Below are 72089 nucleotides of genomic sequence, written 5' to 3'. Positions count from 1 at the left end.
TGGAGCAAGGAATCAAAGGAAATTTGCACCAAATCCAAGTCCAATTCGGATTAGGATTCCAGCCTGCACATCAGTTAGTATTTTTGACGCATAACTTTCAGCTCAGATATCCAATCGAGATGATTCAAGTTGGGCTGGAAATTTAATTTAAAGGGCTACAACTTTGTAATTTACCAAAAGCCCAAATTCTAAAGTTAAGTGGGCCAAAATAGTCGGTTAAGTGAAGCCTAAAAATCTGGGATTTTCTCCAAACGGGAATTCAACTTGTAATAGGATTCTTTGACCTATTCAAAGGCTCTTTAGGGCAAAATTCAGGAGGCCAGTGCTAGGGCTGCAGGTGTTGCATTGAAGTTTTTTTTTTTTTGGGAGTCTTTCTGAAGAGGAGGATCTGAGGACAAAGGCGAGAGCTTCATGTTGATCAACCAATTCAGATGAAAGACATAAGTTTTATTTGTTTTCTTTTCAATTTGATTAAGAACTAAATTTTATTTTCTAGAGCATTGATGTAGTCTAGCAATGAACACACAATTTATATTTTGAGTTATTTTATTTTTAATATTTCCATGATTGAGTGTTTAATTCTTATTCTTAATGCCTAATATTTCTTTTTACGAATTATTGATTGATCAATTGAATGACAATGAGACCGAGAGGTGATTTGTTATTTTAGTTCTAGAATTAAACACCATTAGTTGAGCGAAAGTAGAGATGCTTTACTGCGATTAGTGTGATTTTTCAGAAAATTCAAAGTACATAATGAGTCTCCAATTAATTAAATTCGCATAGAGATATGGAATTGTTAGTTGAAGATATTTTTGATATTATTCGAGAGAAGATATTGAATACTTAAGGAATTTTTAATCATCAACGGGAGATTATTAGAATTTAATAATTAGGAAGAATAAATTGTGTGGGATTTGTTAGGTGAAATCAACCGCTCTAGATCCATTCTTATCATTTTTTTTTTTTTTTACGCTTTTAGATTTTTACGCTTTGTTAATTTTTTTATTATTCGTAATTGTTTAATTTAATTCAGATAGTGGAACATTCCATTTATTTTCGATTTTCCAAATAGTAATTAATTTAGTGAATTTCGGTATTCAATAACATAGTTAATTCTCGTTTTCTGAAAACACTTTACTACTTGTTACGATTCTATGCGCTTGCAGATTATTTTTCGCGAACAATTACCATAGCCAATGAAAAAACATATTTTAGACTTTGCATCAAGTTTATTACGAGCATCAGAATCAATATGAACATAAGAAACACAACCAAAAACTTTTAAATGTGAAGACTTTACCTCTTTACCACTCCAAACCTCCTCAGGAAATCTAAACTCCATGGAAACTGATGGTCCTCGGTTTATCAGGTAAGCTACAGTGCTAACAGCATCAGCCCAGAAAGTTTTTGGTAGTCCAGCATGCAAACTCATACTCCTAACACACTCATTGAGAGTTTTGTTCATGCGCTCAACCACACCATTCTGCTGTGGTGTCCCACAAATGGTCTTCTCCATCCTAATTCCCTGTGTAGCACAATACTCACTGAACCCTCCATCTATGTACTCTCCTTCATTATCTGACCTCAAACATATTACTTTCAAACCTGTTTCTGTCTCAACCATGGCCTTCCACTTCTTAGAAGTTTCAAATACATCAGATTTATTTTTTAGAAAATAAACCCATACCTTTCTGCTTAAGTCATCAATAAAAGTGATGTAGTACCTTGAACCTCCAAGGGATGCAACAGGAGAAGGCCCCCACAAATCAGTGTGTACTAATTCCAATTTTTCAACCTTCGGTGTCCTACCAGTTTTCAAGAAGCTTACCTTTTTCTGCTTTCCTAATATGCAACTTTCACACATGTCAAAATCAATGGACTTCAATTCTGGTAGTTTTCCTTTTGACAGCAACATCTTCATCCCTTTCTCACTCATGTGACCAAGTCTGAGGTGCCATAGGCTTGTATCAGTACTTGCATCAACAACTGCAATTGTGTCTCTTGGACATGAGGTCATATACAGAGTACCAGTCTTCTTTCCACAAGCCAATACCCTAACTCCCTTTGTAACCTTCCAAGTACCACCAACAAATAGTATTGCATGTCCTTCATCATCAAGTTGTCCAACAGAAATTAGATTCCTTCTCAGGTCAAGAATATGTCGAACGTTCTCCAGTAACCAAACAGATCCATTGGGCAACAATATCCGAACGTCTCCCATGCCTACAACATCCAAGGCTGAACCATCAGCCAAATACACCTTACCAAAATCACCTGCAACATAATTCTATATGATTTCTTGGTGTAGAGTGATATGAAACGAAACTCTTGAGTCCAAAATCCAATCATCAAGTGGACTGTCTACTACAAGAAGTAATACATTTTGTACCTCTTCTGTTACAGCATTAGCAGAATCATCTTCATTCTTCTTCTTAGGACTTTTGCATTGCCTCCTAATGTGACCTGTTTTCCCACAGTTCCAGCATTGTATTTGTTGGCCTGATCTAGATTTGCTTCTGTTCCGATTAGAATTTTTGGATTTTGACCTGCCCCGGTTTGAATTTCTGTCATTACCTCTGCCTTTTGTCTCAAGATTTGGGGCAGAACCAGATCCTGAGATTTCACCTACATCTCTTCTGCGAATCTCCTCAACCAGAATTAAATTTCGGATGTCATTGTACTTCAACTTTTCCTTTCCCATAGAATTACTTACTACCATCCTTATTGCCTCCCAACTATTTGGCAAAGAAGCCAAGACGATCAGAGCACGAATCTCATCATCAAAATCAATTTCTACAGACGACAATTGACTTGTGATAGTATTAAATTCATTCAGATGTTGTGCTACTGATGCATTCTCTGCCATCTTCAAATTGAACAATTTCTTCATTAGATGCACCTTGTTGTTTGCGGACGGATTTTCATACATACCAGACAAAGCCTCCATCAGATCTGCTGTGGGCTTCTCCTTTACAACATTGTGTGCAACAGACCTAGACAGAATTAACCTAATAACTCCTAGAACCTGTCTGTCAAGAAGTGCCCATTCCTCAGCCTCAATACTCTCAGGTTTTGTCCCCAAAAGAGGTAGATGCAATTTCCTCCTATAGAAATAATCTTCAATCTGCATCTTCTAATATGCGAAGTCTGTGCCATCAAAATTTTCTATTCCAGACGCCTTTCCTGCTTCTTCTGCCATTGCTCCCATCAAACCTAACCCTAGGCTCTAATACCAGTTGTAAGGAATTTAACCGAAATCCTAACTTGTGAGAAACAAAAAAAAATAGAGAAAACACACACCGAAGAAAGCAATCAAATGCACAAGACAATATTTACGTGGTTCGACAATTTGCCTATGTCCATGGAGTTGCAGGGATTTCACTATTATCAGGAAAAAAAAAAATACAAGGTACGGCTACAATTTTTCTCACTCACAAAAACATGGCAACAACCCTATAAAACCCTAACCACCAAAGTCGGTTCCATAATGGGCTAAACGGGCCAAAAAAAAATTCCCGGGGGCGTTGCCCCTGGACCCCCAGGAGGCTTGTCCATAAGCGCTTCGGCTTGGACCCTCCGCTCCATGGACTAAACCTCAATAAATCTCCCATTAAAAACCACGCAATATTATTCGGGTCGGGTCGGGTCATCGAACCGGATCAAACAAAACTAGGCTCCACAAAGCCCAACAGTTTTAATAATAAAAAATTAGAATAAAACCTTTATGGGTTGCATTGATCTCTTATTGGCGACATGTTTATCTTACATGAATTAAACGTGGTCTGATCCCATTGTGTTGACCTTTAGTTCATAGGATAAGAACCTTGAAAAACAGATCCCATTGCGTTGACCTTTAGTTCAAACGATAAAAACCTAAAAAAACAAAAAGGGCTAGATTGTTAGGTGAGATCTTGTTGTTCGTTATTGAGAGAAAAGAGAGATGTAAAATAGAATTTTAGAGAGTAAACTCTTAAAATAAGGTCCAACAGTATCTTTAAAATAGAATTTTAGTTTTTTCTCATGAATAATGACTCTCTTTGTCTGAATACCTATAGTGCTGGAAATGCTTATGCTTAAGTCAGGTAATTTTGCTTTTGAATTTTGTTGGACCTTATCTGTTTGCTCTGCCTTTATTTTGTTTATAGCCATAATAAAATCTCACAACAAAATCAGTTATCAGTCTATCATAGGCTGAAATAAAATTAAATGAAAAAAAATTAGATTGAGACTCACACAACTCAAAATAAGAGTGTTATGAAATGTTTTGAATACCACAGAGTCCAAATCTTCTGTCTCACTTTTTTTATATCACTCTATATTTCACAAATAAAAACTTACTGCTTGTTTACTTATTTAACTAAATTAGTAATTTTTTACAATTCTTTATTTCAGTTACTCAAAATAAATATTAAAAAGAAAAAAAAAATCCAATACCCAACAACACATCCCCATTGGTATCGTGACCGGTTCACCGCCACCAAGACTTGCCAACAGAACTAACAAGAGATCTTTAGGTGTCGTGTCATCAACACAGTTATCCTCTTTCATGAGGTCCACACAACCACATTGCCTTCCTCGAATCTGTAACACAGATTCACTGTGTCCTTGTCTTATTAAAAAAAACCACATGTTTTTTCTCTCTTTTTCTTTGGACGGAAAACACTTTTTCATGCAGCTCTCTCTCTCTCTCTCTCTCTTATTTATTGGAAATATGAAATAAGAGTCGTGGCAGGATTGAAAAAGACAAGTCGTTGTATGGGCTTTGATTCCATGTTTTTTCTCTCTTTTTCTTTGGACGGAACACACCAAAGGTGCCTTGCACCTCAATTTTGTTAGTGTGACAAGGATTTATATAAATCCGATCCAAGTTTTCTAGATTTTTTAGGATATTTTATTAAATAGATTTTTTTTTAAATTTAAAATTATTTTAATGATTTATTAATGGATAACATTCTACTAATAATAATAATTATTTTAATTATTTTGTTTATAACATTATTTTATTATTTTAAGAATATTATTAGTGGAATGCTGGCATGACATAATTTATACCATTAAATTATTAAAGTGTGGTTTGGATTTATAGAAATCTATTGATAGAGTACCCTAGAAAATTTAGAGAATTTGAATCCAAATAAATCATATTAACGACTGCCTTCAAGGCAATTGTTAATAAATCATTAACAAAAATGCAAAACTGACTCTCTAACTTTCACATTTTTTCATTTCAGTCTTCTAACTCTCAATTTTGTCATTTCAGTCCTCTAATTTTCAATTTTTGTCAATGCAAGACTCCATTAGAACTCAGTTAGTGGCTGTTGTTAGAACTCCTGAAATAATGCCGTTTGCATTTTTTTTTAATTCGGAATTAAAAGAAAATAAAAAAAAATCTGAAGAAAAAAAAAAAAAAAAACACATTAAGGGAAATGACCCCCTGAAATCAAAACAAAGATCTAAAGAACACCCAAATCCCTAACCATGTAAATTTGGGGGTCAGTTTGAGAGAGAGAAAGTGTGAGCCGGTTTGAGAGAGAGATTGAGTTGAGAGGGACTAAGACGATAAGGACTCATCCAGCAAAAGCATTTTCGGTGAGTAGACGCTAGAGGTGATTAAGTTATCTGATGGGGAAGTAGAGAAGTATGGAAGTTGATTGGTGTAGCTGTCCACATGATACAAGGATGACTTATTGGGCTGCTCGAAATGTGAACCAAAACATGGATAAATTATATTTCAGTTTTGTTTTGATTTTAGGGGAAGGGGAACGACATCGTTGTTCCCATTAATGTTTTTTTTTTTTTTTCCAGATTTTTCTTATTTTCTTTTAATTCCAAAATTTAAAAAAAATGCAAAACGGCGTCATTTCAGGAGTTCTAATGGCAGCCACTAACTAAGTTCTAACGGAGTCCTTTATTGACAAAAATTGAAAGTTAGAGGACTGAAATGACAAAATTGAAAGTCAGAGGACTGAAATGAAAAAAGATGAAAGTTAGAGGGTTAGTTTTGCATTTTTTCCTAAATCATTTTAGGAAATTTTTGACACCATTATCATGGGAAATATAAAAATTAGTAAAAAAACGTTAATAATTTTCTTTTCCCATAAAAAAATTTTTAAAATATTTTATAAACCAATGCCTTTAGAACATTCATTAATTTTTTTTCCCAAATTTTTTTTGTATAATCACCTGATAGTGTAGATTTACTATTTTTTTTTTTCTTTTTTTATCCCACTTGAGATTGTAGCTTAGTTGTAGGAAATCCTCCTGACCCATTACATTTTTGAGCTTGAGAGTTTGAGCTTGAATAATGTTACTTCCCACTATTACTCGAGTGATCCTATGCCATGCATGAGTTGGGTTCAAGTGGGTCGGAAGCTATAAACACACATGCCAGCTCCCTTTTTCTTCCAAATTTTGATTTTTTTTTAATTTAAAAAAAAATTTAATATAAGTGGTAGTGAAGTCATGGTCGGAAATAACATCATCACATGGTTTTTTTTTTTTTTTTTTTTTTTTTTAACAAATTGATCGCATAGGTTTTGAATCGAATTGCAATAGCATTTGTAATAAATATCACATGTTCTCTTGACAAATAGAGTAATGCCAATAGTCTTGCATAGTAGCCAAAAGAGGTTTTTCGGCAAAATAATGGACTATAATTAATGATCAACACAGTGAACAATCATTATAAAGTATAGCCCATGGTTGTCAAAATCCTAATTTGGATCCTATGATTTTACAATCTCACCTACCCAAAACGATCCAGATCTTTCAAGGATCTTTGCAATCGTTCAAGAATGGTGGGTTCATATGATTCTAACGATCCCAAAAAATCCTAGTTACTTGTAATCTTCTTTAACTTGATAGAAGGCTCAGTTGGACCCAAATGAAAAATAACATCCCAATAGACCAAGTTTTGCTATTCTATTGTAGAGAAATAGAGTATCACGTTTTGAGGTTTTTGGCCTATTTGAATGATGTTTAAAAATAGATGTAGTGATGTATGATAATTAGATTAAATGGATGCAAATAATTTTTGGTTTTTTATGAATGAATGTATAATTTATGTGATTATTTAACATACCAATATGTATTTTTTGTATTTTTCTCAAATAATGTAGGATCTTACAATCCACGATCCGATCCACAATTCACGATCCAATCCTACGATCCATGATCCCACCTACTTTCCACGATTCTACGTAAGATCCCGATTTTAAAAACCTTGGTATAACCAAAGATTAAAAAGAGGAGTACTTGGCTTTAAATTTCTCCTGAAATATTCTTCATCAAAAAAAAAATCTCCAAAAATATTGGACAGTGATTAATGATTTTGGAAGCACACCTATACAGACATAGGTATGGGTACGGATACTACACACAGGGGCAGAGGCAGGGGGGTCGGGGGGGGGGGGGGCAACTGACCCCCCTGACTCTTCCAAAACTTTCATAGCTATAGGCATATGTGAAGAGTTTGCCCCTGTGATTCATTAACACGGGAAAAAAACTAAACACTCAGTAAAAGGAATAAAAAAATTGACACATTCTTAGGGTCTGTTTAAGATCTGCTTATTTTGTTGAAACTGAAAACTTTTTCCTAAAGGTACTATAGATATAGGTAAAAGTTAGCTGAAATAGTACAGTAGAACCCATGAATAATACCAAAAAGTGTAATGAGACCCATGAATAGTAGGAAAAATAAACTTAATAGTAAAATAAGTTGACAAAAAAAAGCTATCGCAACCTTACTCAAAAAGACAAAAGAAAATAATAATAATAATAATAATAAAAAAAATTAAAAAAAAACTTGCCACCGTAATAAAGGGAGCAAGAAGTTCCTAACACATCTAAGTATTTTTATATTTTTTATTTTTGATCCGGACACATCAAAGTCAAAAGAACTTCTAACTTTTTGGCTTGTCTCAGATTTTCACTTTCACATCACTTTGCCTTTTATTTTTTATTTAATTTATTTACATTGTAAGAAACACAATAATTTTCATAATAGTTGAGTTAGTAAATTTTTACTTTCTTTTATTTGGACCCATCTTTGACTGAAATTTGTTCATATCTCTCGTTATTTTAATTAGTAGATCCCATATTTTACTCATAATAATAATAATAATTGTAAAGACTAGGTTTGGATCCTGAGCCCAATAGGTAGAAGGATTTAGGCCCAAAAAGCCCAACACAATGAATTTGTAGAGAGTGAGCTTAAAGACTAGGCTTCATTGGATCGAACAACGCATATAGTGGATGAAAGATGGTAAGAAAGTAAAGAAAAACAAACTTTGTGCAAAGAAAACCTTCCTCGATAATGTCCGAGGAGAGTGGTCCTTAAGTATATTTCTTTTAAACTTGGATACAATTTTAGTTCTTATTGCTATAATGTTTTCTCTACAGATCCCCCCCCCCCTCCCCAATCCCTGAAGGATCCCTCACATTATATATCATTTTTTGGGTGATCCTGGTCCTCCATTTGTTTATTATGCATGCCATTACTTGAATGCTTGTCCCATTAAACACCCTCCCTAGTCTTCTGTGAGTTGCGGCAACCAAGATAGCACTGTTCAGGAGTTTTCTCCACATAAATGCGGCCAGGGGGTTTGGTGAGGCATAATAAATGTGGTGGCAACTTCCATCCCTCCAATCATGTCAGGGCTAACCCCCTCTCTAAAGCTCTTCCTCCCTTGTATGGCCCCCCTCTGGTCTTACCGTCCGAGTGCATGAACTCCTTGACACAGTAATGGCCTCCTCGACCATGTGTATGACACGTGGCACTATTACCTTATTTAAATTTCTGTACCCTATAATAGCCCCTCAAAACTACGGTTTTTTCCTTTTATCTGAGGAGAAAAATAGGGTTTTGACCTTGGATAATTAATTCCACACACTTCTCTGAATTCCACATGCGAGAACGTCACTTCACGTGCCTCGCAACCATTCTGGTACTTCAAAGTCCGCAACGTCTCATTAAATGCTCCAAGCGGTGCTTTGTTCCCCACGTCCTATGGTGAGATGGAAATCCTACGACTGGTATTTTTCCTCAAATTTTGGGCGGGATAAATCCCACCCAATTCTACCTCCTATATAAGGTGCCTGGGGGATTCATTTCTCCCACTTTCCAAATCTTCGAACTCTCAAGTCTTCCTAAATCTACAAACTTTCAAGACTTCCCAAATCTTCAAACTTTCAAGAAGCTCCTGAAGTAACCCTTGTCCTTATTTTCGTAAGTTTTTTCGTTCTCCGGCCTTATGTTCTCTATTTCTTTTCCTCACAAAAATTTATTTCACTTCACCTTAACCTGCTTAGATAGGTAGGTTTGCTCACATAGTAAATTCTCTTGCTAATATGGAGGGGTTTAGGGCCTTGTATCACATTCCCCGGGGCGTTTTTCTGCGATACTACTCTCCATGTGAGTGGCTTACCCACAGAAGGGAAGGGGAGGTCGTCATTCCTATGATCGCCTTTATAGAAGGGGGAATGAGGCTTCCTATGGGTAGTGTGACTAGGGACTATCTGATCACCCATAGGCTATGCCCCCACCAATGCGCGCCCAACCTGTTTAGGGTCCTAGTTAATGTAGACGCTTTTAACGAGCAAATAGGGTTGAACCTTACCTAGCACGACGTCATTTGGATGTATGAGTGCCATCTGCTCGAAGACTCAGGGTATTACCTTAAGTCCAGGTCTTTTGTTGTTAGGCTCGTCCCGTGTCTCCCCAAATCTAACAAGGGCATGAAAGATGGCTTTCTAATCGCCTTAGGTGAATGGCATGACGATCTTCACTACCCAACTCGGGAGGGAGTACCAAGTGGGGTACCTTAGGTTTAGGTCCTTTGACACGGGACTTAGTTTTGTGGTTCGCCCCTCCCTCCCACCCTTTTTTTCTTTACCACTTTGTTTTCTTCTGACTGGGGGTTCGTCTTTTCTAACCGTGATTTTGCTTCTCAGTTGTTTTCACAGATAAAAGACATGTGTCTCCCAACCTTAACCTCATCAACGTTGCAGATCTCAACAAGGTGTTGAGAGCAGAGGTGTTTGTGAGCGAGGACAAACAACTGAGAGCTATCCACCTTATCCTTGACTTCAAGCCATTGTATGACAAGTTCCAGGACGTGGTCTATGCAATCAGAGAAGGTGACCCCCGGCTGGCTCGAATAGACGTTTTGGTGCCCGGGTTCCTAGCCCAAGAAGACATCATGTAAGTTGAACTTCCATCTCGTCGCTCTCCCCATGAAGCAGCTATTCTAAGAGATGAGACAGCCTCCTCACGCTTATCACTCGAGGCGGAGATAGACCAGTTCCATCTTGAGGAAGAGAGAGAGGAGTAGGGAGAGCCTGTGATCCATGTCTCGGACTTGGAAGATGAGCCTGACAAGTTTTTGGGCATTCGTGCTCTCGGGTTCTTCATTGTGTGTATAGACAAAAGCTTAGAGGAAGAAGAAGAGAAGTGTTTCTGAATAGGAAGAGAGGTTTGCATGAGCTCCTCACAGATAGGGCCAAGGGGTCGACGCCCAAGGACACCTTAAGGTCACAGCCTCCTCTTCCCCTTCCCCTTCCTCCTTCTCTAACAGTTAACCCATTTGCTCCAACTATCTTGAAGAAGAGGAAGAACGAGAAGGAGGTGGCTGAGGATGGGGAGTTGGTCCCTCAAAAGGAGGGAGTTCCCTCAAAGCCGAAAAATATGGCTAAAGGCAAGGGTCGGGCCTCCTCGATCGAAAGACCAGAACGTGGCCAAGGTGCGCCTTTAGAATCTCGTATGGGACCCTCAGTTAGAACTAGATGAGGCAGCCATTCTATGGTACTCTACCATCAGGGAGTTACAGAAAGGACATGCCCACTAACTCGCCAAGGCCTTGGAGCAACCCCTCATGTTACTGAAGGATATGGTTGCGTTGAAGAATGTGAGGCAGCCAAACCTCCTTCTATCCCTAAAGAGGGATCTAGCCTGGTAAGTTTCTCTGAAGTCACCTTCCTTTTATTTAATAACATACTCATCTGTCGTTTCTGTGCAGGCCATCCAGAAGGTGTTTACGGCTGAGGAATGGGTGAAAGACGCCCGGAATAAGGCTAGGGTCGAGGCCAACCTTCGTGCCTAAACCAGCAAGGCCTTGGGTGCAGCTGAGCAGAAGAACCAGGAGCTCGCTACAAAGCTGACCACTGAGGAGAAGGGACAGAAAAGCAATGAGGCCGGCCTGAAAAACACCCAGGACTAAGCTAAGGAGCAGTGCAAAAAGCTCCATTACACTGAGATAGAGTTGGCCACGGCCAAATAGGAGGTCCTAGATCTGAAGGCAAAATTGGAGATGGCCAAGGAGGCGGCTCAGGTGACCAAGGCAACTGCGGAGGCTTCGGAGTAAAGGTCCTACAACCTTGGTGTCCAAGAGATTAAAGCCCACCTGACAAAGGAGCTCGCTAGGGTCTGTAGGGAATACTACCAAAAGGTGTGGGCCAAGGCCCTGAACTTGGCCAGAGTTCTTGTAGCCTCAGATTGGAGGAAGGTCGAAAATATCTACTACCCTGAAAACCTCTAAGAAGCTCCTGCAGCACCTCTGAGCCCTAAAGTAAATGCTTCCCCTACAACAATTGTGCCTGAGCAGCTTCCTAGCCCTCAGGTCTCTCTCCCTCCCCCCCCCCCCCCCCCCCATGAGGTTTCCAAAGGGCCTAGCAAGGCTTATGACCAAGGCCGAGGGGTGGAAGTGGCCAAAGGCAAGGAAGCTAGCCTGGGTAAAGCTCGGCCAGAGGACAAGGGAAAGGGCAAAGAAGCCAAAACTCTACCAGAGACCTAGAGCCCAGAGACTACTCCCAAGGCCAAGGATGCTACTCCCAAGGCTGCTGATCCTTATGTCTCCTAGCCAGCCAAAAAAGAAGGCCCCCTCCAGCCAAGGCTTAGCTTAGGATTTTTCTTTTCTCCTTTTTCTTTACTTTTTTGTACCTTTTCTTTTGTTGTGGAAATTTGCCATTGTTTATAATGTATCTTTCTTTTGTTCAATGAAAAGACATCAACTTTGCTTTATGAACTTTTGTTTTTCTTGCGATATTTATCTTTGTTTGGCTGTAGTTATTGTTTTGCCTTTTGCTGAGACTTTAGATTGATGATGCTTCTAAGGGTGAACACACATACTTTAACAAAAGCTAATAGTAATGAATTGTTATTAATTCAAATAAATTACACCTATGTAAACAGTGAGAAAAATAACTATGTGTTGGTACTGAAAATGGTGTAGTCAACAGGGAGGTCTAAGTCCTTAGAGATGAACAAAACATTTAGTAGGAAAAGGGGGTGTTTGAGGTCTCTCATTTTAAGAGTACCTTATGAATGTACCCTCAAAATCCTTCAACCAAGACCTAGGGTGAGCCCTTATTTTCATATGATGATGCATACGCCGAGGTCCCATCCTTGTTGAATTTGCGAAGTGTTAATTTACCCAAGGCATGTGGTATGAGGGGCCAAGCATGGCCAAGGTTCTGTTTAACACAAGGATATTTGCTCAGGAAATACTACTTTACCCAAGGTATGTCGTCTGAGAAACCAGGCATGACCAAGGTTCTGTGTGATATTCGCATAAGTAATTAGGAATATTAATTTACCCAAGATATATGGTTTGAGGAACCAGGCATGACCAAGGTTTTATTTAATATTCACCCAAGTAATTAAGAATATTAATTTACCCAAGGTATGTGGTCCAGGGAATCAAGAAGTAATTAAGAATACTAATTTACCCATGGTATATGGTCCAAGGAACCAAGCATGACCAAGGTTCTGTTTAATATTCACACAAGTAATTATTTAATATTCACACAAGTAATTAGGAATATTAATTTACCCAAGGTATGTGGTCCGAGGAGCCAGGCATGACCAAGATTCTGTTTAATATTCACACAAGTAATTAGGAATTTAAATTCACCCAAGATATGTGGTCCGAGGAACCAAGCATGACCAAGGTTATATTTAATATTCACCCAAGTAATTGAGAATACTAATTTACCCAAGGTATGTGGTCCAAGGAATCAGGCATAACCAAAGTTCTGTTTAATATTCACACAAGTAATTAGGAATATTAATTTACCCAAGGTATGTGGTCCGAAGAACCAAGCATGACCAAGGTTCTATTTAATATTCACCACAGTAATTAACATGACACATAATTTTAACAAAGACATGGCAGAGCTGCCTTTCATTAATAATAATACCTTCACAGGTTATTTACATTCTAGAGGCATGGTACAACATTTCATCCAAATCTTCTAAGAAGTATGCACCTATACCAATTACCGAGATGATACGGTATGGATCTTCCCAATTGGGCCCCAACTTTCCCCATGCTGGGTTTATTGCAGTACTCACAACCTTTCTTAATACCAAGTCCCCAGGGGCTAACGGTCTTGACTTCACGCTTGAGTCGTACTCCTATTTGAGTTTCTATTGATAATATGCCAATTGAACCCTAACATTTTCTCTTTGTTCTTCAATTAAATCGAGGCTCTTTTCTAGCAAGTTGTCATTGCTGTTTGGGACGAATAAGCTTATCCTTAGCGTAAGGAATCCAGTCTCTAAAGGAATCACAATCTCGGCCCCATAAGTCATTGAAAAGGGGGTTTCCCCTGTGGACATACGAGGGGTAGTCCGATATGTCCAAAAAACATGTGGCAGCTCTTCCACCCATTTACCCTTTGAATCATCTAACCTCTTCTTGAGTCCATTGACTATGACTTTATTGATAGCTTTTGCCTGTCCGTTCCCTTATGAATAGGCCGAAGTGGAGTACCTATTCTTGATACCCAATTCACAACAGTACCTTCTGAAAGCTTTACTATCAAACTGAACCATTGTTCAAGACAAGGGTATGAGGGACCCCAAACCACATGACAATATTTTTCCATACAAATCTCCTGACGTCCACATCTCTGATATTTGACAGGAGCTTAGCTTCAACCCACTTGGCGAAGTAATCAGAGTCGACCAACAGCCAACTCCTTAGGGAAGGGCCCCACAATGTCTAAGCCCCACTAAACAAAAGGCCAGGGGCTAGACAAAAGATTGAAGACATCCCCTGGCTGATGAATATTTGGGGCATACCTCTGACATTGGTCACATTTCTTCACCTACTCTTGTGCTTCTCTTTACATATTTGGCTACCAATACCCTTGGGTAAGGGCCCTGTGAGACAGCGACTTGCCCCTTGTATGACTTCCACAAATTCTTTCGTGTATCTCTTCTAAGAGTGGGTCCATTGGCTCAGGATGAATGCATAGCAAATATGGCCCAAAAAAGAGCGATTGTATAACTTTCGATCCTCGGATAGCCAGAACTGAGGAGCTTTTCTTTACACTTTATCAACCCCGCCCTTCTCCTTAGGCAAGATGTCATCCTTAAGAAATATCACAATAGGATCCATCCAACTAGGCCCTACCCTAATTTGGTGAACAAGGACCCTCTCCTCTCTCATCTCAATAAGCTTGCATAGATCTTTAACTAGGATAACCCGAGGTAAACCCTGCGCCGAGGAGGTTGCAAAAGTGGCAAGAGAGTAAGCATGCGTGTTTCTGCTCCTTGGGGTTTGTTGTAAGGAGAAAGATTCAAACCCTAATTGCAAGTGCCTAACTTGTTTCAAATAATCTTGCATTCTTACATCCCTGGCTTCCAGCTTTCCCTTTACTTGACCTACAACCAACCTTGAATCTGAAAATATCTCCACTGTTCTGCCTCTCATTTTCTGAACCATAGTCATTCCCACCAACAAAGCCTCATACTTAGCCTTATTGTTCATGGTCAAGAAGCCCAGCCTTAAGGATTTCTCAATGATGATCCTTTCAGGAGATACTGCAACCAGCCCCACTCCTGATCCCCTTTGATTTGTTGTGCCATCAACATACACTTTCCAAAATGGAAGTTCTAGCGATGAGATCATCCCAACTGATTTTCCATCCATGTTCAGCCTTTTAACATTTTCTTCTAACAAAGGCTCGACAAACTCAACTACCAAATCTACAAGGACCTAGCCCTTTATAGAAGTGTGAGGCATATACTTAATATCGAAAGCTCCTAGGATCGTCCCCCATTTTACAATCGTCCCCATGTAATCAGCTTTCCGAAGTAGTGATCGAAGAGGGTGTTAGGTTAAAACCACAACAATGTGAGCCTGGAAATAATGTGGGAGATTCCATGTAACATGTACCACTGCTAAGATGGTCTTCTCCAATGTTAAATAGCAAACCTCTACTTCATGTAATGATTTGCTCACGTAATACATTGGTCTCTGTACCCCATCATCAACCCGTACCAATACCAGACTCACCACATATAGGGCTACAGCAATGTAAGCAAATAGAACCTCCTCCTCCTCAGGCTTAGACATGATAGGAGGCCGAGAAAGACATTCCTTCAAATGCTGGAAGGCCAAGGAACATTCCTCTATCCACTCAAATCACTTCCACTTGTGCAACAACTGGAAAAAGGCATGCACCTATTTGCTGACCGATAAATAAATCTGTTCAAAGCGGCAGTCATTCCTGTCAACTTCTAGACCTCTTTAGGATTCTGAGGGGGCTACTGGTCGTTAATCACCCTAATCTGATTAGGATCAACTTCAATCCCGCAATGGGTAACCATATAACCTAGAAACCTGCCAAAGCCTATGCCAAAAGAACACTTAGCGGCATTAAGGCACAACTTGTATTTCCTCAGTATCCCGAAAATATTCCTGAGGTCATCTATATGCTCAGACTCTACTTTACGCTTCACCACCATATCATCTATATACACCTCAATATTTTTGCCCAACTAGGGCTCAAACATCTTGGTCATCATCTTCTGGTAGGTAGACCCTGCATTTTTCAATCCAAAAGGCATTACTTTGTAGTGGTAATTCTCAGTGGGTGTAAGAAAAGAAGTCTTTTCCTGATTGTCCAGAGCTAACGGTATCTAATGATAGCCCTGAAAGGCATCCAAAAAGTTCATCCAAGGATGGCCTACAGTTGCGTCCACTAATTGATCTATCTGAGGCAAGGGGAAAAGGCCTTTTGGGCAAGCTTTATTTAAATCCGTAAAATCTACACATAATCTCCACTTCCAAGTTTTCTTTTTCACCACCACTATGTTGGCCAGCCACTTAAGGTAAAATACCTCCTTTATGGGCCCAGCCCGCTTGAGCTTGAGTACTTCCCCCCAGACAGCATCAGAATGTTCCCTAGATGAGCGCCGAGGTGGTTGCTTTTTGGGGATGGCAGATGAATTGACGTTTAAACGATGGCAAATGAAATTTGGATCAACCCTAGGGGCTTCGTAGGTGCTCCATGCAAATACATCAATATTTTTTCTAAGAAAATCTATCAGCTCTTGCCTCTCCCGAGGAGGCAGCTGAACTTCGACTTGAAAGAACTCCTTCTCATCGTCGCCAATAACAAATTTTTCCAATTGCTTGCACTTTTCCCCCTTTACCACTACCCCTGCGGACAACACCGGCACATTTGATTGCCATAAATCCCGCCTAGCAAAGGCTGAGGACTCACCTCCAATCCGATGTCTAATTACGGCCACCAAGCACTGTCTGGCCATAAAATGGCTCCCCACCAACTTCTCAACCTAGCCCCCAAATGGATACTTCACCTTCAAATGCAAGGTGGAACAAATTTAAGGTGGAAGAAACAGGCCCTATGGCATGAAGCCAAGGCCTTACCACAATAACAATATAGGGGGAGTAGACATCTACCACGACGAAGTTCACCTCCACACCCTCTATCCCTATCTAAACAGGTAGTCAAATTTGGCCCTTCGAAAAGACAATCTTCCCATCAAACACTATTAGAGGGGAATTGTGGTAGGTCAGGTCCTTAGACCTCAGCTTCAGCCCCTTAAATAGGTCAAGGTACATGATCTCTGCACCGTTGCCTTGGTCTACCAACACCCTCTACACATCATACCCGCCTATCCTAAGGGTGACCACCAGGGCATCATCATGTGGCTACAAGATTCCAACCTTATCCTCATCCGAAAAGCTCAAACCCAACCGGACTTCCATTCTACTCCTCTTCGGATCAGGGGACAAGCCCTCTGCAGATGGCCGAGCTATAGACATTACCTTGGACGGCTGAGGACAAGCCCTTCCCGATGTAGCAAGAATGACACTAATTGTACCTAGAGGTGATCTTGTAAAAGCATCTCTCTAAGCCCCTGACCCCGCCTAACCACCCTGTTTGTTGGGTTGATACGGGAATTGCTTCAACCTTTTCACCTTAACCAATTGCTCTAGATGGCTCCACAAAGTTCTGCAATTCTCGGTAGTGTGCCCTCGTTCCTGGTGGTACTGGTAATGAAGACTCTAGTTGCGCTTCGTGGGATCTCCTCCCATCTTAGTTGGCCACTTAAAATATGGCTCGTTCTTTATTTTTTCTAAAACCTAATGTACAGGTTCTCAAAATATGATATTAACCATCTGGGTGGCAACCAAACCAGGGAGCCCGACAAAATATCTCCGAGGTTGACTGCTATTGTACCTATCTGAACTAAAATCCCTCCACTCCTAAGGGATCACCTTAGCCTTTCCCTTTCCTTGCTGCTGGTCCTCCTCGACCCGTTTGTACTCGTCAATACGATCCATGAGCTGACGCATGCTCTCAACAGGCTTCCTTGTCAGAGATTTTCTCAAATCGTGCTCAGCGGGCAGGCTAACCTTAAAAGTCCTTATGGCCACGTCGTCAAAATTCCCATCAATCTTATTGAATATCTCCCAGTACCTATCAAAATATGTTTTCAAGTTCTCCCACTCCAGCATGGTCATGGACAACAAGGAGTACAAAGGCCAAGGAACCCTGCTACAAGTAACAAAACAAGCCCTGAATTCCCATGTAAGCTCCTTAAAGGAGTTAATAGAGCCTTCCCTTAGGCCGTCAAACCATCTCATCGCCACAGGCCCCAAACTGGATGGAAACACTTTGCATATTAAGGCCTCATTCTTGGAGTGTACAACCATCCTCTGGTTGAAGTGGCTCACATGCTCCACAGCGTCTGCTCTGCCATTGTACACGGTGAACGTGGGCTGCGTAAACTGGTGGGGAAGCTTTCCTCTCTCAATTCTATGTGTAAAAGATGACTTGGAAATTTGGTTCAGCGCCTTACTCAAAGCATCATTTCCCAGGCCTTTGCGAGACGGGCCACTATTCTTGCGCTCATAATGGTGATCCTCATCACACGAAAAAGATTCTCTGGGGGTAGTCCTTCACCTGGGTTTGTAATTGCCATCTCTATCATCATCAAAAGAAGGGTCGAAGTCTAATGGAGTCCCTCTCCACACTCGTGGCATAGCCTCCTGTGAAAACGATCAATCTCCAACGGCATGTTTCTAGTGTTCTCCTCATGAAAGATGTAACTCCTGCCTCAAGACTAGCTCCTACTAGTATGCGCGGTGTACACACTAACCTCGCGGGCCCTCCTTCGTTCAAGATTGAGAAATTGGTCCTGACGTTGAGAACCAACAAACTCCTCTTGGTTGGACCCTGAACCTACCATAGCTAGACGTTGATCTCATTAAAGCTCAAGCTCCCCACAGACAGCGCCAATTGTAAGGACTAGGTTTGGATCTTGAACACAAAAGGTAGAAGGATTCAGGCCCAAAAAGTAGAAGGATTCAGGCCCAAAGAGTCCAACACAATGAATTTATAGAGAATGGGCTTAAAGACTAGGTTTCAATGGATCGAACAATGCGCATAGTGAATGAAAAATGGTAAGAAAGTAAAGAAAAACAAACTTTGTGCAAAGAAAACCTTCCTTGGCAAAGTCCGAAGAGATTGGTCCTTAAGTATATTTCTTTTAAACTTGGATACAATTTTAGTTCTTGTTACTACAGTGTTTTCTCTTCAGATTCCTCCCCCCTCCCCCCTCATCCCTGGAGGATCCCTCACATTATATATCCTTTTTTGGCTGATCCTTGCCCTCCATTTGTTGATTATGCAGGCCACTACTCGAATGCTTGTCCCATTAGACGCCCTCCCTAATCTTCTGTGAGTTGCGGCAACCAAGACAATACTGTTCAGGGGTCTTCTCCACATAAATGCGGCCAGGGGGTTTGGTGAGGCGCAATAAATGTGGTGGCAACTTCCACCCCTCCAATCACGTCAGGGCTAACCCCCTCTCTAAAACTCTTCCTCTCTTGTGTGGCCCCCCTCTGGTCTTACCGTCCAAGTGCATGAACTCCTCGGCACGGTAATGGCCTCCTCAGCCATGGGTATGACACGTGACACTATTACCTTATTTAAATTTATGTACCCCACAATAATAATAATAATAATAATAATAAGTTTAAAACTACTTAATGTTCATATCACTAAAACCCTAGAGACATCACTATTTTTTTTTTCCGTTCTATCTCTAGGTGTTTTTACAATTTCAAACTCTAGCTTTATGCCTCGCTAAACTAAAATTCTAGCTCTGCCATTGACTGTACGGCGATACAGCAATTTTTAAAAAAGTATGATACAAGTATGGCGAAGATACGTATATTAATTAATTATTAAATATATTTTTATATATAGTTAAACATTTATTTTCATATAATATTAAACATATATCGGTTTAAGAAAAATAATAAATTTTTTTATTTCTATATATTATTAATCATTTTTTTTATCAAGCTAAGAATAATAATGGATAATAAAGCAAATTCATTACTGTTAAAGATGTTAAGAAATTAGAATACAAATCAAGGATAAAGATATTTATTAATTTTCAAATGCAATATTATTATTCAGAGCACAATAGTTATCTTTGTTTTGTGAAAGAATATTCAATTCCTTTTGTTCTTGTGTCCCGATTATGTCTTGTATTTTTTTTTTTTTAATATAATTTTAAAAGAAGGACACAACCAGGACATATATGCAGAAGTATCTAGCGCGTGTCCGACACGGGACAACACCTCAAATGAAGTGCCCGAACTTCCTAGTTAATAATCATAAATTATCAATATGTACAGTCTATTCATTTAAAAATATATATCAATATAGCCTCAAAAGTAGGTGGTGTTCCTTTTTTTTTTAGAGAATATTAGGTAGTTATTGTCCTCGTTGCGAAATGCGAAAAACGTGCTACAGCCATGAATATAATAATAATTTCAGATAGGCCATGCTTTATGTGGCATAATAATAATAAGAAGGTTTGGAACTCACTGTAGAGTAGTGTGAGCAAAATCTAAAAATAGAAAGCAAAAAAGTTGAATATTAGGTAGTTTTTGTCCTTTTTTTTTTTTTTTGGTTAAGTTTTCTGTCCTTGTTGCTAAACGCGGAAAAAATGCTACAGCCATGAATATAATAATAATTTCAGGTAGGCCATGCTTTATGTGGCACATTTGTTTAAGAAGGTTTGGAACTCACTGCAGAGTACTGGGAGCAAAATCTAAAAAGAGAGCAAAAAGTTGTTGTGAGAGAGCAGAAATGGGAAGGAGGCCATGCTGTGCAAAAGGTGTAATCAGAGGAGCATGGTGTGCATGGGAAGATGACATCCTTAAAAACTACATTGAAATCCATGGCGAAGGGAAATGGACAGACCTGCCTCAAAGAGCTGGTTCTAACTTCTAACAATATGCACTATATATTCTCTCTTCTCTTAAAGTGGTTCTCTTTTGTCGATTATATATTCACACTGACACTTCTAATTTTGTAGGGCTGAGGCGATGTGGGAAGAGTTGCCGACTTCGTTGGTTGAATTATCTAAGGCCAGATATCAAGAGAGGCAACTTTTCTGAGGACGAAGAAGATCTCATTATCAAACTACATAAGCTTCTTGGTAACAGGTATGGGAAATCTACTTCTCCTCCGGAGCCGGTTCAATATAATTTGATATTTGAGGCGATAGATTTAAATAATGGTTTTTATATTTAAATATAGATTAAGTAAATTATTCTTAAAAATATATATAAATTAAATAATTTTATTTAATATTAGAGATATAATTTTTTCCATAACTTTATGTGATGATAAGTTGACAACATTTTTTTTTTTTTTGGTTAAAAGAAAATATTAATCAACTAGGCCAAAATGGCTAAATTAGAGGCAGTAAGTCTACAAAAGTTATCCTCGATAGCTTCAGAATATACAAAAGTTGAAATTACATCAGATGGGGATTTTCCAAAATTACAAAATGCTCTTACATCTCACATCCTAACTTAGCCAGAGCATCAGCAACTCTATGCACTTCATGGAATGCGTGCGACACTTTGTAGTGCTGAAATCTGCCCAGAAGAGACCTACAATCAGCCAACAAGGAGGAATAAAAAGCATTAGAGGGGGAATGTGACTAAACTAGCTCAACAACCACCTTAGCATCTAACTCAATTAAAAGATTCTGCACCCCAATCTGAATAGCTTGTAGCAAACCATCCCTTAAATCCCAAACTCAGCTGTGATGCTAGTCATGAAGCCGATTGACCTAGCAAAACCTCTCATCTATCTCCTCACTATCTCTGATAATCCCCCAAGTTGACTACATTGTTCAAAAAGTTATATGCCTAACAGTGATCTTCATATAAAATATTGTATAAAGTTTTTATTAACTTCTTCGAAGTAAACCAAAATGTATTTTAGATTAAAAAGAAAACTAAATATATTATTATTATTATTATTATTATTATTATTATTATATGATAAACAACACCTTTTTTATTATAATAATTTTATGATTTTTTTATTATATTGATTTTATGAAGAAATGATAAACAACACCTTACACATTGCTATTAATTGCAAATTTGATAATATATAGTGATAAGTTTAACAAGTATTAAATAAAAGATCAACATAAGTAATAGTAAATTTAATTTTGAGAAAAATTTATAAAATCCACATATGTGCGAATCATAAACAAGTAAAAGAAACTCATTTTGCATGCAAGAATTCTTTTTTTATTTTTTAGTTATAAAGGAGCATGAGAAATTTGAATCCTGAATGTTTTCATTAGAAACATCATGAAATGTTAATCAGTTGAACTACAGGAATACTCACATATAGATTATATGGTCTTTTTTTCCTTTGGGCGCAGTTGGTCACTTATTGCTCGGAGATTACCAGGCCGAACTGACAATGAGATAAAGAATTACTGGAACACCATTTTAAGTAAGAGGATAAAAAATTTGACATCAAATTCCAATCCAAGAATAAAACCGATTGCTCACCCTGTGTTTTGACCAAAAGCAGTACGGTGCACAAAGGTTATTCTTCCATGGCAACCAGATAATAATCAAATATTGTTCAATGAAAATATAGTTCCTTATGGGAATAGAGAAAACCTATTTCCTTCAGTTCAGCCGGAGAATAATATCTCTAATTGCCTAATAGATTTGGATACAAATTACCTTTTGAGATCAGATGTGCAAAATTCAGATGGCCACCAAACCAACGAAATCAATGTACGTGACATTGTGTTGGATTTGCCAGTTTCTGGATGCGATGCCAAGCTTAAAGATTTAATGGATGAAGGGAAGCCTGAGAATTGGAAGGCTACTAATCCTTTTCAGCCAAATGAAGCTATGGATCTTAACACACTGGCATCTTTTCTAGATTCAGAAGATACATGGATTTGTTGAAAGTAAACGAGATGCATAACTAAGCCCATTATCTATAGTCATCTATGCGTATCTAATTAAATCATGAATAGTTGGAGTGTATTTTGTTTGGCATCCGTTGAACCCAATAATGGAGAATGCTCTCCGCACGTTAATATTAGACATTTTTTTTTTTTTAGAGTACAAATATTAGACATTTTTTGGTTGCAAATGTATTGGTTTGACTCATTAAATATTTAGCATTTGGCACACCAAACACCAAAAACAGACCATCATGAGGTATGTTAAATGTAAAAAAATTTTGAGACATGTTACAGTACAATCTCATCTTTGACATGGTACGGATGAAAATGGCATTTGGTTTTTATTATTTTTTATTCATCTTTCTCTCTCTTATCAAATAAAATATCTCTTCATCTACGCATTCAGCCACACATTCATTGCCACACATTTTGTATTTTTTATATTGTTAGTTTTTTAATGTTATTTTAATATTTGTATATATTATTTTAATGTATAGAATTGAAGAATAGAAAATATGATGTACGGTGAATTATAAAATAATGTATTAAAATAATAAAGTAATATTTTTTATGTATTAAAATGATACATTTATAGATCATCTGATGATAATACTCTAATACTCTCATATACACACTCACATATGTGCCCTATATATTGTGTTAGCGGCATTGTTACCCAAATATGTGTGTGTGATTGCAAATGAAGAGGTGTAATTCACCTTCCTCACACAACTATTCGTGACATTGTAGGAGCTTGTGGCTTCTTCCTCTCATTCTCATGGCCAGTTTCTCATCAGTTGTGTTATGTCTACCTACTTTTTTTATAAATAAATATCTCTACTAGTGATATTTGAGAGTTTAGTAAATTGTTTTTAGTTTTCACCCCCTTTTGTTTCTCTGGATGTTTTAATTCCTTTGCTTTTTTGGTATGTGGATCTTGGTTGAAAATTTTCAACAATTGCTTCATGTGTTGTCATGTATGAGTAGTGGGAAAAAAATCTGATATCGGCAGGAAAAAGAATACCGACCGGTAAAATAAAAACCAGAAAAACGGAAACTAACAATAAAATAAATATCATCTAACCCAGAACATCGTCGTCCAAGAGTGACCAGACATTCTTCTTCCTCTTCTTCTTCTCCTTCTTCTTCACGCCTAGCCCTCCATCCGTCTGCCTCTCTTACTTTTTTAAATATTTATTTCTAAGACTTCAATTATTTGCTGTGACTTTTAGTGATTGTTTGAATTCAGATTATTTGTCTGTGTGTGTTTCTTTCTTTCTTTCTTTTTTTCTCTACCAAAAGCACGTGAACACAAACTTGCAATTGGATCTCGTATACCGTGCACAGACCAACTATCAGTTTTAACGTCCGCACATTTTATTGAAATGATATTTTCAGTGGGTTTCGTATACTGTTTATGATATTTATAAATATTATTTTTTATTAAAATTTTAATTTAAAATAAAATTTATAATACTATTTATATATTTAAAAATTATTTTATTACAATATTTTTAATTTTTAATTTTCAATAAAATAAAAAAAAAACTGTATAAACATTAATAATAAAAAACTGAAGGTAAAGGACAGTAGCTTTTTTTTATTTGTAACTTGTGGCAGTGTACCTGCCTGACACCCCACGCTAATGCACTAAATTGCTACCAAACTGCGACAATTCAAATTTGATTTTTTTTTTTTTAATACAAGGAAGTGAAAAAAAAAAAATTGGGTACCCAAGTTTTTTCTCAAAATTGCTGTGATATTATTATTATTAATATTATCATCATCATGTAAGAAGGAGGAACAAGGAACATCAATTCCCTGCTATTATTATTACCTAGGATCCGTTTCGATTGAACTTATTTTTACTGAAACTAAAAATTAAAAATATTATAACAAAATAATTTTTAAATATATGAATAGTGTCATGGGATCTGTGAACAGTGTTTTTTTCCCCTACATAGTAAAATCATGTGATATTACTGTTCACGTGCAGGAGAAAAAAAAAGTCTGAAAACGCAAAACGTAAACGCTACATTCAGTTGAATCCAAATGGGTACCTAGTTGAAATTTTAACAAGATATTAACATATTATGATAAAGATTAATAATATTGAAATTTTTAATAAATTATATAATTTTTTTGGTTAAAAATTATATAAATTTTGACAAATGAATATATATATATATATATATTAAATTAGTAATAAACTCAAAACGATACATCAATATTAACTGATACCAAAATATATCATTCTTCTGATTAAACTGAAATGACCTCCGATATGGTATTGAAGCACGTGAACACAGACCTACCAGTGGATCTTGTGCACAGCTATCACTTTCAACGTCCACACATTTCACTAAAATAGCACTGTCAGTGAGTCTTATGTACTGTTCACGAAACCTACAAACATCTTTGTTCTCAAAATTTTAATTAAAAATAAGTCTTACAATACTATTTATATATTTAAAAATAATTCCATTACTATGTTTTCAGTTTTCAACGTCCCACACAAAATAACGTAATAAAAAAGTGAAGGTAAACGATAGTAGCTTTTTTCTTTTTTATAACCTGTGGCAGTGTACCTGCCTGACACCCCACGTTAATGCACTAAATTGCTACCAAACTTTGACAATTCAAATTTGATTTTTTTTTTTTTTTTTAATACAAGGAAGTGAAAAAAGTTTTTTTTTTCTTTTTTGGGTACCCCAGGTTTTCTGTCAAAATTGCTGTGATATTATTATTATTATTATTAGGAGTATTATTATTATTATCATCATCATGTAAGAAGCAGGGACAAGGAACATCAATTCCCTGCTATTATTATTACCTAGTTGAAATTTTAACAAGATATTAACATATTATGATAAAGATTAATAATTTTGAAATTTTTAATAAATTATATAAATTTTGACAAATGAATATATATATATATATATATATATATAATTAGTAATAAACTCAAAACAGTATACCAGTATTAACTAATATCAAAATATATCATTCTTCTGATTAAACTGAAATGGCCTCCGGTATAGTATTGACTCCTTTAATTGTATGTATATATTTTTAACCATTTCATGTTGTATAAGGCATATGGTTTATTATTTCACCATTTCACTTAGTATAAAGAATACGGCTGATTTTCCTTAGTAACCAATGGGGTGTAAGATTGTAACTTTGTAAGCAAGATTAGGCTAGGATCTAATTATCTAGTAACTAGGAGTTTATCTTTTGGAGCTAAATTAAAACAATGGTGAATAATTTTTTTTATTTTATATATTATTTTATGAGATGGGTTCAAGTTATATCTGTATTAAAAAAATCAATGTAATTTTTATTATTATTTTATGTCTGGGAGTGTTTGATTGCTTTGTTCATTTGCTACCACCTGTGAAGCTGTTCTTTCAAGGGAGCCATGCTTTTCATGTTGCACCACCAGTGACAGAGTGTCTGATTGCTTCGTTCATTTATTTATTATATTATATCCATTCTTTCCTATATAATTGAGTGCTAAGTTAATGGCGATGATGCAGGAGATGATAAAGAAGGAAGTGAGGAGTTATATGACCAGGTTAAAGGAGCAAACTGGAGCTGGGTTTGGGATTTGTATGGGTATGAATATGGGTATGGGTATGGGTATGAGAGGTGAAGATGGGTTTAGGGAAGTGGCTGTGAAGAGAATCGGAGTTAGTAGGATCAATTAATTGTGAAGGGGATGAAAAAAAAAAACTGGGTCTTTGGTTTTTTTTTTTTTTTTAAATTGTGGTAGTTAGCAAATAAGTAAATTTACAAAGAGAGAGAGAGAGAGAGAGAGGCTGAGGATGAATGAATCCAAGCGAAGAGGATTTTTAGAAGCGACTTTGATGGAGCAAAGTATGAACTTTTTTTTTCCCTGTTTTGGCTTCTGGCCTTGTTCAGAGAGCTGGTTTAGGAAACAAAAAAAAAAAAAAAAAAAAATGCTGCCGCAAAGGAACAAAGAAGGAAAAAAAATGGAAAAGAAATTCGATATTTTTGTTGAATTATCAACAATTTATTGCTTTGGGACTTTTCTTCAATTGTTTTCTTGTTTATTTTTCTCCATGGTGTCCTTTTTTTAATTATATTTCGTTAAAGTTTAGAACTTGAATCTGAAAAAATCTAAGTGTTTAATATATAAATGGAAGGAAAAAGATCTGGAATGTAGCAGGACAATGGAATAGACATGAGTGAATTTTTCTCAATAATGATTTATCATACTTTCTGTGGGGACGCAGGCCTAAATGTATATTGGGCCTTGTCCAAGGAGGCCCTTTGGTCTGAGAATAGATCAACAGCTAGGAAGGCGTAATACTTCGAACTTTACGAGCAAATTGTGACTATAAAGAGTGGGAGAGGTTGTCTAATGAGGAATACCTCCTCGGCTAAATGTATCGAAAATCAAGATGTACCTCCAAACATCCAGGGTGACGTTTCAAGAGGTTCTATTGATAAAGACATGCATCATGAACGTACAGGTAGGATAGGAGCTAGGAAATATCTAAGGGAAAGCTACTACCACCACATTAAATACTCTGCAGCTAACTTTTTGGCTGCATTTATGTGAAGAAGATCCCTGAACAGTGCTGCCTTGGCTATTCCAACTCATAGAAAGCCAGAGAGGGTGTTTGATGGGACAAGCACTCAAGTAGTGGCCTGGATGATCAACAAATGGAGGGCCAAGATCATTTAAATGGAGGTATATAATGTAAAAGACCCCTGAGGAAAGGAGAGATCGTGAAATCAAGAGAAAAATATTGTAGCAATCAGGAATCAAATTTGTAGTCAAATTTGTGAGAAATATATAAGAACTGATCTGCTCAGACTGTGCCAAGGACGATCTACTTTAGTGTAAATCAATCTATCTTCATGTTCTTGTCATTTGAATCCATATTATTTGTTGTCCAACTCATTTTAGCCCAGTTTTCCAACCCACTCTCTACAAATTCATTATTTTGGGCTTTTTAGGCCTAAGTCCATCCGTCTTTTGGGCTAGAGACTCAAATCCAGTTTTTACACTTTCTATTTTGACAAGGCATGATATATACTTTGGGTAAAGGATAAAATCAAAAACCAGCAATTGTCAGTTACTTCTCATGTCATGTGTACAAAGGCAAGTTAATGGCTGGGAATGGTAGATCATATCACGCTTGTCGATGTGTAATTTTAATCAGGGAGTACAATGATTTTTTTAGTCAATCGTTTGTGGCCAAGGCTATGTTGAATTGGGTCGGTGAATGTGATGCTTAAATGGATAACATTCACCGAGTTAATGCTGATGATGAAGAATAGAGAGTAGAGAGTTAGGGTCTGTTTGGATACCGCTTATTATTGAAAACTAAAAATTAAAAACACTGTAGCAAAATAATTTTTAAATGTGTGAATAGTACTGTGGACCCAAATTTATATTGAAATCTGTGTTTGGATGACTTTTGTGAGTCTGTGAACAGTGCCATGGGATCCACATTATTATTGAAAACTAAAAATTAAAAACATTGTAGCAAAATAATTTTTAAATGTGTGAATAGTGTTGTAGGACCCAAATTTATATTGAAATCTGTGGTTGGATGACTTTTGTGAGTCCGTGAACAGTGCCATGGGATCCACATTTTTTTAGCAAAACGCACAAACGTAGACGTGGTATCATTTTAGTGCAATCCAAACACTCACTTAATGCTGTTTTTTTTTTTTTTTTTTTAATAAGAAGAGTTAATGACTTAATTACTAATTTCTAGGGAACAATAATGACACGATCATGAGTTTTTTTTCACCTTTAGATCTAATACAAATCAATGGTCCAAAAAATGTGTAACTCTTATGAAGTTACACTAGGTGTAACTTGAACCCATCTCTTATTTTATATACTGTAGTATAAAAAAAATTATAAACACACTTCAAGACACAAATCAATTATTATTTTTAAACTAATATGTGTATAACAAAAGTGTCTATCCAACAAAACAAATATATGCTAAGATTAATAATATTAAATATTTTTTACATAATTTTGATAATATAAATTATTACGGTGTAACTAGGTCGTAGGTAGGTCCAAAAGGAAAACAAAAACATAAAAACTACTAACCTTGTCGCAAGCGCAAAGCACGTGTGATGAGACTTTTTTTTTTCTTAGTCTAGTGTCATAATTTCCCTTTAAAAAAAAATAGATAAGTTTGTTTTGAAGATGTTGGGTTAAAATAAATTGACCCCACTTAATTAATTCAATTACCCAAGTTGATTAATTAGGTCAAATTACATGCAAATCGTGGAGGCACCAATAATTCACCAAATAAACTAATATGTAGCGGAAAATAAATAACACGGTGATTTGTTGACGAATAGGAAAACCTCTCGCAAGGCAAAAACTTCACCGGGTAAATTTCAAGTCACCACTCCTAAGAATCCATTAATCAAGAACAAGCAATTACAAGTATAAGGAATCTTACCACTACCAAGCCTATCCCAAAATACCAACCTAGAACCTTTGCTCCAATCCCCAATTGGACTTGATCTTGTAGTGACTTCTTTCATTTTTGCACAAATCTCCAATCTGTGACTAACTTCTTTGCATAGATCCCAATACGTGACCAATTCCACAACAACCCTTTGATTGTTGTAGTAGATTTGCAATAGTTTCACATAGAAACACCAATAAGATCTCCAATGTTGGTGCTAGAGACTTTGCTTGGTTACAGAACCCAAAGGCATACAAGAAACGCAGCAATATCTCTTTCTTTTATAGGAAGAGGCTAGGGTTTCAAAAAGAAAACCTTATGAAGCTTTCTAGGGTTTGGGTTTTCTTTCTCCACCTCCTTATTTAAATAGTAGCTTAATAGGCATATTTAATGAACTCTCTTGTTCCAATTAGGTTTACATAAACCTTGGACTTTCTTAACCCTATTAGGATTATACAAACCCATAAACAAATAGCCAATAGAATTAAAACGTTGTAGGCTATATTAGAAATCTCGTAAGCTCAATAGATCAAGAGGTATCGAGACAAGTATCAAGCTTCAGTAAATCTCGATAAATCTATAGGTATCGAGGAGGTATCGAGACCTATAGATTCAACTTTTCTTGAGCAGTTCTTGAGTAGTCTTCACGTCTTCAGTGTAACCACTTGTAATGATCATCTAGAACCTACTTAGATTTACCTAAATACAAGTAAAATATGTTTTGTCATAGGATATGTCAATTACATAAAAATATGAACCTAAAAGAAGACATGGATTAGTAGAAGAATATCCTATTTTGTAGGCATTTTAAGTGGAGTTGAAAAAATATTTTTACCGAGTTGTTCTCAAGTTTTTTCCTTACTAAATGTAAGGTTTAGAGGTATTTCTGAACCACATAAAAGTTTAGTCCAAAGAGAGGAATCATCTTATAGATAGTATAGATAATAATCAGTTAATATTAATCACGTACAAATTTGAATTATCTAATGCCAACTATCAAGAGAGGCAACTTTTCTGAGGATGAAGAATATCTCATTATCAAACTACATAAGCTTCTTGGTAACAGGTATGGGAAATCTTCTTCTCCATAGTCGGCTCGATATAATTTAAGATTTAAAATGATAACTTTAAATAAGTTTTAATTAAATTTAAATATAAATTAAATAAATTTATTTAATACTAATTAATTCAAGATTAATTTGATGAATGAAATATATAATTCGATGAATTCATACTAACTAAACAAAGGTTAAATATAGAGGATTAAATATTATAGTTCAAGCATAAAATTTAACCCCAAAAAAAAAGATTTTTTTAAAGAACTTTATTTTATCTTAGATATAAGGAGATGCATGGTTTAGTGAAGTTGTAATCTAATTTTTAATTTTATATTTTAGTACTAAGAAGGTAAAGATTGGTTGATGTGGAAGATTAAGTCGCTAATGTTGACAATTTACTATGAAGGATATTTGTTTATAAAAATTAAAGTCTCAAGCTATTAGAGAAAATTAATCATCATTGATGAACTAGCACATTTACAACATTTTTCCCCCCAAATAGTATAGGATTAGATTAGGTTTATATTGGTCTAGTATTTTGGAGGCCTTGATGGAGATAAGAAAAATAAAATGTGAAAGTTATTACAAATTTTACTAAAAAATGTTTACTGATTAATGTATCAATGAATGTGATTATGAATTTAACAAGCTAATTAATGAATGTTTGCATTACTTTTTTTTGTTGTTGTTGTAATTGATACCATATTAGTTTGCAAGTTCTATGAAGTAAAATTTGAAATCACCCTAGCATTACTCATGAGAAAAATAATGCACAACTAATTTTTTTTTTAAATATTAACCATAAAATTTGGGAATTTTTATAATATAGGGTGGGACCTTTTTTATGAAAGGGTAGAGATATTTTTATAGTGGGGGCGTTAGGCTTAGGTCAGAAAATATTAGCTTTCTCAAAAAAATAAATGTCTAAGCAAACCAACTAATTTTTTTTTTTACTAAAATATCTAACTCATATAAATGTTGGGATCAATTACCCAACCACAAGACATTTATAAAAAGATTTAATTAAGCCATACTTTAATTAAATGCTATTAAATAGGACATGGACCTATTAATATGGGAAAGGTAAGATATTATTATAGTTGGGGCGTATAGGCTTAGGGTCAGAAAAATTAGCTTTCTAAAAAAAAAAAAAAAAAAAAAAGGGGAAAAAGGTTAGAAAATATTAGAAGTGATTGACAAAGGAGTTAGCAAAAGGCCTATGTTCACATGTGGTAACGAGGAAAAACTTTTACAAGTTTGGCTTATCTCTGATACTTTTTTAATTAGACATGTCATTTTATTTTAAATATACAATGACAAGTAGTAGTGGGTTTTAATCTCTAACTTTTATTTAGTTAGTGAGTAATGTGGCAGTCTCTCATTAAAACAAAAAGAGATTTTTAAAAAAAAAAAAAAACCAGAGGTAAGCCAAACCCAACTTTTACTAACAGATATGGAAATATAAAGGAAAATTTCTCATATAAGTCAAACCCCAAATATACACCGAGTGTTTTCCCTATTCTAATTCTCGTATATTATAACCTAAGTCATCTAGGAATAAACAATAGGATTCTAGCTATTTGGACTTGAACTCTAGCTACCAAAAATCAACTTAATAGCTTTACATTCGAGCTAATTGTAGGGGTGAGCAAAAGGTGGGTCGGGTTCGAAGTCACCTGCAACCTGACCTGATAAAACACACACTTGCCCGAATGGATTTTTGAGCCGCCCGAAAGGTTGCTGAAATTTTCGGGTTGGGTTTCCGGGTTTTGGGTCGGGTTTCTTTTTTGGCTGTTGGGTCTTTTGCTATTTTTGGGTCTTTTGTTATTTTTGAGTTATTTTCTATAACATTGGCATTGATACTTTCCAATTTGAAAACTTGACTAAATCAACAAATCTTTCCAAATTGAAAACTTGACCAAATCTCAATATTTATGACACCATTATCACTTGCCAAAATTTATTCAACTTCAAATTTAACTTTTAAGAGAAAATCTTTTAGCATTAAATTCATTAATGATAAGGACCCAACTCATTTAGAAAATGTAATTTGAATTTCCAATTTGAAAACTTGACCAAATCACCAAATCTCTTTTTGGAAACTTGACCAATCTCACTATTTATGACACAATTATTTCATGCTTTATATAATACTTTCGTGTTTGTGTGTTCTAATAAGTATTATTATTTCTTTTAGTCAAAAAAAAAAAAAAAAAGGTATTATTGTTTCCTCAAAAAAGAACTAACACATAAAGGAAAATATGCATCATAGTTAGACATAATATTCTATTATACAAATCTAACGAGTCAATAAGGCCCATAAACACAAAATCACAAAGTCACAAACACAAAAGCCAAGTTCATATCAAAGGCTTCAAACTTAGGATGTCCCCTCCCAAACCTTGTAGCATTCATTCACTCAATTAAAAGGACTAATCTTCTCAAATCCCAATTCATACAACAAAATCATTTAAATTCTAGTTACAAAGAATGACAAAATTTAGGTACAGTACCTTAGGTGCTGTTCTTTAGGTTCTCTTCTTAAGATTCAACCATGTGTCTATTTAACTGAAAAATACACTTCCATCCTATGAGAAAAAATTCACACAGCAGAATTTTAAGAGGGGAATCTAAGGAACAGCATCTAAATACTGTACCTAAGTCTTGCCCTACAAAGAAAGAGAGGAACACTTGCGATTAATTAATCCAAGAGTGGTATCAAGTCAAGTTTGATACCAATTGAATTACTGCACTTCTGCACTTCCAGCAGACGCCGGAACCAAACTACACCAGCAAAGAACAAGGATTAAATCACTTAAGAATCAACTAGTGTTTAGCAATAGAACTTTCTTCTAGATAAAGCTCTTGAAACAATTTGTATTTGACCTAGCTTGCAAGAACTTTTGCATGTATTTGACTTACGACTTCATTGCAGAACTAAGTCAGAGAGATTTTTATAACTAGAAAACTAATCCAATTGATACTATGCATTTAATCATTGTTCAAAAAGACAGAATGTTGATAATAGCATAATCAGATAGATCGACTGTTAAATGCTATATGTATAGTAAAATTTAAAAACCACAGCATCCCCTTAAATGTTATTACATTCGGATAGGTATGCATATCTAAATTGCTCTTTTGGGTAGAACTACTGCTTCATATAAACCAAGCAATCAAGCAACCTTCAACAAATATAATGCACAAACAATTAAACATCTGGCTAGGATTCACGACATGAGATACTAAGCCTGAATTGAGAGCCATTGATTTAGTCATGGATTTCAAATCCAAAAATGAACATGTAAGATTACTTTGCATATAACAGTAAAAGAGAAATCAGTACCAAAGTTATAAACTCACCAATGTAGGCAGCAGATCAATCAAGATTAGTAACAAACTCCCATTTCCTTGGATGCTCTCTTTCTGAACTTCTCAGCGAATTCCCAAGAAATCTATGGGGTTAAAATAAATTGACCCTAGTTAATTAATTCAATTACCCAAGTTAGTTAATTAGGTTAAATTATATGCAAATCGTGGAGGCACCAACAAATCACCAAATAAACTAAATGCAGCGAAAAATAAATTAACATAGTGATTTGCAAACAAATGCGGAAAACCTCTCACAAGGCAAAAACCCCATTGAGTAAATTTAAGATCACTACTCTCAAGAATCCACTAATCAATAATCAAACAGTTACAAGTATGAGGAATCTTACCACTACCCTAGCCTATCCCAAAATATCAACTTACAGTTGAACTTTTGCTTCAATACCCAATTAGACGTGATCTTGAAGTTCCTTTGTAAAAATAAACAACTTTTCGATTTTTGAAATGAGTATTAAATGTCTTTACCAAAATTAAAAAATTGAATTGACACATGTCACAAAATTAGAGCTCAATTGAAATCCAAATTTGAATCTAATTGGATTTTCTCTCAACTTTGGCTTTGTGTGTGTGTGTGATTGTAGTTCACAATTAAGCATTTAATGAATAAACCAAATTGTTTCTTAGTGTATTTCTCTTTCTTGTAATCCATCTATCTCTTTCTTATATTTAATTCTTTGGAAAGTGGTTACCTCAAATCAAGTCAAATTCTTTTTGATTCACACCCATTGTCATATAGCTTAGATGAATGGGATCCCAAAGGTTAAATTAAATTAGGTATAACTTAGTTGATAGTTAGTTGTAACTAAAGAAGTAAGAGTGAGTTTGTTAGTAGTCTTGCAGACTAATCATAATTATCATGTGTATTTCTTATAAACATGTGTTAGCAGTAAGTTTCATGAGAGATTTGTTAGTCATTTATCTTGAACCATGTGAGACAATTAGATTAGAAAATAGCTTCCCATAAATAAATAATTGTACTTCACAACTAAGCATTAAATGAATAAACAAAATTGTTGTTTAGTGATTTTTTCTCTCTTAATCTCTTTATGTCTCTCTCTTAATAATTGTTTGGAGGTTGGCTATGTCAAATTTAGTCAAAACCATACAATTTCCATCCACCTCTATTAGGGACCATCAAGGTCGTACTCGCAACAATGTTTTAGTACTTTTTCTTTTTCTTTTTTTTTTTGCTTTTTGCTTTTTTTTTTTTTTTTTTTTTTTTTTTTTTTCTATTTTGTTTTGTTTGTTTCTATTTTATTTTTTTTGGACTTTTGAAAACTAGTTTGGCAAAGTTTGAAAATGATGGCTCTTATTGCTCTTATACCACGTACTTTTAGGCAAGTTGGTACCTCCCCCAAGCACTTCCAAAAATAAAGTGGAATTTCTAGTCTAATCCCTTAGAGCATTCACATCCGCTTTCTACAAAATATTTCATTTTACCATCTCTAAAACTACTTTATCTATTATGCAATACCATTTTACAATATACCCAACATCCTATTTCTTATGTATCTCATATATTCATTAAAATATTAATTTCACCACCACCACTTTCTCTCTCTTCCTCTCCTCTCTCCTCTTTCTTCTTGTCTCTCTTCCTCTTCATAAAAAATAATTAAAAAAACTAAGCCACCACCAGGAAAACCCACTACCACAATCACCAAGCAAACCCACTACGGCACCAAACAAACCTAGCCACCACCAAGGAAACCCACCACGGCACTGGCCAACAACCACCACCATAATCACAGTAGCCACTACCATGCCAACCACCAAAACCCATTAAAAAAACCACCAAACACACTACCAACAACAACCATAAAAGTTTCTTAGAAAAAAAAACCACAAAAAAGCAACCACCTCAAGAATCACCAAGAGAAACCCACGCCGACAACCACCAATAGAAACCCACCACAAGAACCACAAAAAAAAAAAAAAAAAAAAAAAAAAAATTAATAATAAAATAAAAATGATCACCGATCTCGCCTACAACCACGCCACCATGCCAATAACCACGCTGATCTAGGAACCCATCACTCTGATCTCGCTGACAACCATGCCACCACACCGATCAGGAAACCCATTACCCATGGCAACAAACCCACCATGGCAACAAACATAGAAGAGGGAGAAATGAAGAGAAAATAGAGAAGTTGAAGAAGAGAGAGGAATGAGTATAAGATAGAGAGAGAAATGAGTCAAAGAGAAAGAGAAAGAAGAAATAAAAATGAATATTTTATTTTTACAATTACAAGACCGGATAATGGTTCATTTTGGAACTTTGATGCTAAAAAATACTAGCATATGGCATTTGAGAGATCGGATACTAATGCTCTTACGAGTTGTAGCAACAAAAATAATTTATTAATAGATCATTTAGACATAGTAGTATAATACAAATTTTTGGGGGTAAGATATATTTTGTCCTAACATGTGTTTCATGGTATAAGTACATGCATGAACTTGACAAGGTGTTAATTTCACTCTCTTGAGCATCACTATTGGTGGTGGTAACTCAAACTCCAATTTAGTGTTCAACACTGGTGGAGCTAAAGGCAAATATTTTTGTCTTTTTGCTATAGTGAATTGTCAAGACCAGCAATTCACAATAGCAAGAAGGCATAAAAAAAAAATATATATATATATATATATATATATATAAACATATATTATTTTATCAATTAGTTGGGTTTTGTGGTAGAGAGTGGAAGAGAGAGCATGTGAGAAAGAAATTAATAAAATAGAAAAGAATAGTGTTTGACTGATGGTAAAAATAAGACCATTGATATAGGATGTGTTGTGAAATTATGTGTTAAAATAGATAAAGTAATTTTTTGAAATATTAAATGCTAAAATTTTTAACTCCACCGATGTGGATGAGCATTAGCATTAATGGTGGTATGATAGCAATTTTGCTATTATACCACCAAAAATACTAAAAGGTAGGCCACATTGATGGTGGTATAGGTAAAAAAAATTGTCAATGAGGTACAATGAGCTGCCATCTTTGTCAACTCATTATCAAGATTTTCAGACCCGGACCGTTCATTAAACCGTAAAAGGGAGAGGTTCAAGGTTTTTAAAGTCGAATCGAGGTCGAACCGTGATGACGTCATAATTAATTTAATAATTAATTAAAGCCTAAATATAGATATTAAATTTATAAAACTAGCAAAATTGACTAACATATCTATATATGTGAGGGAAATTTAATGATTTTCAAGCATATATTTAATAATTAAATAAAAAATTTAATAAAATAAAATAATAACCATGAAAACATTAAAATTTATGATTAATTTTTGAAGTAAAGTTGAATATCTTTGAAGGATTTTAATTATAATTTTTTTTATTCCTTGTAAGAGATGAATAATTTAATTAAGTATAATAAAATTGTGTTAAGTTGTTTTTTTTTTTTTTTTATAAATTGCTAAGGGGTTGGACCACATGGTTCTTGCCACCGGTTCGTGTGGTCCAACCCCAGTTTTAGGGGTTCATGGAATTGCCACATATGCCCGATTCTTATGCTTAAAAAACCGGTTTTCATCCCGGTTTCCGATTTTCATTGTCCGACCTCCCGGTCCGGTCCGATTCTGAGAACTATGCTCATTGTAGCTCCAAGTTATTAAAAAAAAAAAAAACAATATCTTATCTTATTTCTTTCTCAACTCAAACAAGTGGGACCAAGATACTACACAGACAAGAAAGTAAAAAAGGTAGGCGACATTAATAAAGTAATAAAGAGAGAGAGAGAGAGAGAGAGAGAGAGAGAGAGAGAGAGAGAGAGAGAATAAATAATATTTAAATGAAGTAGTAAAAAAATAGAACCATAGTTGTTGGGTGAATTGTAAAGTGAGGTGTTAAAATAGATAAAATAGTTTTTTGAGTTGCTAGAAGGTAAAAATTTTAGCTCCACCAATGCTAAATCTAATCTAATAGACGACTATGATGGAATCTTATATATCTGGTAGGTTTGAGTAATTAAGAAAATATTATTAGACTCAAATCTATTGAATTAAGTTTTGGGTTAAAATAATTTAAATATGTATTATGGTCTCCTTTCAATAACTTGAGAGTTAGTTGTCCTGAACAAGTTTGAATATGTAAAAGTGGTTACTGGTTAGCTAATGTGTGTACAAATTACATGTCATGTTATGGGATTTGCAAGTGTTCACTCATTAATAGGAGATTGCCAGGAAGAACAGACAACGAAATAAAAAATTACTGGAACACTTACTTGGGCAAGAAGGTGAAAGGTGATGACAAGAAGGAAAAGGTCAGAAACTCATCTTTGGAGTCCAATCTAGAAATAAAACCAATAGCTCACCAAGTGATTCAATCCAAAGCAGTGCGGTGCACAAAGGTTGTTATCCCATGGCAACTTGATAATAATCAAATTGTCTATAAAAATATAGTTCCTCGTGGGGATAGTGAATGCCCAATTCTTTCAACTCAGAAGGAGAATAATTTCTGAAAGATTTGGATGTTAATGACCTTTTGGAATCAGATGTGTTCAATTTTAACAACCACTCAACTAAGGGTCCATTTAGATTCAGGGGGGAAGGAGGGCGAATGGAGAGGAGTAGAGTAGAGTTGGATGAAAATAAACAAATTTTTAGACCAAATTTACTCTACTCTTCCTTACTCACCTCAATCTAAATGGACCATAAAGAAATGAATGCATGTAACAATGAGGTGGATGGAGAAATTGATCATTCCAAGAGAATGTATTTATTTTTTTTTTTATTTTTTTTTTTTTGAGGACTTGCCAAGTTCTGGACATGAAGCCAAGCTTGAAGATTCAATGGATGAAGCGAATACTCAGAATTCGAGGGCTAGTACCCCGCTTCATCCTAATATGGATCTAAATACACTAGCATCATTTCTAAATTCAGAAGATGAGTGGACTAGCTGAAAGTAAACAAGTTGTATAACTAAGCCCACTAGTTCCATTGCCAACTACTACATGCGTTGTCATGAACTTTATGATTTCCAATAATAAATAAATTTAATTTTGAACAAAGTTTAGCTACAAAATTAGTTATAACCTAAAAGTACAATCTTACTTAATATCTTTTTATTAGAGGTAAATTTTGACAAATCCACCATTGAATTACATCTTCTTCTATCCTCCATGCTTGCAAAATTTCTAGAAAATTAAAGATCAATAGTTATGTCATCAATAAATTGTTTAAATTGCAAGTTTTTGTAGTTTAAAATTATGCATAAAATATAAGTTTATAGATCATATCATATACTATATATAATAGCAGAAGCTGAGAGAAAGTTAATTCCTACAATTAAGGATGTGCTGACAAATAGGATAATTGCCTATCTAAAATTCAGACATGTATAAGTTAAAAAAGCGATACATTGTATTATTTGGCAATGCTACAGTACCGTTTAAAAGCCTCTCCCTATAAAAAAAGAAAAATAACTGGTTAAAATCCAATTAAAAGCTTCCAATAAAGGCAAAAAAAATAAAGCAGATACAGAGAGAGAAGGAGAGAGTTCCCTCGCCAGACTTAGAGCACCGCTACAAGCAGAAAGAAAAATCTATGGGCATCACCGCATCAACACCGTTAGGCTATATATCTACCACTATAAGATTGTCGGAACCGGCTCCGGTACGTTTTTCTCTATTTTTTTAGATTTGGGTATGAAATATTACTTTTTATGAGTTTTTTTGTTGGATAGGTTTAGATTTGATTTTGGTTTTGATTCCTTTTTGTTTCAGGCTTTTGGGTTCTCCATGAAAATGTTTGTTTTCTCAATTTTTCAATTTATTTTGATATTACTAAGTCTTTCCCTGTTTTCTAAAATCTGCGTTCATAGTTTTTTTTTTTTTCTTGGGGTTTTGATTTGGAAAACCGATTTTGATTTAGAAAACACCTTTTGATCTATTTCACAGGGTTAGTAGACACTACACCGGTTTGGTATTAACTGTGTACTTCACACAATTTCACAGTTATAAGAGATTAAAAAAAAAGAAGACCAAAAAAAAAAAAAAAACAATTTGAAAACCCAAACTAAGACAATCTGTTAATGAGAAAGGCATGGACGGCGAAATTTTTTTGAGAAATCTGTCATCCAACTACTTCAATTTAGCCTCTGCGTCAACATGTATAGTCTCTATTTTTTTGTTGATTTATATTTGGTGTCAAATATAATATAGGTCTGGAGAGGGCAAAGACAGAGAAATGAGAGAGATCATGAGTAGGTGCACGAATAGAGTTGGAATTTGTCATGTAATTATAGCTATAATTATTGTTTCTTTGTGTATTATTGTTATTTCCTTTTATGCATGTTTTGATCTCATGTTGGATCGATAAAGAGTTGCAATTGTCAATTAACCATCTTCTATTGCATTTATTTTTAAATGAATTTCCTTTTTGTTTGTTACTGCCTAATTAAAAAAAATCAGAGAACAGAGTCAATATTAGGCAGACTTCCCAATAATGACAATCCTCCCACCATCATCATGTCAGAATCGCTACCTGTAAGTTTCTCTCTTCATTTTTCAGTTTGTTCATTAAATATGATCATAATTTGATATTTTATTTGGACTGGTTTCGATTTAGGTCTTTTCAATTTGTGCATTAAATATGATCAAGTTTTTTTATATTTGTTTAGATTGGTTTCAGTTTAGGTCTTTTTGTCTCTCTCACCAATGGCTGCCATATTTTTAAAGAAGAAAAGGAAGAAAAGAGCCTTCAGTTGAGATAATGAACCCGTTAAGAATGTTACACTATTTAAACATAGAAGAAAAACAAAGATTGAAAGAGAGATAAATCTCAGGGCAGCCACCATCATCATGAAGCGGGAACTGTTATTGGTAAAGGTTTTCTTTATTCTTTTTAAAATTATGTGGTAACTATGATTTATGTTTGGGTGTTTGGTACTGTAGGTTCGATTTAGGCATTTGGGCTAGATTTGATTTTGATCAAGTTTATTGGATTAGATTTGGTTTATGGTTGGGGTATTTGTGTTGCTTTGGTTTGGTTTGGTTTTGGATTTTCAAGTTAAAATTATTTTGGGTAATTTTTCAATCGCATAGAGAGCAGAGTATTTTTGATCTTTTCAATTTCTTTTATGCTTCTTGAATGAGTATTCTTGGCAAAGAGTTTCCAATCGTTCCACTCAGTGTTTATTTATTTAACTCTCTCTTGGATTCAATTGTAAATTTCATTTGTCATTGATTGATTTCTATTCCAAATCTGTGTAATAAAAAATTAAAGGGTTTTTCTTTAACTTTTCTTTTCTGGGTTTGCAGGTGAAAAAGCAAATCCTTGGAAGCAATCCAAGTCGAAGTAGGAACAGTACTACCAGGTATAGTTTCCACTTTATTTGAACCATCACCGGTAATTTTCTTTTTAATTGAGTGTTAAATATGCTTTATGTTTGGATATTTGGTTGGATTGATTGATTTAGGTATTTGGGTTAGAGAAATTATTTTTTGTTTATTTGTTTTTGTTTTGGATTTTAGGATTGAAATGGTTCGGGGCTGTTATGTGATTAATTTTACAGTCTGCATACTATGCTACCAAGCATATCTATGTTGCTAGATACTACTTATGAGTTATTCTTTTACACATTTCTTATATAAGTTATTCTGCTCTTTTTTCTATTCGTATATAGGACTCCTTCTAGATGTTTCTTTGCATATATCTTATTTGAATTTTCTTCAACAAAATATACCCAAGGCCATAACATAATTTTTTCCCTCCTTCAAATATTGTTTCTGCTCATAGTTTATGCAATTCCCAGTTCATTGTTTTCCCACAATTGCTTTTCCTATTCAAATATTGTTACTTTGATTGCATAGTTAATTGATGGGGTTAAGCTCCTCCTTTGGATGCTTTCCTTTGGCGTATATAACCTTTGGCTTTCTATTTGTTTTCTAATTTATTTTGTGGTTTTTTTTAATGTTTAACTGAAATGTCTTTCGTTAATGTTCCCTTTACCTTTCTACTTTCTCTATTTCTTATTGTGTTGATTATAGGGTTTAATCAAGATCATTAAAATTCCTTGAGAGAGAGAGAGAGAAATCTAAGGAAATTTACCACTGTCAAACCAGTGTCACCCTGTTTTACAACTTAAAGCCACCATCTTAACTTTCAAAATATTATTGTTAAAGTTCTAAATTTTATTTCCAAATTTGTTGCTAACATATGATTAAGGCTTTGGTTTTGAATTGGATGCAAAATATAATTGAGGCTTTGGTCATTAATTTCCTTTGAAGCACTATTTGTGTGATTTGTTTGGAGGAGAACAGGGAGTTGGTTATTAATTTTAGTATGAGTGTGGGTTTATTTATGTAAATCTGAATGTATATGTCAATTGCAAATATGACTGCATTTTTTCTTTGAGAAAATTATTGTTGATGAGAAATGGTGATTTTAAAGAGTTGGGAGTTTGGTCTTGGCAAATCAAAGAACCAAAAAGATACTGTTACATGGTACTATACTTAACCTCCATGTCTCTCTCTCTCAAATATCTCTCTATAATTTCATTCAATTTGTGCTTTTTAATATTAAAGTTTTGTTCATCTTCTTATGCAGAAACTAATAACAGAAGCCCTTCATTCCAGGTTGATATGAAAGGTTTGGATGGAATACTAGGAGCTAGCTATGTTGGGATAGAAATCATTCTATAATTATGATGCTCCTAAAGCTAAGAAGCCAATAACAAGAACATCCAACTATTTGCAAAGGTGGTGCTATTGATGTTGTAGATAGAGGAAAAGGAAGGTTATAAGAAGCCTATATATGAGATAAAGAAAGGGTATTTTTTTTTTCCATTGTTGGAGCACTCACATCAATGACTGTATAATAGAAAAATGTATAAAATTTACACAATTTTGCACAAAAATGACGCACATTAATCTATATATAACTGTGTAAATTTATAGGTTTTCTATATAGTGACCGTGTAAATTTATAGCAAACCTTTAAATTCACACCAATACTATTTATTTTACATTTAGTTTTTTTTTTTTTTTTTCCTTTAAGTATCCTGAGGATGAAGGAAGAAAGTAGATGATTGTTGTTGTGTATGAAGAAAGATAAATAATTAAAAAAATCAAGAAAATTTGATATTTTAATAAAATGTATTGTAACTAGAAAACACATCAGACTTGTATTGGGTTGAATAGAAAGTATTGATTTTTTTTATAATAAAAAAAGAAAGAAAAAAGAAAAGTAACCCAAAAAAAAAAAAAAAAAGCCTCTATAATAGAAGTTGCTTTGTTAGGAATATCCCACGCATTGCGCGGGTTAAAGGCTAGTAGTAAATAATATCCAAATGACACAAAATTTGTCATGTGTATTAAAAGCGTAAAGATCATGCAATTCAACGGTTAGATTTTCAAAATATATGTAGTAATGTTTATTTTATTGAGTAAGGTTGTAGTTTTAAGTTATAACCAATTTTGTAGCTAAACTTTATCCTTTAATTTTTTGTTTTTAATCAATCCATTTTGTATATGGCATGCATCTAATTTCTATGTGTATAAGCCATTAAGGAATAAAGGAATAAAACTCTGAGACATGAATTAGGCTACGATTAAATAAAAATCTTATGCCCCATTATGAGTGTTAAACTTTATACTTTACTAATCATAATCTGACACACATTCTTATATATATGACAAAATTTAGCTATAAACTTGATTGTAGCCAACAATAGGAAGATGACATGTGTCCTTATCATGTGTAATGCACATAACTCACTAAAAATGATTGTATACAATCACTTAAGTGGGTTTATTAAGTGAACAAATGTCATCTTTATATTGTGTGTGTGTGTGTGTGTATATATATATATATATATTATACTATATAATAAAAGTTGGGGTTTAAAAGCCATGGCTGCACCAAATTGCTGTAATTTTTAGATAAAAATAACAATTTATTTGTTCTTATCAATTTATTTAGATAAAATAACAATAAGTGTTTTAACAAAATATGCAACCTATGAATTGTAACCATACAAAGCTGCCCACCCACACCACGAAAAAAAAAAAAAAAGTTTTTATACACAGGAGAAATTATGGATAGACTTGCAATTCTTTAAAAAGATAAGGCGTGAAAAGTTGGAGGTCAAAATCTATTTTCAAGCCCAAAATCTTTTTTTAAGCCCAATTTCCACGAGGCTCACAAAAGACGTGTATGCATGTATATGGACGCGTACGCACCCATGTGAATGTGTACGCATCTTTTGATCAAAAGCCTAAAATTTCCTTTCTCAAAAAAAAAAAAAAAAAAGCCTAAAATTTCTCTTTTATCCTTTTTGTGGGATTTTTGGTCAATTAGTCTGGCCAATTGACTAGCTAAAATGTCCCACCAAACCCTACATCCACTACCCCTATAAATACCCCCACTTTCCACCAACAAAAGGATCTCACTTTTCACCCATAGCAGAAGATCTACCAAAACCACTCCAAAATACTTAATGAGTTTCAAATAGTGCAAGAAAAGTTTTTATGAGTACTTGATTAAGCTTTCTAAACCTTTGGTTGTTATAAAACTAATCTTTTTCTCAAGATTTATTAATTACACTCATCATCTTTATGATCCTTTAACCACCTTTTTGTTAGTCTTAGGGTTCTTCATCAAAACACCCAAATATCAACATTTGTTCAAGTCATTGGTTCACACACAAAGCTGTGGTAGCTAATTCCAGCCAAGGGACTGATCAATCAACATCATTGTAAGTGCCACTAGGAGGAGATGTGGATCTTTCCCATGATCCACACTCTCCTCCTTGATTCTTGTTTCCTTTATGCTTTTTTGTTGTTTTTAATCTTTCAATATGTTGTTCTGTACATTACAATCTGTTCTATGCCTTTTGTTTGATTTATATCTTCTGTTTTTGCTAAACTTGTTAAAATCCTAATCTGCCTCAGGGCATGTACGCATCAGTATGATGCGTACGCATCCATGTCCATGCGTACGGCGAGGGTTTATCTTCTGGTTTGTTTTCTGGGAATCTGGCTCAAAGCCCAGATGTGTACACATTCTTCTTATGGCGTATGCCAATTTCTTGTTTTCTTTTTCCTTTTTTTGCTTTATTAGTATTTAATGACATGTTTTATTATCTCTCCTTATTTGTTTAATCTGCTTTAATTGCATATCTTTTGTCTTGTTTTGTTTCCTTTTGTATCACATGTGATAAAACTAAAAATACCAAAAATATTTGAAATAGTGTAGTTAATATGCTTTCCTTTTTCAAATAAAATCCTCATTAATTTTTAAGGTTAATCTAAAGTTTATAATCATGGAAGGTAATCAAGCATTAATTGGAAGAAATTTCCTTAAAAGATAAAAGTCTAATTCAAGAATAAAATATTTCCAGGTTGGTGACAATCAAGCTTTAATGACAAAAGATGACTAATTTGAATTTAAACCTAAAAATCAATTAAGGAAAAGACAGGTGATTAATGAGGTATTAAATGCTTATCTTTCCAAAAAGGATTAAGGGTTTTAATTTAAAAATAATTAACATAAATAAACATTAATGGTTGACAATTAAGAGGTTATATTGCCCAATTGATTGAAGATATTTGAATTTAAATTTAAAAGTTAATTACGAAAGGACAAAGAAATTATTGTGATGATCATTCCAAAAAGAATTTAAACATTAATGGTTGACCATTAATAAACATTAATGGTTGACAATTAAGAGATTATATTGCCCAATTGATTGAAGATATTTGAATTTAAATTTAAAAGTTAATTACGAAAGGACAAAGAAATTATTGTGATGATCATTCCAAAAAGACTTGGATATTTGAATTCAAATTAATTTACTATCTAAAGTAATAAAAATCAATTGATTGAAAAGCATATTTAATAATTGATTTTGAGTTTAATAAATGAAAGACATTTAAAACTTTGTGAAGACTCCACTCCAATTAAGTGTCACTCTTTCATACTATTGATGCCTTGATGGTCGTTCTTATATTTTGTTAACTCTTAAAAAAAGCTTGTAAAAATACTTTTAGTATAAAATTAACAAACTACTCAATTATTGCAAATAGTAGTAAATACCTTCACCAAAATTAAGAAATTGCTATAAAAATAAATAACTCTTCTTGAATATGGTGTTACCTTTAATATAAAAATAAACAAACTTTTTTATTTTTGAAATAAGTATTAAATGTCTTCACCGAAATTAAGAAATTGAATTGACACATGTCACAAAATTAGAGCTCAATTGAAATCCAAATTTGAATCTAATTGGATTTTCTCCCAACTTTGGCTTTGTGTGTGTCTATATATATATATATATATATATATATATAATTGTAGTTCACCGAAAATTATTGTGTAGTCCTAGACTACAAGGTCAGCATGCTGACCTTGTACTCCCAACCAATAAAAGCACGCCAGCACATAACAAGTTGCTTACCTCAGCGGGACTGCCAGCGCATCATAAAAATTGATGCTCTCCTAACGTCTATTAACGTCATAAGTCTGTGCACATTGAAATTTCAAATTTAATTTATTTAAACAAATTCAGATGCCCTATTCCTTCATCTCTTCACTTCACCCACAAGTTCAGATGCCCATAGAGAAAAGAAGCTCCATGCCTCCATCTCCTCACCCACGAGTTCCTCTATGCCTCCATCTCCATCTCTCATGAACGGCATCTCAAGCACCATGATCTGTTCTTCTCTCCCTCTCTCATCTCTGTCAAGGGAGTCTTGCACTTCTACAAGGACAAGAAGTGCCACGTCATCACCACCTAGACTGAGCACAATTGCGTCCTCGATTCCTGCCGTCACCTCCAGCAAGAGGGCTTTGAAGTCACCTACTTGCCGGTGAAGTCCAACAGGATCATCAATTTGGATCAGCTTTAATCCGCTATTTAGGCAAAACATCATAATCCTCCATCTGAGCCACAAGATCAAGCAACTCGGTCGCCGAAGCATTGGTCATCAAATTAGCCCTAAAGTAATGGTTGTAAAGCCCCACATCGGGCTTATTCGACTTCCTGGCCCGATCCAAGGAACGAATCCAAAACTCAAACAGCTGCTTCATCTCGCCCCAGCACTGCGAAGCCATCCATTCGGCGAACACATTCATCATGCTCTCGACATCTAGGGTTTGGGAGAGAGCTTGGATGCAAGAGTTCGGGGATTGCACGAGAAACTCCAAGGGCATAAAGGACTGAGTCAGGGATAGTGAGTTGGCGATTGGGCTGCGCCAATTCTCGTTGTAGAGTGGGCTACCTGAAGTTGGGTTTGAAGGTTCCCGATACGGGGCTCGTTTCGGTTATGGCGGTTAATAACGAGATCGGAGTGATTCAACCGATGGAGGAAGTCGGCCAAATTTGCAAGGAATTCAATTTTCTGTTTCAACCGATGTTGCCCAAGTGTGGTCCGGCTTCTTTTCCGAGTCCTGAGTCTCAACAACATCTTGCCCTGTGGTCCAACTCAAGACCTCTCCAGACTCTTTCTCTATGCGTTTTTCCTTCATCTAATCCATAGCTACAAGCCCCATTGGTGAGTGCAATTTTTTTTTTTTTTAATTTGTAGAAATTTCATATATACATTACAAGAAAATCATTATTAATGATTTGAATTGCATATCTTTGTGATTGAATATATTGTTTGGGTTTTAGGTTGTAATGTGATTTGGATTTGCAATTTTTTCCCTATTGGGTCTTGTGGTTACTATTTTGTTTTGATATGTACTTGTACATGTAATGTGAGTTGTTTCTTAGGAACAATGAGCTAGCTCTTGGTCACTTGATTCCACAATTTAGATAGATCTCATTACCCGCACCCTTGCTGTACAGACCTTGTCCAACTTTCTGAGACAGACCAATAAACACATACATAGGTTGGATTGTAAAATTTTTAGTTTCTTTGAGTGAAGTATTTGCTGGTTTTCACAACTTGGGCTCATTCTTTTTGTACTCCAATTGTTTGATAAAATGCTCCAATGAAATTTTTTTTCTTTTTCATTTTATAGAATTTGGGTGTAGACCTTTCATAAAACTTGTTTATTTCCATGAGAAAAGCTTAGTTTAATCATCAAGACTCATTCTTGGACATGTTATTGTTATCATGTAATCTCACGAGTCATAAACATGTAACTTTGATTCGTAAGTCATTTTAGTTTCTAGATCTAAGGTGCAATTTTACGTGCACTGATCAAGATTAGTGCTATGATCATGCTTTTTGTTTCTCCATTAGATGGTGCAGCATCTTACAACATAGTTCAAGTGGAAAGATGCGTGGTGCGGACAACACATGGTACTTCGATTGATTTTGTGTTTTTCTTTTAGACTTATTTTGATGTTAAAGAGGTGGTAAATATATGATTGGTGGCTTGTTATTATTGTATTTCAAAGTGTTCTTTATATATTTATGGATGTGGTCTTTTCGCCCATTCACAATTATTGCCACTTGGATGTGAGGGCCATTTAGTTAACCTCTCTTATGTTGCCTGGCATTTGATTTTGTAGCAGCTAGAAGCTTCAATGGATTTTAGAGCTATGATACCAAAAAAACTTGCATAACAAAGAGATATCATACCAAGAAATGGTGGGGCATGTTGTATAACGTGAGCCATAAAAGCTCGAAGTACTGAATTTTTTGTCTGTCGTTGTAATCAAGCAAAGAGCCATTGGAGTTTACAAACAAAAAATTGCAGATTTTGGATGGAATGTATAGTTAAGAAGCAAGAGATACATCAAATGTGAAACTTTCATACTATTATAGCCTTGTAGTCAAAGTGTATTTCAATAAGACTTTTGTTACTATAGCCCTATAATCAAAGTGTACATTTAAATAAATTTTGTTCATTTTCGGATCAAATTCCTTTCTTGTCTCCTTTTCTTTTAGATCAAATTTTGATTGTAATGAAAACATCAAAATTGTTCAACTTTGCAAAGGTGTAATCTTTTTTTCTTTTTTTTTTTTTTTGGAATGAATACAATAGAAGTTATTGATTGAAAAATATAATCTAGTATTGATTAACAAATGTAATCAAGTATATGTTGTAAAAGGAAATATGGAGTATTCTACATCTAGATTTCTACACTATCCCTACTGTGAGGGGTACATCTTTGCTAACACATAAGCATTTGTATTGCCTTTCTTGGGTGCAAGTTCAAACTCAACGCTACAACATAACTTTGCCCCATCTTTGACATCCTGTAATAGATGACCAAGCTAGAGGTATTGAATTTGGTTGAGTAGATTTGAATACACATGTAGCCAAGTACGTTCAATGTTAAAATCCTATAAGTCAAGTTCTTGATAGCATGAGAGCACCTCTCAAACCCTTGAATAGCTCAGTTATAGCTGGTTCACTCTATTACTACACACCAAAAGAGTGGAAATAAGCAAAGCACAAAATAACAAACTCAAGCATTGTTACCCTTAAGAAAAACAAGACAAAGAGAGAAGCACATTGATTATTAGAGTTTTCAATTATTAAAAATTAATGTAATGCAATAGTCATTTGATTACTTCTTGCTATAAGGAAAAAAACTAAGAAACAGATGGACAATCTTCTTGCTATAAGGAAGAGGTTGAATAAAATTAAACTCATACACCTAGCAAACAACCCAATCCTATCTTCTACACTACAGAAAGTCTACGAAATAAACTATTAATAATTTTTATCTCTAATAATGAATCCATCTCATTCAAAGCCAATAATGACAGCTCCTTCATTTTCAACTTGCTGATCCTCATCCTTAGCCTATTGCTCATCCTCATCTTTAGCAAGCCGAGACTTCCACTACTCCAAGCAAGTGTCTTCCAAAATGCAAACGCCTTCCAAGTTTTTTACTGGCACCATTGCAATTCTGGGTTCAAAGTAGAGAACAACTATAATAATAAGTTTTGCTTGTCTTCAACTATAATAAAAAATACCTTATGAACTCTTTTACTTAGTTCGCTGTGGTCATTGCCCATGTCTTACTTTTGTAACTTTTCTATGTGGTTGACAACCTAATTTAAAGAAAAATAAATAAATAAAATGTATAAAGTAAGTAATCCTTGAGAACAAGAAATAAATGACACTATTGATAAAACAAGTATGCCACAAGAATTTCCAAGTTTACCTCTTGGCTATATGTGTAATCTGGTTGCTTCGAATTATAAATCAATGAGCTCATTTGGGAAGCAGATGAATTCTATAAGAAATAAAATATAAGAACACATTATATCAAAACAAAGCCTTGTACATATAGTTTCACATAGTATCGAATGAATGAATTGTGTTAATTTACCTGACTAAGTTGGGCTACAACATCAGTACCTTGCAACATAGATGTAAATGGTACATTTACATAGCTCATGTCCTAAATAGAAAATAGCTCGTAATTAGGTAACAAGTATAGCAATCAGATTATGACCATACATTATATATATATTCCATGTTAAAATGTACTTAATAACTAAGAATGCATTGTCCAAGGTGAGTAAGATTGACCATATAAGTTAGCACTTGTAAAGTCTGTATAAGAATAGGGATTAGGTGGTTGACAGACTGGTGTATTGTATGTGCCACCCAATGAGACATTTGAATGTTTTTCAACTACTTGTTGTTTTCTTTTTCCTATGAAATTGTACATAAAAATCACACATAAAATCAGAATTTAATATACAAAAAATATTTAGTGATGACAAAAATGTTAAATTGTATATTTAGTTTTTAACAAAAAGTTACTCACTTGAAGAAGATGCATTTTTAGATGTGTTTGCCTTGTGCTTCTCAAAGTGCCCTTTAAGTCTAGTATTTCTTAAACCTTTTGATCTCACACATGGGGGATTTAACACTGACACCTCATTTGGCAAGCAAGGCATTTCATTAGTGGTGTCACATTGTATGACTTCATTCTCTTCCACATTTGCATCTACACCAAACTTGATCCTTGATAACTCCCTTTCAATTTTTTCATCAAGTTCCAGTAGTAATTTTTGGTAAATTCTCTTAAGGCTATCCTCCCCTTGACTTTTAGATATGACTGTATTGGCTATTTGCATCAGCTATTACGCCATACTATCTTTGCCTCTTTATCATTACTTAGTGAATGGTGGTCTTGTTCGTAAGTCATCATCCCCTTCTTAGCCTCTTTTGTCCAACATTTCAAAATGTATTGACTTGGAATTCTAGTTAAATTTTTTATGCTAAAAACCCGCAATGCATGACAACAAAGAATCCCCAATGACTCAAATTTCTTACAAGAACAAGAAATATTGCTATTGAGATGATCAAACCAGACAATGCGTACTCTTTCACTATTTTCTTCTTTGATCTCAAAAACACCAATTTTATCTTGGCAATCAACTTGATCCCAAACCATTGCAAGACTATTAAGAAATTGATTTTCAAAAAAATTGAATATCTTACAAGTGTAAACTTGAGCTGCATGACCCAAAATGCCACTCTTCTTAACTACTTTCTGTGGGGGCACCTTGCTTGCATCGAAAATCTTCATCCAACTCTGAGGAACGCATACCTGCCAATACATTTTCATATTCAATTACAAACTTAATGAGGCTAATTGATTTATTTGCTATACCATTCAAAACATGGTTCGTGCTCTCACTCCTCGAGGAAGATTTAAATTCAACTATGAAAAAATCCTTAGTGAATGCAGTGCTCCACTTATGTCGAATTTTGTACATCATATTAAGCCAATGATGATTCTCAATATCAAATTTTTGTTTCATTTGATCCCATGTCTGTTGAAATTCCAATTCTGAATCACAATATTTTTGGCACTTGTTGAACAAGTACATGAACTCTGAGTTAGAGTTTAAGTCTCCTAAGCGGGAAGGAGCATTTTTTGAAATATGCCACAAACATAGCCGATAATGTGTATTTGGAAACACTTCTTCAATGGCATTTGACATAGCTTGATCTTGGTCAATGAAAATTGTTATAGGCGATCGATTCCCCATTGAGTCTAAGAATGACTTAAACAACCATTTAAATGAATAAGTGGTCTCATCCAAAAGGAATGCACATCCAAACATCACATTTTGCCAATGGTGATTAACACCTACAAATGGAGCACAAATCAAATTATATTTGTTGGTACGGTATGTAGTGTCAAATACCACTACATCTTCAAAACAATCATAATCAACTCTTGATTTCCCATCTCTCCAGAAAAAATTTGTCATTCAATTTTCTTGATCTACTTGAACTGTGTAAAAAAACATGGGATCTTCTGCATGCTTAGACTTAAAATGATTCAATAAGTTTTGAGCATCTCCAACACTAATCATTGTCATCTTTTGCACATTCACATGATTATAACAATCTCTTTCGGTAAAGCCCACATTTTCACTCCCTCCAACTTCTTTTATTAGATATGAATAAGCATTCTTTGTACTTATACTTGCATTCACCATGATATCAATTACATCTGCCTTAGGTTTTGAAATACAACGACCAAATCTTAACAAATGCCTCTCTGATTGTAGTGCAAGTTCATGATTATGCTCTGGATTAAATGCACTAACCTTCAAAACACCATTTTCAACTGTGAAACGAACAAATGCTTTACAACCAATTCTAGTCTCTAGTCTCTTCGAATATTTTTCTTTACAAAAATCTTTATCTAATTTAAAACCCTCCTTAGAACATAGAAATTCACGCTGCTTTATGTTCTTCGTCCCATTATAATATCTACGCTTTCCTTTTTGAATACTAAAACCCATTCGCAATGCATAATCATTATATAAACCATATGCTTCATCTACATTATGGACCACCTTATTCAACAAATTTTGATTACTATTTTCTAGCCTTGCTACAAACATGCAATCCCCTTCAGTTTCTTTGATACCACTTGGTTTGCAAATAACTACAACAATTTTTATGACAAATATAAATATTAGAAACAAAATACTAAGGAAATTATAATACAATAATTATATCATGTTTATAAAAAAAAATTTATCGATATGCACCATGTTTACAATTTAGTATGTCTTCTTAAACGCCTATGGTACACTTGATCACAAAACTCTTATGTTTAGGAACAACAATATAACAACAAAGTTTTAATACCAAAATTTTTAATATTTATTTATTTAATTATTTTTTTGGGTCGATCATAGATACTCATTGAAAAAAATATATATTATAATAACAAAAATTAACAATAAATATTGGAAAGAGCAAAAAAAAAAAAATACAACAACACATTTTTATATAATTTTATTTGAGAGAAAATATATCACCAAAAATAATTAAACATTCTTTCAAAACATAAATTAAATCAAAATAAGACAAAACAAATTTACCTTTATCACTTTCCTAGTCCATTATTTCAACCATGCTTTTTACTTGAAGCCAAAAAAAAAACTTGTTTGTTCTTTTGTTCGCCGCTTGTCTACTGCCAGAGAATTTGGGTTTACTGTCAAATATTCTTTATGGCTTTTAAGTTGAGAACCCTATAGCCTATATTACTATTATCACTTGCTATTATCACTTATTTAATTGACGTGGACCCAAACCTTCTAACTGTGCTTTATGAGTCTTGCTGAAAATTTTGAATTTGGTTTCACTTACGGCGTCTAATAGACGTTAGGAGAGCATCAATTTTTATGATGCACTGGCAGTCTTGCTGAGGTAAGCAACTTGTTATGTGCTGGCATGCTTTTATTGGCTGGGAGTACAAGGTCAACATGCTGACCTTGTAGTCCGGGACTACACAATAATTTCCCTCAATTAAGCATTCAATGAATAAACCAAATTGTTGCTTAGTGTATTTCTCTTTCTCTTAATCTTTCTATCTCTTTCTTATCTTTAATTCTTTGGAAAGTGGCTATCTCAAATCAAGTCAAATTCTTTTTAATTCACACCCATTGCCATATAGCTTAGATGAATGAGATCCCAAATGTTAAATTAAATTAGGAATAACTTAGTTGATAGTTAGTTATAACTGGAGAAGTAAGAGTGAGTTGGTTAGTAGCCTTGCACACTAATCACAGTTATCATGTGTATTGCTTATAAACATGTGTTAGTAGTAAATGTGCATAAGAGATTTGTTAGTCAATTATCTTGAACCATGTGAGACAATTAGATTAGAGATAGCTTCTCATAAATAAATAATTGTACTTCACAACTAAGCATTAAATGAATAAACAAAATTGTTGTTTAGTGATTTTTTCGCTCTTAATCTCTTTATGTCTTTCTCTCTTAATAATTGTTTGGAGGGTATCTATGTCGAATTTAGTCAAAACCATACAATTTCCATCCACCTCTATTAGGAACCATCGGGTTCCTAAAAATGTTTTAGTACAATTTTGTTTTTTTGGCTTTTCTTCTGTTTTTTTCTATTTTTTTTTTTTTTTTTTTTTTTGTGACTTTTGAAAGTTAGTTTGGCAAAGTTTGAAAATGATGGCTCTTACATGCTTGGATGCTCTCATGCGCACATATTCTTACAAGCTTGTATGCTCGTATGCTTGTATGTTAACATGCTCACATGCTTGTATTCTTGCATGCTTGTATGCTCATATGCTTGTCACATGCTCATATATGCTCACATGCTCACATACTCAGATGATCATATGCTCACACGTTTAGATGCTCCTATGTTCACATGCTTGTATGCTCACATGCTTACATGCTTGGATGCTTATATGCTCACATGTTTTAATGTTCACATGCTTAAATGCTCGAACGCTTACTGTAGACACCTCATTTTGTACCTTGTTAATAAACTTTAGTCCCCGATCCCAATAATGAGCTTTACATGTCTACAAAAGGTAATTGAAGTTATTTTGATAGTTTGGAAGTAATCACAACACAAAAGTGCTCAAATCACTTTGAAAACAATGCTGAAAAATGACCTTTCCTCACTGTTCTGACCATGACTTTTGATCTACAACAAATTTTTGAGTGACGTTTGTTTCATTGGAAACTAGACATTCTGGTCTTCAATTTGAATACAATTTTTTCCTAATTTGGACTTATATTGAGTAAGTTATGACCGTTTGAATTTGGGCCAACTGAGTAGTCGAAATTAGAGTTTTTAAGGAGCATGCGTACATATGAATCATCCATACATACGCACGCCCCAACCATGTGTACGCAAGTCATTTTTATAGGTTCCAAAACTTTAGTTTTGGGGGCCCAAAACATCATTCTTTGATGTGGGCTGAGCCTTAGACCCTTGGGAATGTCCAAAGACATCTAAAAGGCCCCGAAAACCCTAGTTTTAACATATAATAACAACCTTATGCCTCCAAACTCAAACCCTAGCTAGAGAGAGTTGATTTTTGACCTACACTTTTCCAAAAACTCTTTCCTTCTTTTACCCTCTGAACACACAGCCGTGAGCACATTTTTTAAAATCTCTCTCTAGTGTTCTTTCAAGCAAAAACTAAGTTTTTCAAATCATTGAATCAAAACCTTTTCAAGAATCATTTTTATTTTAAGTTGTGATAACTAAGAACTATTGAAATCTTCTATCTGCCTTTAAATCTCATTAAACCTTGTTGTGTAGGCACTGAGGGGCCGGTTAAATATCAACCAAGTTGTGTTTCATAAGCAAGGTGAGTCTCTTTTTATAGCTCTTCCTTAATTTGGATTTTTATTACTTGTGTTCTCATTGTTCTTAATTTAATTTATTTGTTATACATGCTTAGAAATATGTTTTGCTATGTTTGATTTTGTTTTGTTGTGTCTTACCATGTTTTGAATGAAGGGTTAATTTAAATATTCGAAGCATACTAGGTTTTGTTTGATTGTTGTTTGGTTGTGCTTTAAAACTGTGTTTCTAGGCCTGTATGCATGCGCATGCTTTATGTATGCATACACATACTCGAGGCATGCGTACACGTGCTTCATGTATGCCCACGCATACTCACGCCTAGAAATGCAAATTTAGGGATTTTGCTATTTTATTTGTTTTGCTTTGTTTTAATCACATGTTTAGGTCTTGTTGAGTCTAGTTTTCACATGTTTAGCATTAGGGTTAATAGAATAACATGTTTCACATGCTTTGATTTATAAATTGATGATTAGGGTTTATATCTTGAATGAACAATATGAACATGCATATAAACATGAACATGCATTGATGCATAAGTGTTGTGGTGCTGTGAGGTAAGTGAGGTAAGTCATGCATAATTACTTAAGCATGCATTTGATTTGGATGATGAGCATGATATGGTTTATGAACATGATTAATATGCTTGGTTGATTCCATGATGCTATGCTTGGATGTTTGGGATATTCTTGATGTTAATGCCTTGTTGATGTTGTTGTTGTTGTTTTGTGATGTGCTTACTGCCCTTGGATAGATATTGCTAGATGAATGGTAGGGTTTTTATGCGATGGATGAGTGTGGGACATATGCCATGTTTTGGATGTTAGATGCATGTTAGTGTGTGTGAGTTTAGAATAACATATTAGAAGACCCTTTGATGGGATTAGGATTTGGAATACAACGAGTAGAGGCCGACCTACGGTTCGAGTGGGGTTAAGTGCCTAACACCTTCTCATCCCCATACCTAAACTCCAGACACGTGCTCTAGTAAAGATCAGTCTTTCCACAAAAGGGTGCTATATTTATGGTTCCTAGACCTAAACTAGGTGGCAACTCCATTTACACCCTCCACCATGGTCCACCCTAGGCCAAGATGTACTTCCCATGAATTTGAGGAAACCCAAAAACCCGTCGCAGGCGCTTGCACCCACACTCACATGCTCACATGTTACATGCTCCTATGCTCACATACTTGTATGCTCACATGCTCACATGTATTAATGTTCACAGGCTCACGTGCTCACATGCTTGCATGCTCACATGATCACATGTTTAGATACTCACATGCTTTATGCTTACATACTTGGATGCTCATATGCTCACATGTTTTGATGATTACATGTTAACATGCTCATATGTTTAGATACTCTCATGCTCACGTGCTCACTTGCTTGCATGCTCACCTAATCAAATATCTAGATGCTTCCATGTTTACATATAAGTTTTGTTGTTCAGATACTTAGATGTTCGTATGTTCACATATCCGCACTCTTCTGTGCTCACATGAACAGATGTACATAAGTTTATACATTCTTTTAACCTTCAGGTTGGTTGTCTTTTGCCTGAATTTTTTTTTTTTTTTTTTTTTTATCTGTTCACATAACCCATAGACAAACTCTAGGGCATAAATGTATGCACACATTCACATTTTTTTTTTTTTTTTTTTTTTATCTGTTCACATAACCCATAGACAAACTCTAGGGCATAAATGTATGCACACATTCACATAGGCCCATTAGGCAAGACCCCATTCGATCACTATCCAGTAACATATATGAAGGCTAATTACAGCTGGGCAGGTTAGGGTGTCTAACCTCTTCCCATCCTATACCTTAACTCTAGACCTAGTCGGGTAGGTAGACCTATTTTTGGTTCCTAAACCTATAACTAGGTGGCAACTCCTCTATATCTTTTTAAGAGGCTCTGCATACTCCTAGGTTCGTGATGACTTTGAGTCTAAAACTACTTTTAGAGAAATTAAGTATCGAGCACCCCAGCTTCTCAAGAAGGAATTGACATGTCAATGGGTCACAAAAGGGGTATGGATCACGAAACATACACTGGGGGTGCAGTCTCTCACAGTACAATATTGTGCAAGGTTTATATAAAATCTTTATCTTTCCAAGGAATGAAAGGGTAGGAGGCCTTTGATTTTTTTTCATGTTGTCAAAGAGTTGAACAATGATTTTTCATGTTGTCAAAGAGTTGACTCACTTCTATTCTTGTTGGGATTGGATATAGATGGGGGGTCTATAGATCATAGTAGTACACCAACCTCTCTAACCAACATACAATACAATTTCACTTCATGGCACGGCCAAAAAAAGAAAGAGCTTCACTCAGTGGGCCTTCCGACGCTAATGAATGCCTCATTTCTCTTCTCTGAAGTCTACAACAAACTAGTGGGAGCAAGATTTGAACCTATTTGTCTTTTAATCATTGCACACATTGAGGGTTATTTGGTCACACAATCCAATAATTGATTCATTAATCGTTTTCCTCTGAACATGATCAAATCATCTCAAGTAACTCTCCTTCATCTTTTCATCAATTGGAGCCACCCTTATCTTTAAGAGAATTTCACCATTTTGAATCAAATCTTTATGCATATTTCCATTTATCCATCTTAATATTCTCATTTCAATTATACTCATTTTATTAATATATTACTTTTTAAACATCCAAGATTCAATACCACATAGTGTAGCTGGTTTGATAAAATTTTCCCTTTAACTTAACAAGTATTCTACGATCACATAATACTTTTGAAGCACTTTCTTTACACCATTAACCATGCTCTTATCCTATGATTTACTTCATCTTCAATCTCTTAAAATTATTGATCCAATATATTGACTCGCATTTTAGTATCTTTTGACCATCAACACTTACCACCTCTTCCTTTTTCTTTTTTTTACTTTTACTAAACTTGTTTTTTGTGTACTCTGTTTTAGTCATACATAATAAAAACACCCCATATATATAGGGACTAAAAGTGAATTTATGCCATTTGTATTTCTATCAATTTTATAAAGTTACAAATTTTAGTTTTAAATTTAAGTATTTTAATCTAAGAAAAATGAATAAATAAAAATGTAGTTTATGTAAAGTTTTGACAGAAGTTCCTAAACAAATTATCTGTACAACAAAATATTAAGAGATGAAAAATAGGCGACAGTGGTAAATTATGTATTAAATTTACCAAGTATTTTTTTTTAAAGAGTTTCAACCTATGACGTCCAATCTAAATAAAATATTTTTTATCAATAGACCAAGACATCAATCGATTTTTAGCGTATGCGGGAATTGAACCCCAGATTTCTTATTCAACCATCAGAGACTTTACCATTTGAGTTAACTGGACCCACTAAATTTACCAAGTAAACTTATTCTTATGTAAGAAGGTTTGTACCTACTACCTACCTGTCGATCAGTGTAAGCAAACCTTAAAAGAGGAAGAAGAAGAAGAAGAAGAAGAAAAAAAAGTCGATCAGTGTAAGCAAACCTTAAAAGAGAGAAAAAAAAACGGTCCCAGCAAGTGTGGTGAGAGAGCGAAAATGGGAAGGAGGCCATGCTGTGCGAAAGGTGTAATAACAGGACAATGATCTGCCTGGGAAGATAACATCCTTAAAAACAACATTAAAACCCATGGCGGAGGGAACTGGATAGCCCTGCCTCAAAGAGCTGGTTCTAACTTCTAACAATATGCACAATTGATTCTCTCTAGTGGTTCTCTCTTTTGTTGTTTACTCACAATGACACTTAGTTCTCATTTTTGTAGGGCTGAAGCGATGTGGCAAGAGTTGTCGTCTTCGTTGGTTGAATTATCTGAAGCCAGGTATCAAGAGAGGTAACATTACTGAAGATGAAGAAGAGCTCATTATAAAACTACATAAGCTTCTTGGTAATCTTCTCCTTCTTTTGTCTTTCTAATTTTTCCCTCCCCAAATTTTTTATTTTTGTGTTTTTGTTTCATTTGATTTTTTTTAGTTCTTCTCTTTTCTTTCTTTTATTTTTTAGAGAAAGAAAAATGTAAAATTCCCTGTTGTTTTTTTGTAAAATATGAAACTCTTGAAGTTTTGAATGCAATACATAACCATCTATAAAAACAAATAATGAATTATTCATAACACTTGTTTATATTATTTTCACATAAAACATATATAGTACTACATTAGGATTTTGTGTTATACTTCAAAAAAAAAAAAAAAAAAAAAAAAAAAAAAAAAAACCCCACAAAATGGTTAAATATAACACTCAAGAGTTCATAGGATTTCATGTTTTAAGAAAAATCACGAGTTTTTGTAAAGTTGAAAATGAGATCAGTCTTTATTGAAGTCAATTTAAAATAGAGCAAATTACAACTTACTCACCTATGGTTTGGCCAAAATTTAAGTTGCTTACATGTGATTTGAAATTTGCCATCTTACCCACCTAAGATTAGTTTTTTTGGATTTCCTTCATCCACCACAGTTAAAAACATGGCTAAATATGTGATTTTGCTTCACTTTTATATTTTTCTCCTTCAAAAACACACAAAAAAAATACAATATCAAATAAGATAAAAAAAAAAATTCAACGGAACACTAACATCATGAGATTTCAAACAACAGGTAGGCAACTTAAATTTCAAGCAAACCACAAGTAAGTAAGTTGTAATTTGCCCTCAAAAATAAAAATAAAAATTTTTCACAAAACATTCGTAGTAATGAATTATAAAGATCTGACAAATTCGCAGTAATGAATTATTATTATTATTTTTTGGTTGCAAATAATTATTATAGTTTCTATGAGTCAAACATCTTGTAACTCGACTAGCATATTTTGGTGTTTCAAATAAAAATATTTAGGATTCAAATTACCTTTTTTCGTTGAGTGAAAACGATCAATATTTGAAACGAAAGACAACTACAAGAACATTAAGTACGTGACATTGTATGCAAACTGAACTAATGTCATTCATTTGGGAATTGCTTAGGGTACGTTTGGTACACTGAATGGGGATTACGATAGGAATTGTAATCTTTATTACTAGGAATAAAATGTGTTGTAATGTAATAACTAAACATATTCATTAGTTTGGTTGTAAGTTATAACATTAGAATGAAACTTAACATTTATTTTAGGAAATTTCTTACTCATACAATTATATTTCCTTAAAAATTGTTATTTTTAAATTTAAGAGAGATATGTGTTATTTTTTATGATTTTTTATTTTTATAATTATTAGATGTATATGGAAAGTTTGTTTACTTGGAAATATATTAAGTTTTGAAATTATTACACTTACTAAGGAATAGCTAATACAACCTTTTAAAGAGGAATAGTTATTCCTCATTTTGAAGAATAGCTATTCATAAGGAATGATTATTCCTTGTAATAAAAATATAACCAAATTAAAGAATAACTAAACCATAGGAATAACTATTACATTACAACACCTATTACAGTCTACCAAACATACCCTTATTTTTTTGTCTTTCTTTTGCGCGTAGTATTTATTAAAATATATAGTTTTTGGTAATTTTTATGTTAAATGTGTTATAAAAAGTTAAAAGCTGATTTATTTCAACAACAACAACAACAAAAACCCTAGATTATTTGGTAAAAATCCAAGACAAAAAGTAAAAAAGCAAAACTTTTTTCAACAATTCCCAATCGCACACCATATTTTTTAGAATGACAAAAATATATATATATATATATATATATATATATGATGTCAAAAAATTTGTAACTCAATAGTATTATTTGATCTCCTACATAAAAAGCATCAGAGTTATCCTTCTTCCACTTATTATAACAATTTAAAATATTTATTTTATTTGAAAACAAATGATAGAAATCTAGTGTAATGTTGTCAATTCAAAAAAAAAGATCTCATAATAGAAGTGACAATTTATTTGAGTTTTAAGTCTAATCCCTTATATTTAGCAGCAACTAAAATAAATGGTTGGTATAACATTGTTGAATTTAGGCAGCTCCAAAGTTTGGATTAAGATAGTGTCCCCAACATGTGTATTATGGGGTTGTGGAAGATGTTTCACGCCGTTATAAATAGCTAGTGCTATGATAAATCTTATATATCTATTAATACCAATAAAATTTAGTGGTTGATATAATATCTATTATGGTCACCTATCAAGAAGAACTTTGCAAGAAGTGGTGGCTCTAAGAATTTCTTTTTAAAATATAATAAAAAGATAACTTCATATATAGACCAAAAAAAAACACATACACACAAATACATAAAATTTTACAATTTCCTTCTACAAATTTTCTTATTTTGAAATTTTTTTATGATAATTTCATTATCAATACTTCAAGTTACTTCTCTTTCAAAATTTTAGTTCAATAAAATTTTTATTGGCCATTTTCTTTTTGTTTGTAAAGGCCTAATATATTGTTAAGGTGACCATAGTTTGGCTACAAACTTAGTTGTAGTCTAAGACTACTATTCTCACTAAAAAAAAATTAGCATTGATACATATTTTAAAAATCTAACCATTAAATTGCATGTTTTATATGTTCTCAAAACACATGTCAAATTTCATATTTCAATCGGATATTATTTATTATTCGATCCATAAACTCAATTTTTATGTATACTTTTAAACTACAAAAACTCGAAAATTAAACATTTAATTGATGATGTAGTTATTGATTTTTGATCTTCTTGAAATATTGCAAACATGAAGGATATAAGAAGAAAATATAATTCAATAGTGGATTTGTTAAAATTCACACCTAATAAAAAAATAAATAATTGAGTGGAATTGTAACATTAGTCTACAGCCAAATTTGTTAACAAACTTTGTCCAAATTTTATTTACGTTGGGCCTAAAAAAATTTAAGGTGGTCACAAATGTTTTGAAGGGTAAAAAAATCATGACTTTTTTAAATTTTATATATAATAACTATTTTTTTTTTCCAAGTCAGGTGGTCTTATAACCCCGTCTTCAATGTGGAGCGACCCCTGCATGCAAGCTAGTTTATGTGAAAAGTGTGAATATGTAAAAGTGATTAGTTAATGTGCTTACAAATTACATGTAATGGATCCATGTTTCAGGTGGTCACTCATCGCCGGGAGAATGCCGGGAAGAGCAGACAATGAAATCAAAAATTATTGGAACACCATTATAAGCAAGAGGGTGCAAGTTGATGACAAGATTCATGAACAAGGTAGTAAACCAGTAGCTCACCAAGTGATTCGAACCAAAGCAGTACGGTGCACAAAGGTTATCATCCCATGGAACCTGGATGATAATCAAATGGTCAATAACAATATAGTTCCTTGTGGGTATAGTGAAAAAGTCAAAAAACCCCTATCCTTCAGCACAGCAGGAGAATAATTTCTCTGATATTCTTAAGGATTTAGATATTAATGACCTTTTGAGATCGGATGTGCTAAATTTGGATAGCCACCAAAATAAAACAATCAATGCATACGACAATTTGTGGATGGAGGAATTCATTCCAAGAAAATGACTTTTTTTTCCTGAGGATTTGTCAATTTCTGGACATGAAACCATTTTTGAAGATTCAATGGATAAAGATAAGCCTGAGAATTGGAGGGATATCAATACGCTGGCAACATTTCTAAATTCAGAAGATGAGTGGATTAGCTCAAAGTAAACAAGTTGCATAACGAAGAACACTAATTTCATGAAGAATTCATTGTCAATATATTGCTACGTGTGCTGTCAAAAAAGTATAATTTCCAATAAGAAATTAATTTTATTTTTAGGTTTTAACAATTTCAGTTTCACATGCATGTTGCGATGCCGGAGACGGCAAAAAAAAAAATAGTATTATTTTTGTTTGCAAGTCAATTGTATTTTTATGTTTAAGGTCCTAATAGCATAGTAGTATTATTTTTGTAACAAGGCATAGTTAGAACTAAGGTTTAGTTTTCTCTATATATAAACAACCTTCTGTACTCTTTTAAGAGATAATTGATATTTTGATGAATAAAAAAATGTTATTTTTTATTTATTTTATTTGGAGATCTAGAACCAAAGAAAATCACCCCCAAAAAAAAAAAAAAAAAAAAGTGTTCGTTCACCTTTTCTTTTCTTTTTTTCACCACCATCAAAATCCTCTCGCCGCATCTTTGCCAAACCAACATCACAAAACCATCTGTCAAAACCCAAACCACCAGTCCAGTGTGACCCAGACGTAGTTTTGTTTCCCTTTAGAACAACTTTAACTTCCTGACTCGACCAAAACAAATACCCAAACCAGTCAACCAGCCCAATCTATTTAAAAATAAGAATAAATTACTTTATCTAACCCAGCCCAAACTTCTATATCTTCCATTCAAAAAAATACCCAGCCCAAACTAAAACCATAGGCCCCACTTCGACCCAGCAATTGACCCAAGATTTCAACAAAATACCAGGCCCAATCATCACCCCAACCTGCGCTAATGCATTGGGGTTATAGTAGTGTGACACTGGAAACACTGAAATCTTGTTTTCATTTCAATACCACACCAAGTAAATCAAGTCTTAGACACTCGATTTTCATGCGATCGCCACGTGGAAAAAATGTCACATAAGACATAATTAGGCCATGGAAATCGAGTCTTTGAGACTCGATTTATAGGCCAAAATCGAGTCTCAAAGACTCGAGATGCTAGTAAATAATATAGTTTGGAAACTAGAACTACTAACTATATACTTAGAAAATTATGCTTAGTTACCCATTTTGGCCAAAAAGTAGAGGTAGAGATATGAGTTATAAGAATAGTTAGAGTAATGAGAAATGAGAAAAGGAAACTGAGTTTTGAGTTAGGTTCAAACCAAACAAGCCTGAATCTCCCATTAATATGTGACAAGATACCAAAGAAAAGTTTTGTGATAAATATTTGTTACCATACTTTTGAACTAAGTATCTACCACAATCTTAGTGTGGTAATTTTCAAGATTGAAGTGATAGTATAAGGAAATGCAATCATTAGCCAATTGCATGCTTTGAAGAAAAAACGATGAATTCTCGTCACATTTCATGACCTCAATGCACTCATGAACAGTTTACCTTTCATCAAGACTTCGTAGAATTGAAAGAATTATTTTAAAAAAAACTCATGAAATGTGTTTAAGACTTGGTTGCTCAGGTGAAGCAAGTGAAGACTCAAAGTGTTGATAATGAAGAACAAGCACCAAGTGTTGCTTTAACATGTGTGCAACAAGATGATCCTACTAAAGAGCAGCAAGATAAAGAGAAGATTTCACAAAAAAATAAAATCTTAAAGGATGAGCATTATGTGAAAGTTGAAGTTGTTGAATGTGCAAATGATCAACTTTCCATAGTGCCCGAAGATCTACAACTTGGTGAAGTTGAAAAGATTGATGACACAATGTTTCCAACGATTCAAAATGAGATTGTGCTGATTCCACACATTGACACTTATGATTTTAGAAGAGTTTGACTTGGTGAAATGCAATGTTTTTCTTTTCTTTGTGCTCCCTAAGTTGATTCTAGACTTGAAGCAAGTGTTACTTGTCAGCATCCTAATCCTTTAACTCTTTAAAACTTGAGGTCGAGTTTTCTCCAACCAAAAGAGAATAATGCGAGAGACACAAGAAGATTTTTATTTAGTATATTATGTTTTCAAGTCAATTGTATTTTTATATTTTAGGTCTTAGTAGTTTATTAGGCTATTAGGAATTTAATATTTGGAAGCAAGGTTATTTTTGTAATAAGGCAATTAGAGTTTCCTATGCTAATTAGAACTAGGGTTTAGTTTTCCCTATATAAGCAACCTACTGTCTCGTTTTAGAGATAGTTGATATTTTAATGAATGAAAAAAAAAATGGCATTTTGGTTTGGTGTGTTGACTCCAGGTTTACCTTAAGTGCTGACTCCTACTTGTTTTCATTCTTGGGTTGGTATATTCTTGTATTTTAAACTTCTATTTTACCTTAGTGAATTCTTCTATTGGGTAGTGGTCAATAAACCCCCAGAGGGTTTTTTCCATCACAATTTTCCTTCGTAAACATATTGTTGTATCAAATTTATCTTCCTCTTATTTAGTATATTGTGATTATGCCCACTATACACATAATTGAATACCTGTTTAAATATAACTGATTTTTAATTAACCTTGGTCTCTTATTAATGTTTGCAAGTTTAGCGAAGTGAAAATTAAAATGGTATTACGAGCTCAAAGTAAAATTTCTAATTTTAAAGATTGGAGTTGGGGGTTCAGAAATGCCTTACTTTAGAGGAATTTTTGAGAAATGCATGAGTTAACAATGATAATAAATAAAAAAAAAAAAATCAAAAATCAAATTACTAAGTCCCTGAATGACTAAATTGAATTATTGAGCCTAAGTTGTCACTATAGCCATTGATTCAAATTAAATCGAATTGACTCCAAGTAATTTCCTGAATGAACTAAGTCAAAGTGCTTTGATTCGAAATAAACTTAATTGATTCGAAGTGCATTATCTCAAAGTAAACTGCTTTAAAACAAATCATCTCAAAGTGAACTAATCCAGATCAGATCATCTTGAAGTAAATTGTGGCAACTACAACAAGTTAAAGCCTAAGTGGTTATTCTAACATCAAATTGATTCAAACCAAGCAGGAATTCATGTCAAACATAAACAAATATTTAAATATTGCGTCAAACTTTGCTAATACTTAATTGAATAAGATTACAAGTACAAAGGAAGCAATTTACAAGCATAAAGCCTTCTACAAAGCCTAAGGACTAATTGATTTGTCTAATAACTACTAGATCTCTTAAGTATCCAAGTACATATAATCTCAGAAGTACTCTAATTTGTTCTCGATTGTGTTTAGTTTCCTAATTTTCTTTTAGAGTTAGCCTCTATTTATTCTTTAGGTTTTGACGACTGTGTCTAGTTCCTTTTCTACGTGTTACTCTTTGATTGATATCCACCGCTAAGTGTCTCGTTGCTAGCCGGAGGCAACAATTGTCTTGCCATCATTGATTACTTAACTTGTGTCTTTATGTCTAAACTTCATTAACCACTCGAGATAACTGCTTGTATTTTTTTTTGAGATAACTACCCACGATCTCATAGAACTAACTTAAACCAATGCCATTTGTCCCTTTCTTAGGCTTTTAATCTTAATCTTTACCACTGCCCACCCTTAGTGCGGTGATCACTCCACAAGTATAAGTATGGGGATAATGGTCAGGATCCAAATTTTCAGAAAATAGTTTTACACACATATACACTTAAATTAAGATTAGAGTAAAATTTTTATCTTGTATCAAAAAAATAAAAAATAACTAGCCTCTAAGCACGCGTGTGCTCAGAGGCTCTTCTATTTTTTGGGTAAGGGTTAATTTAGAGCATTTATTATAATTTGGGATTACTTTATTTTTCAATCACAAAAAAAATCTAGGGGTGTGATGAAAAAATTATTTCACCTGCTAGATTTTGTGATATCTTTAATTTTTTTATCACACCCCTAGATTTTTTTTGTAATTGAAAAATAAAGTAATCCCAAATTATAATAAATGCTCTGAATTAACCCTTACCCAAAAAATAGAAGAATCTCTGAGCACGCGTGTGAGCCCGTGCTTAGAGGCTAGTATTCCGTAATTATTATCATTTTTTGCCAATTTTGTTTATGTAGTAATCAACGTGTTATTAATTGGAAGATGATGCTATAATTTAGTATTAACCTATAGGGGAGGAAAAAAAGATCCATTGAATAAATCTTATAAATAGTGCATATAATGAAAATGCATAATGAAATCGTAACAATAAAACTACTTACAAAATACATGTGCTAACCTTTACAAAAGCTATTATGAAAAGTTGATGGATCAATGTAGAAAAGTGAAATATTTACATCAAGTAAAACTGTAAAATAATTCACTACATCTGAAACTTGGAATATGTGAACTTATCAATATTATGCCGGCTATGGTGGAGAAGTTGGTGGAGCAATGTTATTTGTTCCACATTCTAATTGCTTTCCAGCAGCATTTGTCATGAACCTATGATACAAAATGTGTGTCTGTGTTATTAATAGAGACTTTAAAAAGTACACAACAATGATAAGTACAATAAACATCAAGCATAAACATGTGAAATGAAATATTTAAATTGACCTTGTGATGATATTGCATGGCTCCATGTATGTAAAATGGTCTACTTCAGATTGGGACTTGAAGAACTATCATTTAATTACCAAAATTTAAAAAAAAAAAAATTTATATCCAAACTATGTAATTAAGTACTTTTTTTTTATTTAAAAAAGTAGATGTTGTAATGATTTGTACCTGCTTTATTATTGCATCGTCCTTCACTCTCATTTTCTGTTTGCCTTTACTGTTTTGGATGTTGAAAATTGTATCATCCTTAGTTCTTTTGGGTAAATGTTAATAATTTGCATTCGTTATAGTAATCGTGAGCGTGTGCTCAGATGCTAGTTTTAAATATATTGTAAGCAACAATATTGAACTTTAATATCATATGTGATGGAGACAAAATTTTCCTATCAATTAAAAAAAGCCTAGCTAAAAGAAATGGTGAGAATATCCTTGGAAGGAATTTGAGAGAGAAACATGGTTGTTGTCATTTGCAGATCGCTAATCTTTATACTCCTTCATCCAAAGACATTGATCAAATGAAGCTAAGATAAAATTGTAAATAGTCCAGAAAATTAGACATCAAATTTTAACACTAATTTTGATTAGATAATTACAGTTATATAAAATACGGACCAATGGCAAGAAAATCTCCTCAAAACTCAATTGTTGTAGATTCCAATGAGATGTTGTGCACTTATATTCTAGAAAATCCAACTTGAAAAAATCAATCGGAGAAGCTTAGTTGATGACAGGAAAAGTTTATCAAATCATGCTTTGTATTCAATAACTTCCAAAACAAATTGATCAATACTGGACCGAAACCATGAAGACTTTTAATTTTTTCTTTAATATGGATGCTTGTTGAATGATAATTATATAAATTTTTTTCAGTTGAATTTGTTACGGACGTATTTTATAATGCCAAAGCCAAAGATTTATGTGTGCATTATTTGCTTGGTAATATTGAGCATCTTATGTGGTACGGGGTGCTATATCATAGACAAATGCAAAATCTTTTCAAATGACAGCAATTTCCCAAGATTTCATCAATCACCACACAACATCATGAACGGCCTAAATACGGACCAATGGCAAGAAAATCTCCTCAAAACTCAATTGTTGTAGATTCCAATGAGATGTTGTGCACTTATATTCTACAAAATCCAACTTGAAAAAATCAATCTGAGAAGCTTAGTTGATGACAGGAAAAGTTTATCAAGTCATGCTTTGTATTCAATAACTTCCAAAACAAATTGATCAATACTGGACCGAAACCATGAAGACTTTTAATTTTTTCTTTAATATGGATGCTTGTTGAATGATAATTATATAAATTTTTTTCAGTTGAATTTGTTACGGACGTATTTTATAATGCCAAAGCCAAAGATTTATGTGTGCATTATTTGCTTGGTAATATTGAGCATCTTATGTGGTACGGGGTGCTATATCATAGACAAATGCAAAATCTTTTCAAATGACAGCAATTTCCCAAGATTTCATCAATCACCACACAACATCATGAACGGCCTAAAAAACAACTTTACCCAAACATTTTTTTTTTGAGAAAACTTTACCCAAACATAAGTTCAAAGTACACGCATAAAGAACAACTTAAATCAAAGGAAATAAGTATTTACAAAAGTAATAATTTATAATATAAAAAAATAAAACATCAAAAGTAATAGAAGTATTAAAAAAGTAAGAACAACCTCAACCAAACATTTAAAAAGAAAAGCTACCAAATATATAATATATAATGGTACACAAATTTTTTTGTTTTTTTTTTTTTTTTTTTGTTTTTGCAGAGTAATGGAACACGATTCAGTGGCGAGACCTGCACCTTCAAACCTCTCGGTAGGACTCATTGACCGGCGTTTCAAGATTTCTTTAAGTGTCCATGTTGTTGCTGTGATGGTGGTGGACGCAGCGGGCAATCTCTTTGAGTGTTGAGTAAATACCTTTTGAATCTTGTTTTGAAAGGCTGTAACCTATTACCAAAATGCAAAAATGGTGGTTGCTCTTGGTATATATAAAATATAAAAAATAAAAAATAAAAAATAAAAAATAAAAAAGACTTGAGGATTGGATAGTTGTAGGGCCTATTTTTGAGGGTGAGGGATGAGAATGAACGTGAACATAAACAATTAACTGGGAGCAAGTTTTTTTTTTTTCATAAAAAAATTTAAAAGTAACGTGAGATTAGAGTAAGAAATTGCAAATTAAAAAAAAAAAAAAAAATTTATTAATGTTAAAACGGTTAAGCCTTAATAAAGGTTAAAAAAAAAAAATTGCAAACGTGAGTTTATTGATGGAAGGAACATGGGTAGTTGGAGCATTTCAAATACCTGAACAGAAAATGGTCCTATTTTGTAGGCAATATTTATGCAAGAGTTAAAAGACATAGTTTTACCAAATTATCATTTAGTTTTGTCTCTACTTAAAATAAGAATGTGTGGGTATTTTGGAACCCAAAAAAAATAGTTTTACCAAATTATTCTTTAGTTTTGTCTCTACTTAAACATAGGAAAACATAGGAATGTGTGGGTATTTTGGAACAAAAAAAAATCCGGATCAAACAGGTGCAGCCCCTTAAATAGTAGTATAGAAAAATCTTAACCTTTACTTTTAATTCCATCTATGCATCCACATAGTCATTACTTTTCACTTGATTTCTCCCTCTTTTCCCATGTGTCCTGTTAATAAATTAATTACTTTGCCTAACATTATCATTGCATAATTGATTTAATTAATCAACTTGGCTAATTAAAATCAATTGGGGTCTAAATTTCCCAATACCCATGAACCAAGGACCATTTTTTGAAGCTTTGAGGTAATCGAGTTCTAGAGAAAAGTGAATGAAAAAGAAACCGAATGTACCATATAAATCAGGCAAAAAGATCTTACCTTGTGGGCGCCATATGCCAGTATAAGTCTCTAGGATAAAACATGGAAAGGCAATCTTACCAAGTATTTTGGTGATGAAACAAGAAAAACAAATTGCATGCAATTTATTCAGAGAGTGGAATAAATTGATGTGATGTAGCACTCTGAATGAATGCAGTGATGTATTCACAGAGTCTGTTGAATGAATGATTGGGTGCATCCAAGGGGGAGAAGATGAGAAAACTAACATGAACTTATGGAGGTAGACAGTTAAGGCCTCAGAGATGATTTGTTTTGTGGTACTAATGAGAGCTCTCTCTTTTTGTGCAGGTTCGGCTGAAAACGTGGGCCAAAATGGCCAAATGGCCATAAAATCCTAACTATATAGTTAATAATTCTAGTTACCAAACTATATTATTTACTAGCATCTCGAGTCTAAAAGACTCGATTTTGGCCTATAAATCGAGCATCATAGACTCAATTTCTATGCTCTAATTACATCCGATGTGGCATATTTTTCCACATGGACCACATGGAAATCGAGTCTTAGAGACTCGATTTCTAACCCTTATAAATAAGACCAAATCAGAGGAAACACTAGAACATCAAAGAAAAAAAAAAAAAAAAAAAAAAACCCAGAAACAGAAAGAGAGAGAAGATCGAGATCAGAAACCCAGGCTCGCGCGAGCCCCATGCCGCACGCGACCCAGGCTCACGCGAGCCCCAGGCCGCGCTGGTGAGGTTCTTTCCCTCTGAGCTCTTTCTCTCCCTCTGATCTGAGTATCTAGGATTGGGATGGATGTGTTTGGAGTTTCTTAAATTTGTTTTGGGATATTTCAGCTTGTACATTAGACTTAAAATTTAAAAAAAAAAAAATTTGGCTTAGAAATCGAGTCATAGAGACTCGATTTCCAGGTACACACCACATGGAAAAAAATGCCACATCAGATGTGATCAACCCATGAAAATCGAGTCTCTTAGACTCGAGATACTAGTAAAAAATATAGTTTGGTAACTAAAACTACTAACTACAAAGTTAGGATTTTATGGCCATTTGGCCATTTTGGCCGAAAACGTGCTTTTATAAGGAAGGCTAGTTGGGCCAAAAGAGAAGGGTGGTCCATGATGAGTTGTCATTTCTCTTAGTAAGGGGCCCACTTTTATGAATGAGAACGAAAAATTTTAAATTAATTAAATATTAACAATTGATTAAAATTAATATAAAGTAAAAAGTTAAATGAAATCTTTAAAAAATAGTGAGTAAAAATGAAATGAAATAAATAGGTAACTTTAAATTTGATAATAAAAAATAAAAATAATAATAATAATAAGATAGCTTATAAGTGTTCAAATATAAACTAAATGTGAGTTAGTTCAACTGGTAAAACTTTTTATAATTGAATAAAAGATCTGTGATTCAATTTTTGCGAACACAAAAATCCTTAGTATATATCATCAGAAACGGACGTTATAGATTGAAACTCTGTAATATATATCTATACTACTATTTAAGGGGCTACCCTGTTTGGACCAGATTTTTTTTTTTTTTATCTAAAATACCCCTGTTTCCCTAAGTTTAAGTAGAGATAGAACTAAAGGACAACAAAGAAAAATACATCTTTAACCCCCATTAAAACATTGCCTACAAAATAGGATTACTCCTCCATTAACCCACTTATTCATAAACAAACTTCACATTTAAACTTTTTTTCTTTCTTTATTTTTTTAATTGGCTAAAAATATATATATCTCACGCACGTTTGATACATTTTTTTTCCTAAAAAGTAGCAAAAACTAAACCAACTATTTACTCCATTTCAAATCCTAAATGGTTTCTCTAGCGGCTAGGTTTAGGGTTCCCTATCTCTGGTGCTTGTAGAATTTTGTCCCTAGCATTGTCTAGGTTTCGTTTCCCTTCAGACTTTGGCAAGGCTGATAGGATGGAGTGTTCGTGTGTGCTGTTGTTGTTCTTGTTTTTTTTCTGTTGTATCTGTGTGCTGTTGTTTGGCTCGGTATGGCTGGATTGGAAGAGATGTAGGCTAGGTTTTCACTGTCTGAGGAGGAAGACAGGGGTGCTGAAGTTAGTGATC

The 72089-nt window shown here is 34.0% G+C and overlaps 1 protein-coding gene, 1 long non-coding RNA gene and 1 pseudogene across 2 annotated transcripts; all 3 read left to right on the top strand.

The window, feature by feature from the left end:
• The first annotated feature begins 20386 nt into the window (after positions 1 to 20386).
• On the top strand, positions 20387 to 22627 carry LOC115978156 (anthocyanin regulatory C1 protein-like). Its single transcript, XM_031100176.1, has 3 exons — positions 20387 to 20557; positions 20657 to 20786; positions 22031 to 22627. The coding sequence occupies exons 1-3, from the start codon at positions 20428 to 20430 to the stop codon at positions 22173 to 22175; spliced, it is 405 nt and encodes a 134-aa protein (XP_030956036.1). The 5' UTR covers positions 20387 to 20427; the 3' UTR covers positions 22176 to 22627.
• Positions 22628 to 39078: 16451 nt separating this feature from the next.
• Positions 39079 to 40338, top strand: LOC115975720. Its single transcript, XR_004088182.1, has 3 exons — positions 39079 to 39127; positions 39925 to 39999; positions 40145 to 40338. It is a non-coding gene; the product is annotated as an uncharacterized LOC115975720 (long non-coding RNA).
• An 18253-nt stretch (positions 40339 to 58591) lies between these two features.
• Positions 58592 to 62522, top strand: LOC115967742 (annotated as a pseudogene).
• The last annotated feature ends 9567 nt before the right edge of the window (positions 62523 to 72089 follow it).

The sequence above is a fragment of the Quercus lobata genome, chromosome 2 (genome assembly GCF_001633185.2).
Source record: "Quercus lobata isolate SW786 chromosome 2, ValleyOak3.0 Primary Assembly, whole genome shotgun sequence".
Classification (NCBI taxonomy): domain Eukaryota; kingdom Viridiplantae; phylum Streptophyta; class Magnoliopsida; order Fagales; family Fagaceae; genus Quercus; species Quercus lobata.
This window is presented reverse-complemented; position numbering and strand designations above follow the sequence as displayed.

What these genes read in the sequence shown, in the direction of transcription:
- LOC115978156 (XM_031100176.1), top strand. Translation starts at nt 20,428, where the DNA reads ATGGGAAGGAGGCCATGCTGTGCAAAAGGTGTAATCAGAGGAGCATGG. An exon ending in AGACCTGCCTCAAAGAGCTG is followed by an intron (nt 20,558 to 20,656) that starts GTTCTAACTTCT and finishes CTAATTTTGTAG; the next exon opens with GGCTGAGGCGATGTGGGAAG. An exon ending in CATAAGCTTCTTGGTAACAG is followed by an intron (nt 20,787 to 22,030) that starts GTATGGGAAATC and finishes CTTTGGGCGCAG; the next exon opens with TTGGTCACTTATTGCTCGGA.